This window comes from Heterodontus francisci, chromosome 19, assembly GCF_036365525.1.
Source record: "Heterodontus francisci isolate sHetFra1 chromosome 19, sHetFra1.hap1, whole genome shotgun sequence".
NCBI classification, from domain to species: Eukaryota; Metazoa; Chordata; class Chondrichthyes; order Heterodontiformes; family Heterodontidae; genus Heterodontus; species Heterodontus francisci.
Genome location: NC_090389.1, coordinates 32,016,344 through 32,088,432, shown reverse-complemented (window position 1 = coordinate 32,088,432; position 72,089 = coordinate 32,016,344). Strand labels below are relative to the sequence as shown.

The 72,089-nt window shown below is 42.9% G+C and overlaps 1 protein-coding gene across 1 annotated transcript; it reads left to right on the top strand.

The window, feature by feature from the left end:
• Positions 1-24,605: 24,605 nt before the first annotated feature.
• trnt1 (tRNA nucleotidyl transferase, CCA-adding, 1) lies at positions 24,606-33,203 on the top strand. Its single transcript, XM_068051490.1, has 7 exons — positions 24,606-24,808; positions 25,210-25,403; positions 28,033-28,171; positions 28,282-28,408; positions 30,474-30,667; positions 30,826-31,079; positions 32,429-33,203. Exons 1-7 carry the CDS (start codon positions 24,685-24,687, stop codon positions 32,675-32,677), a joined length of 1,281 nt encoding a protein of 426 aa, XP_067907591.1. The 5' UTR covers positions 24,606-24,684; the 3' UTR covers positions 32,678-33,203.
• The last annotated feature ends 38,886 nt before the right edge of the window (positions 33,204-72,089 follow it).

Genomic DNA, 72,089 nt, shown 5'->3' with positions numbered 1-72,089 from the left:
TTGGGGAGACCAAACCCAGATTGGGTGACCACTTTGCAGAACACCTCAGCTCAGTTCACAAGCATGACCCCGAGCTTCCGGTTGATTGCCATTTTAATTCACCACTGTACTCTCACACCCACCTTTCTGGCCTTGGCATACTGCAGTGTTCATGTGAAGCTCAACGTAAGCTCAAGGAACAGCACTTCATCTTCCAATTAGGCATGTACAGCCTTCTGGACTCAACACTGAGTTCAACAATTTCAGACCATAACCTGGTCTTAAACTTGTTTCTCATGTTGTTGCTTTCAGACAGAGCAGCTCATTATTCTGCCATTAACTCACTTTCTGGACAAATGCTTTGTCTTTTATGACAACTTTTACCACTCTCTTTGCCCTGTTTTCCATGACATCTTTGTCATTTAATCTCTCCTGCCCTCTGCCCTATCACAGACCTTCCCTTTTGTTCTTCTTCTCCACCCGCGCTACCCTCCACCCCCCCCCACCCCCCACCCCCACCATCGCCTTTCACTTGCTCAAAACCTATTACACTTCTAACATTTACCAGTTCTGAGGAAAGGTCAACAACCTGAAATGTTGGGTTGGATTTTACGTTGGGTGGACTGGAGCTGGCCACCGACATAAAAGTCAGTGGTGACCCCGCTTCCGCCCGGCCCGGGAATCTGCCCACATTTTACAGGTCCCAGGGCTTTAATTGCTCCGAGTTGGGACTTCCACCCGCTTGAGGGAGGACGTCCGGCCTCATTGAGCTGCCGGCCAATCATCGGGCTGGCAGCTCTTGGTCCCATTAGCGCCACCAGGAGTGATGACCACTTCTGGGACTGCAGCCCAGCGAGGACATGGCGTCAAGAGTCCAGGTAAGTTAGGGTTGCCTCGCTGGGATAATTGGTCACGCCCCGGCAAAGCAAGGATAGTCGTTTAGGGGGAAGAGGGTGTCTTGGGTCCTGCGGGTGGTTGGGGAAATGGGGGTGGCCCTCAATCGGGCACCCTGTGCCCATTTGTCTGGCCACCCCCACCCCCGGTGCGCTGAGAGGCCGCCAGGTTTCACTGGGCAGCCTTTCACATCTCCCAGACGCCCACTTGCCACAGGTAAAATCCCCGTGGAGGCGGGCGAAGGCCCTGAAGTGGCTTTTCTCCCCACACCCCACCCCACGTAATGTGGGGTGGAGGCGGGAGCAGGTCGGGAAGGCCTTCCGGAGCCTCCTGCTTAATTTTACGCCACCCCACCGCCACTATCCGGCTCACCGGGTTGGCGTAAAATTCCAGCTGTTAACTCTGTTTCTCTCTCCACAGATGCTGCCAGACTCGCTGCGTATTTCCAGCACTTTCTGTTTTTATTTCAGTTTTCTAGCATCTGCAGTATTTTGCTTTATCTATCCTGTCTAGCCTTCAAGAATTTTATATATTTCAATGAGATCACTTCTCTTTCTTCTTAATTCTACAGGAGCTGAAACAAAGGGCATTTCTCTGACAGTTTCACATGGTAACAGGTCATTATGATCCGCTGCATGGTCCTTTTTTTGTGAAACTGCCATAAGATATACCTGGAACGTATACATTTCCGTCCTTCCATCATCTCAGATATCTTGTACCACATATTTATATCTCAATTTGGACATTTAGAACATCAAGAGGAACATTGTAACAAAATATATATATTTGTTTTAAGTGTTTGAAGGCTTTATCAGATTAAAATTCCAGAATTAAAAGTTTTTTTTTAAATAAATGAGATAAATCATTTGCACAATGCAAATCTTTAGTTAGCCAAAGAAAATATTTTAAACAATAAAATAGTGCTTGTAAATAATAATAAATATTTAAAACACAAAATTTGAATATCCAACATCAACTTGCATTTATGTAGCACCTTGATCTAGTCAGATGAGGAGGGGTTAAAGGGCTTCCCTCAGTTCCCTCTCCTTGTTTGACCACAACAGGTTTAATTCTTTTTTAAAGTGGATGTACTGGGCAATTCAGTAGGTGTTTCATTACTTACCTGCAATGATCATAATCAAGAATCAAAGGTTTTCTTGAGTTTAACAAAAAAAGAGGTTAAGTTTATTGTATTTAAACCAAACAAATTAAAATAATAAACCATGCGCCAATTTTCACATGCACACACACCAGAGGTTCACACACACACAAAGAGGTTACAAAGTGGGGAAGAACAGATTGGTTGAGTTAAAGTCCATTGAAGAAAAAAAGGGTATACAGTCTGTGGGGTATGGTGATTTGGCTGGCTTCTAGCTGAAGTCAGTCATCCTGAAGCTTTTAGTTTGAAGAGATAACTGACTGATTCAGTGGGTCTCTTGGAGACAGTGATGATTTCCTCCAAAGGGGTTTCTGATTGTAACCGGAGTATGCAAAGGTGGTCAGTCAACAGGCAAAATCTGAAGCTTGCAAGTTGAAAAAGAGAGAGAGGACAGACCCCCACTAGGGTCTTCACATTTCAGAGTCCAGATTCTTCTCCTTCCTGCTGCAGAGAAAACACCAGCTTAAAACCACAGGGCAGTGGGGGCTTGTCACATATCAGGCATTCAATGATTCAAGCATAGTAGTTAGCAGTGTATTTCTTCTTGCTAAAAAAAGAACAGGCAGTTCCCTTAAAGTTCCTGGGTCTTGGTTCTTGCTGGGATGAGCAAACATTTTGTCTCCACCTCACAGGTCTTGCAATGTAGGATACAGTGTTGCAACTTAGGTGGCCATCTTAAGCGGCTAGCAAAGTCATTTTTTATCTGTTCCTTTTTAAATATATTAAAATATTTTAATTCAGATCTCCAGTCAGTGGATTAAAGAAAACTATCGTTCAACAAAGCACATTGGCATGACAACCTTTAAGATAAAAAACACTTCACAGATTAAGAACATAGGAAATAGGAGCAGGAGTAGGCCATTCGGCCCCTCAAGTCTGCTCTGCCATTCAATTAGATCATGGCTGATCTTCTACCTCAATGCCATTTCCTGCACTAACCCCATATCCCTTGTTATCTTTAATATTTAGAAATTTATGATCTCTGTCTTGAACATACTCAATGACTGAGCATCCACAGCCTTCCAAAGACACACCACCCTCTGAGTGAAGAACTTCCTCCTCATTTCAGTCCTAAATGGCCTACCTCTTATTCTGAGAGTGTGTCCCTCGGTTCTAGAGGCCCTGGCCAGGGGCAAAATCCTTCCTGCATCTACCCTGTCGAGTCCTGTAAGAATTTTGTATGCTTCAATGAGATCATCTCTCATTCTTCAAAACTCCAGAGAATATATGCCCAGTCTCCTCAATCTCTCCTCTTAGGACAATCCCACCATCCCAAGGATCAGTCTGGTGAACCTTCGTTGTACTCCCTCTATGGTAAGTATATCATTCCTTAGGCAAGGAGACCAAAACTGTTCAGAATACTCCAGGTGTGTTCTCACTGAGGCTCGATACAATTGCAGGAAGACTTCTTTATTCCTGTAAACAAATCCTCGTTCAATAAAGGCCAACATACCATTTAACTTCCTAATTGCTTGCTGCACCTGCATGTCAGCTTTCAGTGACTTATGAACAAGGACACCCAGGTCCCTTTGGACATCAACATTTCCCAACCTCTCATGAATTAAGAAATACTCTGCATTTGTTTTTCCTACTCAAGTAGATAACTTCACATTTTTTCCATATTATGTTCAATGTGCCATGTTTTTGCACATTCACTTTGCCTGTCTAAATCCCTTTGAAGCCTCTTTGCATCCTCCTCATAACTCACAGTTGGAGAAAACCAGCCAAGAGAGCAGCCACCATCAGCTCATCCTCTTCCATCTCTTTAAGAACTTCCTGAGAATCAAGTGTAAGAAATAGAGAAACTGCTGCTGCATTTCTTCTGAAAAGCCTGCCAGAAACTCCTGATGCCGCATTTCCCTGGAAAGCCTGCCACGATGGACCGAAGGGCCGGTTTCTGTGCTGTAGAGCTCTATGACTCTGTGCTGATCCTCAACGTCGCCTGAAAAGCCATCATGTATTTGGGATGCCAGACCAAAAAGGGACAACGGACATCTTTCCATATCTTTACTTTTTTCTTCAAGAATTAGCAAGTATTTGGCCAAAGTATTCTTTTGTGTCTTTTTTGTGACAGACCTCTGCAGAGAGAATTTCTGTATTTTCTGCAGTGTGTGTGTGAGTTTGTGTGTGGGGAATTTAAAAAGGGAAACGTTTATATTTCAATGTGTGTGTTAATGCTTTGCTTTGTTACTGGTTAAGTCTTATTTGATAATAAACTGATAATTTTCTTGTTTATTAAAGAAACCCAGTTGGTGTATTTTATTCTGGGATAAAGAGTGGAGTTTATGATTGACTGCATTGGTAACTGGGTAAACATTAAAAAAATTATATGTTGTGACCTGTGGAGAAGTGGAACTAGAAAAGACAGTGCACTCCTCCCACATGCCATAACAACAGTTCTAGAAAACCATCTTGTATACATTCCAGGAATTCATCCTCCACGGCATTAGTACTATTTAGATTTACCCAGTCTATGGCCAGAATTTTACGCAACCCCCCCCAAAAGCATGAAGGCAGCTCGGGGGGGCGTGGGGGTGGCATTAAATGGAGCGGGAGGCTCGGGTGGCCTTTGCCGACCGGTTCCCGGCTCCATTTTGTGCAAGGGGGGGGGGCGAGAAAAAGCTCGTCCGCCCCAGGCCAATCAAGGCCCTTAAGTGGCTTTCTGATGGCCTGTGGGGGTGGGGTGCCCTCATGATCAGGTACCTTGTACCCGACAGAGTGCTGTTCCTGCTGCCCCAATCACCCCCAACACCCAAGACGCCCCCTGTCCTCCCAATCGCCACCCTTGCCTCATCAGGGCTCAACCAATCACCCCTGGCAAGACACCAAAAACTTATCTTTGTTCTGGGGCCCCCCGACATCTTCTTTCCGATGGTTGAATTGCAGAACCAGCAGTGGCCACTGCTCCCGGTGACGCTGCTGAGTCTAACAGCTGCCGGCCCACTGATTGGCTGGCAGCTCCATTAGGCAGGACTTCCTGCCTCAATGGGGTGGAAGTTCCGCCCCAGACCAATTAAAGGCCTGTGAATCGCAAAATGCAGTTCGGACCCCCAGGAAACATTCTAGCCAGTATGTAGATAGAAGTCCCCATGATTACTGTATTACTCTTGTTACATGCGCCCCTAATTTCCTAAATTATACTGTGCCCTACATTACTACTCCTGTTTTGTGGCCTATATCAACTCGTACTAACGTTTGCTGCCCCTTGCTCTTTCTTAGCTCCACCCAAACTGATTCTACATCTTAATCTTCCGCTCTCCTTGATCCAAGATCCTCTCTCACTAATGTACTGATCTCATCTTTTATTAACAGTATTACCCCACCTCCTTTTCCTTTTTGCCTATCCTTCCTACATGTCGAATGCCCTTGGACAATCAGTTTCCAGACTTGGTCACCCTGCAGCCACATCTCCGTATTAGATCATATCCATTTACTTCATCTGCCTTGTCGCAAATGTTGTGTGCATTCAGATATCAAACAGAATTTGATACTGAGACACATAGCTATTAGGGCAGATGACCAAAAGCTTAGTCAAAGAGGTAAGTCCATTTCGTGTTACCAGAGAAAATTCTGAAGATGACTTTTCCCAGTTTGTTATTCCCTCTTTCAAAGAGTCAAAGACTCACACTGGGATATAGTTCCACAGGCACTAGCAGCCCTTTAGTAGTTCAGCGAAGTGCCCATTCTCCAGCAATGTGACTGAGTCGTGAACATTTACATGCTATCCAACATCATCAGAACCACATCTGATCTTACTTTTTACTGCACTTGTTGACACATCACATTACTGTATCAAAAAACAAAAGCTCTTGTGTAAAAATGCATCAGTATCTGTTCTATTTTTTGGTCAACAAATGCTTGCTAATTTTGCACTAGAGAAATTTCTCTTAAATTCTGTATATTTTTGCAGCAAAATCTTTGTCTTCGGTTGCAAATTCCTTCTGAGTGCAGCCTTTGTTTTCCTTTCTTCATATTGCCCTCTGGTGGTTGTTGTCTGAATTGCAGCCACCATCCCAAAACACAAACATAAGGGCAAGTTTGATTGGAGCTTTAATTGCATTGATGATTTGGCTATTAAAGCATGTAATGCAGTGACATTGTACCAAAGAAGCATAATATATTTAACAGTTTTCTTTCCTTTTTTTATTTTCTTGCTCTCTCTCATGTTTGTAGTATAAGGATGTAAATAGCTAATACCAAAGACAGCGAGAGAGACCCCTCCCATTGTACAAGTGATGAAATAACAGACACATGAAATAGGCTTGAGAATAAGAAGGTATAGCAGCACGAAGGATGCTAGCTTAGGTGGCTTGCTGAGAGTGTATAAAGTAGCTAAATAATAGTATTGTTAGTTAACCTTTACCAGAAGACTTTCTCTAGAACGCCCTACAATGCTACTAATACAAACTCAACAACGCGACATGGTGGCAACGTGAAAACGAGCAGGAGAATTTGAAGATCTCCTTACCTTTGGAAGAAACACCAAGGGAACAACAGAGAAATTTAAAGATAAATACTGGCCCCGTACAGTAAGAAAACTACTAACTGCAGAAAAGGCTGTGAAGAGCTCTGCAGCCTCACAGACCACACCACAGCAGCGTGGGGCTCTGTGGCAGTACTTCCAGTACATCCAGCAGTCGAGTCTGAGTCTTCATGTCAGGTGATGATCCAGGATCAGTGAGACAGTGAAACTGGCCACTTATTTAAATGGCACACTGGGGGGAAAAAATCAGGTGCAGAATGCGATCTCAGTTGAATCGGCGACGAGGGAGGCGAGTACAGCCTCGCCGAGCAGAAAAAGCGCAGTATTCATCAGAAAGTGCGGGAAAGGTCAGGGAGCATGGAAAAGCCCCAAACAGAACACGAACACCTCAAGCCAAGCCTGAAAAAATGTTTAAATTAAAGGGGACCACCCGAGCAAACAAAAGGAAGCAATATGAATCCAAAATTGGGAATGCCTGAGAATTTCCAGAATCAAGAAGGTCTTAATTGGCTAGTATGGACTAAAAGGTTCTTAAGGTCCAGGTTTGCTTCTCAATTCCATACTAAATCTGAAGCACCCTCCTGTATTTAGTAGGAGTGACAGCGGACAATGTAATTGTCCGACAAGGCTACCGATAAATTCGAAGAGGTACTCCAAGCCTTTGATAAATATTTCAATGTCCATACCAATAAAATTGTGGAAAGAGCCAAATTTAATAAGTGGGCGCAGATGATTGGCAAATCTGGAGACTCCTATATTAACGACCTTCATAAATTGACAGAAGGTTGCGAATACAGCGAATTAAACACAGAACTAATCAGAGATAGGCTGGTCGCCAGCATAGCGGATGTTGTAATAGACCTGTTGTAATCCAAGGAAGACTTTACACTGGAAAAGGCCATTCAAATTGTAAGACAGGCTGAAGTTGGCAAGCAGAATAGGGACATCCTATGAGCTGAAGACAAGCTGTGGATGAGGAGTCTAATGCCCATCCAACTGGTTAAGCCAAAGTCAGGGAAACACTTTGCAGAACAGAAAAAAGCAGACAGGTGGGAAGGTGCATGAAATAGCAAAATGTTGCCAATGTTGTGGAACCAAGAAGACCCAAAGACGAGAGCAGTTCCCAGCAAGTAAAGCTGAGTGTCGTACGTGTGGAAAAACTGGACACTATGGGAAGATGTGCCACAACTAAATTTCTGCGCTTAAAGGTACAGAAGACCTTCACACAAAGAGCAGTAAATCAAGAATAGCAATACCTGCAAGAGAAAGAAGCAAGAGAGTTCCTCGGAGAAATCAGTAATCCAGACCAAGATTTCTGGACAATAGATATCTACGTGAATGGACACCTCACAAATATTAAGCTTGATACAGGGCTAGTGTTGTCTGACCAAAAGCCTTGGCTGAAGAGACATTTCTTGCAATTGACAGATATAGGGTTGCTTGGTCCAGGCAGGACACAACTGCGAGTAAAAGGCGAACTCCAAGCAACTCTTCAGCATAAAGGAAGACAATTGGTAGAGACCTTATACGTCTTATACATTTAAGAATTTTCTTTACTAAACAGGAATGCATGCTTACAACTGCAGCTGATTAAAAAGGAAGGCGAAGTCAAGCAAACAAATATAAACAATTCCTTCCAATCATCAGCCAATGCGTTATTGAGGGCAACCGTAGATCATCCATCACAGGAAGTTGCGAATTTCATAGGTGACATAGAGTCACACTTGCAACAACAGCACAATGTTAGCCAGCAACCACACAGAAGTTGTGAGAAATATGACAAGCACAAAACAATAACGAAGAGTGCATTCGCATTAGACAATATTGTACACATGTGTAGCCACAAGAAATTTCATGAGTGAGAACAATGAAGACATTCTATGAGTATAGGAAGTACTTATTAGTTAACAATGACCGAATTGTTATTCCTACTTCAATGAGATCCAATATCTTAGATCGATTACACCAAGGCCATTTGGGTAAAACCAAGTGCACAGAGAGAGCACAATCTTCGGTATGGTGGCCTGGAATCTCTCAGGATATTGAGACCATGATCAACAACTGTCAGATATGCATGATACAGATGCCAGAATAGCGTGAACCGCTGCTAACTACCCAATTTCCAGCTGGACCTTGGCAAAAGCTAGGCATGGATTTATTCATGTTTGTGGGAAGTCATACATCATAATGATCGACTACTTTTCCAGGTGCATGTAAGTCAGACGATTACATTCTATGACCATTGAGGTAGTTATCGGAATCCTTACGGACATCTTGGCACATGGGATTCCGGATGAAATATTACCAGAAAACAGACCACAGTTCACAAATGAATGTTTTACTCAGTTTGCTATGAAGATGGACTTTCTGCATCCTATGAGCTCACCGAGGTATCCACAGTCCAATGGCGAAGCAGAATGAGGTGTGAGAAGCATAAAATCTTTACTCAAGAAAAATGAACATCTTCCTATCTCACTCCTAGTTTATCATTCAACACCACTGCTGTGCAGATTATCGCCCGCAGAATGACTAATGGGAAGGAAGTTTTAAGAACGCAGCTTCCAGTATTGCCTCAACAATTAATGCCGGATTGAAGACTATGAGAAAGTTTGAGAAAGAGACTACTCCTACAGAAGGCAACAAACCTGGAAGTCGAGCAAGAAGCTTACCCAAATTAAACAATGGTCAACAAGTTTGGATACATGACCTGGAACAAGAAGGTACCGTAATCCAGAAACATGAGGACTATCAGCAATTGTATGTTATACGAATGAATGAAGGGAACATACAAAGGAATCGGAGGAATATCATTCCTATTCCTCAAAAACAGCCAATAATCCATCTGCAAAATCCAGATGAAAAAGAACAAACCCAAACCGAACAGAATACTACAACCCATAGAAATGAAAAACCAAGTCAGCAACACAGACTTGCTACAAAGACTACTGATTGTCCCAGACAGATTACAAACAGGTTGGAGAGAGTAGTCAAACCTCCGATGAGACTGAATCTGTAAAGTCAGAGACCTGGTGGGGAGAGAGAGTAGTAGAGAAGTCATAAACATACATATGTTTGGAAAAATTTGGATAAAGACTTGGGGGAGATGTAGTAGAAGGACGTAAAGGGTTAATACTGAAGACAGTGAGAGAGACCCCTTCCACTGTATGAGCGATGATACAACAGTCACATGAGATAGGCTTAAGAAGAAGGTGCAGCAGCATGAAGGATGCTAGCTTCGGTGGCTTGCTGAGAGTGTATATCATAGCTGTAAATAATAAAGAGTTATTAGTTAACCTTTACCGGAGTCTAAGACTTTCTCTAGAACCCCTACCATGCTAATACAAACCCAACAACACAACAATGTTTTGCTATCAGGCCTTTATCTTTGATGACAGAGTTAACGTTTCATCAGATTCCAATGAAAGGTCACACAGACCTGAAATGTTAACTGTTTTTCTCTCCACAAATGCTGCCTGACCTGCTGAGCATTTCCAGCATTTTCTGTTTTTGTTTCAGATTTCCAGCATCCACAATATTATGCTTTTCCTTTATCTTTGATGCCCTGAGATCAGCTGCAAGGAGAAGTCCAAGAGTGACCTAATGCTCGGATAGTTAATCTCTGCTGTGGAGAAGTAAATGCTTTCTTTTATATAGCCATGGTGAGGACAGAAACTCATCAAGGAAGGATCCATGAATATGAACCTGCACAGTACATTAGTGCTGTATTCAACTAACCCACTATATAAGCAGTCAATTACCAACAGGCTTGATTTTTTTTTATTCATTCACAGGCCCTGAACATTGCTAGCAAGGCCAGCATTTATTGCCCATTCCTAATTGCCTTTGAGAAGCTAAGTGAGTGACCTTCGTGAACTGCTACAGTCTGCACGTAGGTGGGGAGTTCCAGGATCTTAGCTCAGTGATAATGATGGAACAGTAATATATTTCCAAGGTGTGTGACTTGGTGGTGGTGGTGTTCCCATGTGCCTGCTGACCTGATCCTTCTAGGTGGTAGAGATCGCCCATTTGGGAGATGCTGTCGATGAAGCCTTGGAGAGTTGCTGTAGTGCATCTTGTAGATGGCGCACATTACAGCCAAACTGTGCTGTGGCGGAGGGAGCGAATATTTAAGGTGATAGACAGAGTGCCAATCAAGCAGGTTGCTTTGTTCTGGAGTGTTGTTGGAGCTGGACTCATCTAGTGGAGAGTATTCCTTCACATTCCTGACTTGTGCCTTCTAGGTGGTGTAAGGCTTTGGGGAATCAAGAGGTGAGTCACTCACCGCAGAATACGCAACCTCTGACCTGTGCTTGTAGTCAAGGTATTTGGTTAAGTTTCTGGTCAATGATGACCCCAGGATGTTGATGGTGGGGGATTTAACGATGGAAATGCTGTTGAATGTCAAAGGGAAGTGGTTAGATTCTCTTTTGTTGGAGAATGGTCATTGCCCGTCACTTGTGTGGCATGAATGTTATTTACCACTTAGCAACCCAAGCCTGGATGTTGTCCAAGTCTTGCTGCATGTGGACAGAGGGTACTTCATTATCTGAGGATTTGCAAATGGAAATGAACACTGTGTAATCATCAGTAACTATCCTCACTTCTGACCCTATGATGGAGGGTAGGTCATTGATGAAACAGCTGAAGATGGCTGTGTTTAGCCATGAGGAACTCCTGCAATGATATTCTGAGGCTGAGATGATTGGCCTTCAACAACCATCACCATCTTGCTTTGTGTTCAGTCTTACTCCAGCCAGTGCAGAATTCTAGACTGTGGAGTTTTTTCACCTGATTTCCATTCCTTCAATTTTGCTATGGATCACTGATGCCGCACTCAGTCAAATGCTGCCTTGATGTCAAGGGCACTCACTCTCTACTGTTATGGCCAGGTGGATGATGCTGTGGCTGGTTTCCACTGGGTACCCCCTCAACTGACCACAGGTAGTATTTTGTTTAAATTAGTATTTCAGCCCCTGTGTTTTGTTTGCCAAATAAACAGACAGTGACAGGTTTTCTCGGGTTTAAAACAGAAGATATTTATTGAACAATATTCATCGTCCGAAATGTTCGCAACACCACCCACGCATGCATTCACTCCCATAAGCCCTCACAAAAGATAGATAGAAGGGAATGGGTAAGAGGCGTTGAGTTCAAGGTGTAAAAGTCTGTTGTTCCAGGGGAAAAAACCTGTGGGATCCTCTCGGAAGGTGAGTTTGAAAGCTGCAGGCCTGTTTGCTGACTATCTTGGTTGCTGAAGACTTCTGGAGCTTCACTTCAGTTTGAAGACGATGATGATTTCTTAGTTCAGTTTTCACAGGTGGAGGAATTGTTTCAAAGGCACTGTCTTTTCTCTGTCGCAGTTGGCATTCTGATAAAAGCTCTCAGACCTGAAATGTTAACTGTTTCTCTCTCCACAGATGCTGCCAGACATGCTGAGTATTTTAAGCACTTTCTGTTTTTATTTCATTAAGTGTTAGTTTTACCCCTGTGACTTTAGATTACAGTTCCCGTTGGGCTGTATAATAGCTTTTGATGGCCGCATTTTGATGATATGAGGGCTGTTCACACTTTATTGTGGTGAAGGGTAGCTGAAGACGTAGAATCTAAGGAATGCCTTTGTCTTGGTTTCTTTTGTGTACAGCTCACATTCATGTGTGATAAGCTGTCTCATTTCCATGTAGATGGGGTTAATTGGTTTTAGTTCTAGTAGACATGGATGTGTATATTTGTGGAGTTGGTATGGGTCATGTGACTTGTCATCCATTTTGTTGACAGAAAATGTACCAGTCTTTTAAAATTGCTCTAATTTTTCATAACTCTTCAGTTTGGTTCTGTACTTTCATCGCTGCACTTCTCGTGACACTACTCACCTCCATTTTTGGACCAAGGCTGTAATGCGATCTGGAGCTAAATGGTCCTGGTGAAGCCAAACGGGGCACTTGTGAGGTTATTACTGAGTAAGTGAGTAACTATTGCACAGTGGTGCAGTGGCTAGCATTGTAGCCTCACAGCTCCAGCGATCCACGTTCAGTTCTGGGTACTGCCTGTGTGGATTTTGTAAGTTCGCCCTGTGACCGCATGGGTTTCCTCTGGGTGCTCTGGTTTCCTCCCACATGCCAAAGACTTGGGGGTTGATAGGTAAATGGGCCATTGTAAAAATTGCCCCTAGTGTAGGTAGGTGGTAGGAGAATTGAGGGAAGGTGGGGATGTGAGAGGGAAAAATGGGACTAATGCAGGATTAGTATAAATGGGTGGTTGATGGTCGGAGCGGACTCGTTGGGCCAAAGGGCCTGTTTCAGTGCTGTATCTCTCTATGACTCTAACTCCTTCCATTGTTTTGCTGACAATTGAGAGTATGCTGATGGGGTGGTAATTGGCCAGATTGAACTTGACCTGCTTTTTGTGGACAGGACCTGACTGGGTAATGTTGCACTTTGTCAAGTAGATGTCATTGTTGCAGCTGTACTGAAACAGCTTGACTAGGGGTACTGCGAGTTACGGAGCACTGGTCTTCAGTAAATACAAACTGGGATATTGTTGGGGCCCATAGCCTTTTCTGTATCCAGTGCGCTCACATGAAGATAATGGAGTCGGTTGAAAACTGGGATCTATGATGTGGGACCTCAGAAGGAGGCCGACATAGATCTATCTACAACCTAAAGTTACTTTTGTATTGATTCTTGTTTTAAATTGGATTCTGGGTGACCAGCACCCTTGAGCTGGCTCCCCTATCCTTGCACCAGATTGACCGAGGTTTTATACAATTGAAACCTGTTAGAAATAACAGTAGGAAAATGGTACATCAGAGGCATAGAGTTATACAGCACAGAAACAGGCCCTACGGCCCATTGTGTCTGTGCCGGTCATCAAGCACCTATCTATTCTAATCCCATTTTCCAGCACTTGGCCCGTAGCCTTGTATGCTATGGCGTTTCAAGTGCTCATCTAAATACTTCTTAAATGTTGTGAGGGTTCCTGCCTCTACCACCTCTTCAGGCAGTGCGTTCCAGATTCCAACCACCCTCTGGGTGAATTTTTTTTTGCAAATCCCCTCTAAACCTCCTGCCCCTTACCTTAAATCTATGCCCCCTGGTTATTGACCCCTCCACTAAGGGAAAAAGTTTCTTCCTATCTAACCTCATAATTTTGTATACCTCAATCATATCTCCCCTCAGCCTCCTCTGCTCTAAGGAAAATAACCCTAGCCTTTTCAGTCTCTCTTCATAGCTGAAATGCTCCAGCCCAGGCAACATCTTCCAGGAGTGGACCTGTGGGGAGAACACCGAGAGCGGAGCCTATAAATCAAACCCGAGGATCGAGGCCCAGTCTCTTACCTTCCGGGATCGGAGCGGAGAGGAGCTCTTCCAGTGCACCAGAGTTTTGGAAAAAAAAGCGAAAGTGATGTCACAGGAGAGCCGCAAGGTAATTGGTTGGTGAGTGACTGCTGTCAGGGAATAGCTCTAAATAGCTGGGTAAGTATCTCAGGTAAGAAAAGTTTAAAAGTTTAAAGTTTATTTCAAATATAGTGAGTAGTGTTTTTTTTAGGGAGTTCTGTAGTAACAAGGACCAGTGAAGAAGGGCCCTAGAGTAAGTGATATTATTGCACATTAAAATCTTCCAGAAGGTTTAATTTAATTTAAATGGTTAAGTCATGGCAGGAGAGCTCAAAGCCGTGGTTTGCTCCTCGTGCTCCATGTCGGAAGCCGGGAACATTTCCAATGCCTGGAACCAGCATGTGTACAGGAAGCGTGTTCAGCTACAGCTCCTGGAAGCCCAGGTTTTGGAGCTGGAGCGGCAGCTGCGGACACTGTGGAGCATCCATGAGGTGGAGAATATTGTGGATAGCACGTATAGAGAGGTGGTTACACCACAAGCTCAGACCCTACAGGCAGGAGGGGAATGGGTGACCACCAGGCAGAGCAAGAGGACTAGGCAGGCAGTTCAGGAATCTCCTGTGGCTATTCCCTGCAAAACAGGTATACTGCTTTGGATACTGTTGGGGGGAATGGCCTCTCAGGGGAAAGCAGCAACAGCCCAATTTGTTACACTACGGTTGGCTCTGCTGCACATGGGAGGAGTAAAAAGTGTGGGAATGCAATAGTTATAGGGGATTCAATTGTAAGGGGAATAGATAGGCATTTCTGTGTCCAAAAAAGAGACTCCAGGGTGGTATGTTGCCTCCCTGGTGCTAAGGTCAAGGATGTCTCAGAGCGGTTACAGGACATTCTGAAGGGGAGGGTGACCAGCCAGTGGTCGTGGTACACATTGGTACAAACGACATAAGTAAAAAAAAAGGGATGAGGTCCTAAAAGAAGAATATAGGGAGCTAGGAAGTAAGTTGAAAAGTAGGACCTCAACAGTAGTGATCTCAGGATTACTACCAGTGCCACGTGCTAGTCACAATAGAAATAGCAGGATATATCGGATGATACGTGGCTGAAGAGATGATGTGAGGGGGAGGGTTTTAGATTCCTGGGGCATTGGGACATGTTCTGGGGGAGGTGGAACCAGTACAAACTGGACGGGTTACACCTGGGCAGGACCGGGACTGATGTCCGAGGGGGAGTATTTGCTATAGTGGTTGGGGAGGGTTTAAACTAAAATGGCAGGGGGATGGGAATCTTTGCAAGGAGTCAGAGGAGAGGGGACCAAAGACAAGAACGAAAGACAGTAAGGGGAATAAGAAAAGTGATAGGCAGAGAAATCAAGAGTCAGAATCAAACAGGGGCCACAGTGAAAAACAGTGGGAAGAGGACAAGTAATGTTAAAAAGACAAGCCTTAAGGCTTTTGCCTTAACACGTGGAGCATTTGCAATAAATTGGATGAATTAATCGCGCAAATAGGTGTAAACGGGTATGATATAGTCGGGATTACGGAGACATGGCTGCAAGGTGACCAGGGATGGGAAATGAACATCCAGGGATATTCAGTATTTAAGAAGGACAGACAAAAAGCAAAAGGCGGTGGAGTTGCATTGCTGGTTAAAGAGGAAATTAACACAATAGTGAGGAAAGATATTAGCTCTGACGATGTGAAATTTGTATGGGTAGAGCTGAGAAACACGAAGGGTCAAAAAACGTTACTGGGGGTTGTATATAGATCCACAAACTGTAGTGGTGATGTTGGGAATGACATTAAACAGGAAATTAGAGATGCATACGATAAGGGAACATCTATAATTATGGGTGACTTTAATCTGCATATAGATTGGGCAAATCAAATTAGTCACAATACCGCAGAGGAGGAATTCTTGGAGTGTATACGGGATGGTTTTCTGGACCAATACGTTGAGGAACCAACTAGAGAACTGGCTATCCTAGACTGGGTATTGTGTAATATGAGAGAGGAATAATTGATAATCTAGTGCTGCGAGACCCCTTGGGGACGAGCGACCATAATATCTTAGAATTCTTCATCAAGATGGAGAGTGACGTAGTTGATTCTGAGGCAAGGGTCCTGAATCTTAGTAAAGGAAACCACGAAGGTAAGAAGCGCGAGTTGGCCATGACGGATTGGGAAACTTTACTTAAAGGGATGATGGTGGATAGGCACTGGTAAACATTTAAAGAGCGCATGGATGAACTGCAACAATTGTTTATCCCTGTCTGGCATAAAAGTAAAATGGGAAAGGTAGCCAAACCATGGTTTACAGGGGAAATTAGAGTTAGCTTTAGATCCAAGGAAGAGGCATATAAATTTGCCAGGAAAAACAACAGACCTGAGGATTGGCAGCAGTTTAGAATTCAGCAAAGGAGGTCCAAGGGATTGATTAAGAAGGTGAAAATAGAGTACGAGAGCAAGCTTGCGGAGAACATAAAAACTGACTGTAAAAGTTTCTATAGATATATCAAGAGAAAAAGATTAGTGAAGACAAATGTCTTAGAGTCAGAAACAGGGGAATTTATTATTGGGAACAAAGAAATGGCTGACCAACTAAATGCATACTTTGGTTCTGTCTTCACAAAGGAGGACACAGATATCATGCCAGAAATGTTGGGGAGCACAGGGCTTAGTGAGAGAGAGGAACTGAAAGAAATCAGTATTAGTAGAGAAATGGTTTTGGGGAAATTGTTGGGATTGAAGACCGATAAATCCCCAGGGCCTGATGGTATGCATCCCAGAGTACTTAAGGAAGTGGCCCTGGAAATAGTGGATGCATTGGTGATCATCTTCCAAGCTTCTATAGACTCTGGAACAGTTCCTACAGATTGGTGGGTAGCTAATGTAACCCCACTATTTAAAAAGGGAGGTAGAAAGAAAGCAGGGAATTATAGACCAGTCAGCCTGACGTCGGTAGTGGGGAAAATTCTAGAGTCCATTATCAAAGAATTTATAGCAGAGCACTTAGAGAACAGTGGTAGAATCGGGCAGAGTCAGCATGTATTTACGAAAGGGAAATCATGCTTGACAAATCTGCGAGAATTGTTCAAGGATGTAACTAGTAGAGTTGATGAGGGGGAGCCAGTGGATGTGGTTTATTTGGACTTTCAGAAGGCTTTCGACAAAGTCCCACATAGGAGATGAGCATGTAAAATTAAAGCGCATGGGATTGGGGGTAGTGTATTGCGATGGATAGAAAATTGTTTGGCGGACAGGAAAGAAAGAGTAGGGAAAAATGGGTCTTTTTCTGAATGGCAGGCAGTGACTAGTGGGGTACTGCAGGGATCGGTGCTAGGACCCCAGCTATTCACAATACACTTTAATGATTGAGATGAGGGAACTAAATGCAATATCTCCAAATTTGCAGATGACAAAAAACTGGGTGGGAGGTTGAGTTGTGAGGAGGTTGCAGAGAGGCTTCAGGGTGATTTGTACAAGTTAAATGAGTGGGCTAATGCGTCGCTTATGCAGTATAATGTGGATAAATGTGAGGTTATCCACTTTGGTAGCAAAAACAGGAAGGCAGATTACTATCTGAATGGCTATAAACTGAGAGAGGGGAGTATGCAGCGAGCCCTAGGTGTTCTTGGACACCAGTCGCTGAAGGTAAGCATTCAGGTGCAACAGGCGGTAAAAAAGGCAAATGGTATGTTGGCCTTCATAGCGAGAGGATTCGAGTACAGAAGCAGGGATGTCTTGCTGCAATTATACAGGGCCATGGTGAGGCCACACCTGGAATATTGTGTGCAGCTTTGGTCTCCTTATCTGAGGAAGGATGTTCTTGCTATAGAGGGAGTGCAGCGAAGGTTTACCAGACTGATTCCTGGGATGGCGGGACTGACGTATGAGGAGAGATTGAGTCGGTTAAGATTATATTTGCTGGAGTTCGGAACAGTGAGGGGAGAATCTCATAGAAACCTATAAAATTCTAACAGGACTTGACAGGGTAGATGCAGGAAGGATGTTCCCAATGGTGGGGGAATCCAGAACCAGGGATCATAGTCTAAGGATACAGGGTAAACCTTTCAGGACTGAGATGAGGAGAAAATTCTTCACCCAGAGAGTGGTGAGCCTGTGGAATTCGCTACCACAGAAGGCAGTTGAGGCCAAAACATTGTATGTTTTCAAAAAGGAGCTACATATAGCTCTTGGGTCTAAAGGGATCAAAGGGGTTTTTTTTCTATTCATTCATGGATGTGGGCGACACTGGCCAGGCCAGCATTTATTGCCCATCCCTAATTGCCCTTGAGAAGGTGGTGGTGAGCTGCCTTCCTGAACCATTGCAGTCCATTTGGGGTAGGTATACCCACAGTGCTGTTCGGAAGGGAGTTCCAGGATTTTGACCCAGGGACAGTGAAGGAACGGCGATATCGTTCCAAGTCAGGATGGTGTGTGACTTGGAGGGGAACTTGCAGGTGGTGGTGTTCCCATGTATTTGCTGCCCTTGTCCTTCTAGGTGGTAGATGTCGCGGGTTTGGAAGGTGCTGTCTAAGGAGCCTTGGTGCATTGCTGCAGTGCATCTTGTAGATGGTACACACTGCTGCCACTGTGCATCGGGGTGGAGGGAGTGAATGTTTGTAGATGGGGTGCCAATCAAGCGGGCTGCTTTGTCCTGGATGGTGTCGAGCTTCTTGAGTGTTGTTGGAGCTGCATCCATCCAGGCAAGTGGAGAGTATTCCATCATACTCCTGACTGTGCCTTGTAGATGGTGGACAGGCTTTGGGGAGTCAGGAGGTGAGTTACGCGCCTCAGGATTCCTAGCCTCTGACCTGCTCTTGTAGCCATGGTATTTATATGGCTACTCCAGTTCAGTTTCTGGTCAATGGGAGTCCCTTGGATCTTGATAGTGGGGGATTCAGCGATGGTAATGCTGTTGAATGTCAAGGGGAGATGGTTAGATGGTTAGATTCTCTCTTGCTGGAGATGGTCATTGCCTGGCACTTGTGTGGCGCAAATGTTACTTGCCACTTATCAGCCCAAGCCTGGATATTGTCCAGGTCTTGCTGCAGTTGTACATGAACTGCTTCAGTATCTGAGGAGTCACGAATCGTGCTGAACATTGTGCAATCATCAGCGAACGTCCCCACTTCTGACCTTATGATTGAAAGAAGGTCATTGATGAAGCAGCTGAAGATGGTTGGGCCTAGGACACTACCCTGAGGACCTCCTGCAGTGATGTCCTGGAGCTCAGATGATTGACCTCCAACAACCACAACCATCTTCCTTTGCGCTAGGTGTGACTCCAGCCAGCTGAGGGTTTTCCCCCTGATTCCCATTGACCTCAGTTTTGCCAGGGCTCCTTGATACCATACTCGGTCAAATGCTGCCTCGATGTCAAGGGCAGTTACTCTCACCTCACATCTTGAGTTCAGCTCGTTTGACCATGTTTGAACCAAGGCTGTAATGAGGTCAGGAGCGGAGTGGCCCTGGCGGAACCCAAACTGAGCATCACTGAGCAGGTTATTGCTAAGCAAGTGCCGCTTGATGGCACTGTTGATGACACCTTCCATCACTTTACTGATGATTGAGAGTAGGCTGATGGGGTGGTAATTGGCTGGGTTGGACTTGTCCTGCTTTTTGTGTACAGGACATACCTGGGCAATTTTCCACATTGCAGGGTAGATGCCAGTGTTGTAGCTGAACTGGAATAGCTTGGCTAGGGGCGCGGCATGTTCTAGAGCACAGGTCTTCAGTACTATTGCCGGAATATTGTCAGGACCCATAGCTTTTGCAGTATCCTGTGCCTTCAGTCGTTTCTTGATATCACGCGGAGTGAATCCAATTGGCTGAAGTCTGGCATCTGTGATGCTGGGGACTTCAGGAGGAGGTCGAGATGGATCATTAACTCGGCACTTCAGGCTGAAGATTGTTGCAAATGCTTCAGCCTTATCTTTCGCACTGATATGCTGGGCTCCCCCATCATTTAGGATGGGGATATTTGTGGAGCCACCCCCTCCAGTTAGTTGTTTAATTGTCCACCACCATTCACAGCTGGATGTGGCAGGACTGCAGAGCTTCGATCTGATCCATTGGTTATGGGATCGCTTAGCTCTGTCTTTCGCATGCTGCTTACGCAGTTTGGCATGCAGATAGTCCTGTACTGTAGCTTCACGAGGTTGACACCTCATTTTGAGGTATGCCTGGTGCTGCTCCTGGCATGCCCTCCTGCACTCTTCATTGTACCAGGGTTGGTCTCTTGGCTTGATGGTAATGGTAGAGAGGGGGATATGCCGGGCCATGAGGTTACAGATTATGGTTGAGTACAATTCAGCTGCTGTTGATGGTCCACAGCGCCTCATGGATGCACAGATTTGCATTGCTGCATCTGTTCAAAATCTATCCCATTTAGCATGGTGATGTGCCACACAACACGACGGACGGTATCCTCAATGTGAAGGCGGGACTTCGTCTCCACAAGGACTGTGCGGTGTTCACTCCTACCAATACAGTCATGGACAGAAGCATCTGCAATAGGCAGATTGGTGAGGACGAGGTCAAGTATGTTTTTCCCTCGTGTTGGTTCCCCCACCACCTGCCGCAGACCTAGTCCAGCAGCTATGTCCTTTCGGACTCGGCCAGCTCGGTCAGTAGTGGTGCTACTGAGCCACTCTTGGTGATGGACATTGAAGTCCCCCACCCAGAGTACATTTTGTGCCCTTGCCACCCTCAGTGCTTCCTCCAAGTGGTGTTCAAAATGGTGGAGTACTGAGTCATCAGCTGATGACTGTAAGGTATGATTCCGTGAGTATGACTATGTCAGGTTGTTGCTTGACTAGTCTGTTGGACAGCTCTCCCAACCTTGGCACAAGCCCCCAGATGTTAGTAAGGAGGACTTTGCAGGGTCCACAGGCTGGGTTTGCCATTATCGTTTCCGGTGCCTGGGTCGATGCCGGGTGGTCCGTCCGGTTTCATTCCTTTTTATTGACTTCGTAGCGGTTAGGTACGACAGAATGGCTTGCTAGGCCATTTCAGAGGGCATGTAAGAGTTAACCACATTGCTGTGGGTCTGTAGTCACATGTAGGCCAGAGCAGGTGAGGACAGCAGATTTCCTTCCCTAAAGGACATTAGTGAACCAGATGGGTTTTTACAACAATCGACAACGTTTTCATGGCCAGCATTAGACTAGCTTTTAATTCCAGATTTATTAGTTAAGTTCAAATTCCACCTTCTGCTGTGGTGGGATTCGAACCCATGTCCCCAGAGAAATACCCTGGGTCTCTGGGTTACTCGTCCAGTGATAATACCACTACGCCACCGCCTACCCCGGTGAAAGCCGGAAAAGGCTACTGAGTTGGATGATCAGCCATGATCATAATGAATGGCGAATCAGGCTCGAAGGGCCGAATGGCCTACTCCTGCTCCTATTTTCTATGTTTCTAACATTCTGGTGAATCTCCTCTGCACCCTCTCCAGTCCTATCACATCCTTCCTGGAGTGCGGTACCCAGAACTGTACACAGTACTCCGGCTGTGGCCTAACTAGCGTTTTATACAGCTCCATCATAACCTCCCTGCTCTTATATTCTGTGCCTCGGCTAATAAAAGCAAGTATCCCATATGCCTTTCTAACCACCTTATCGACCTGTGCTGCTGCCTTCAGTGATCTACGGACAAGTATGCCAAGGTCACTCTGACTTTCTGTACTTCCTTGGGTCCTACCATCCATTGTATATTCCATTGCCTTATTAGTCCTCCCTAAATACATCACCTCAGACTTAAATTCCATTTGGCACAGCTCCACCCATCTTACCAGGCCATCTGTATCGTCCTGTAATCTAAGTGTTTCCTCCTCACTATTTACGACACCACCAATTTTCGTGTCATCTGCGAACTTCCTGAACATAACACCTATATTCACGTCTAAATCATTAATGTACACTACAAACAGCAAGGGTCCCAGCACCGATCCCTGTGGTACACCACTGGTCACAGGCTTCCACTCGCAAAAACAACCCTCGACCATTACCCTCTGTCTCCTGCCACTAAGCCTATTTTGGATCCAGTTTGCCAAATTGCCCTGAATCCCATGGGCTCTTACCTTCTTAACCAATCTCCCATGCGGGACCTTATCAAAAGCCTTACTGAAGTCCATGTAGACTATATCAACTGCTTTACCCTCATCTACACATCTCGTCACTGTCTTGAAAAATTCAATCAAGTTAGTTAGGCATGATCTCCCCCTGCCAAAGCCATGCTGACTATCCCTGATTAATCTCTGCCTCTCCAAAGGGAGATTAATCCTGTCCCTCAGAATTTTTCCAATAGTTACCCAACCACTGATGTTAGACTCATCAGCCTGTAATTACCTGGTTTATCCCTGCTACTCTTCTTAAATAATGGTACCACATTCAGTGTCCTCCAGTCCTCTGGTACCTCTCCTCTGGCCAGAGAGGAATTCTAAAATTTGTGCATAAACACTGGTATAGACCAGTTGGGCCAATTCTCCTGTTTCTGTGCTGTAAATTCTAAGAGGGAGGGAGGGAGGGTAGAGGAATGATCTGGAGGAAGGGAAGGGGGATGATGGGGATGAAGGGAAAGGGGGTTGATGGGGGAGGAAAGAATTGATGATTGAGGGATGGAGGGGAAGGGGTGGATGGGGAGGGAGGGAGGAAGTGAAAGGGAGGATGATAGAATTAGATGAAGTAACGTTGGAGAGCCCCTGCAATCTCCTCCCTTGCCTCACATAACAGCCTGGGATACATCTTATCTGGGCCTGGGGATTTATCCACTTTTAAGCCCGCTAAAACAGCTAATACTTCCTCCCTTTCAATGCTAATATGTTCAAGTATATCACAATCCCCCTCCCTGATCTCTATACCGACATCATCCTTCTCCATAATGAACACAAATGAAAAGTAATCATTTAAAACCTCACCTATGTCCTCCGGCTCCACTCAGATTGCCTCTCTGGTCGCTAATGGGCCCTACTCTTTCCCTGGTTTTCCTCTTGCCCTTAATATACATAAAACGCCTTAGGATTTTCCTTTATCTTGCCCGCCAGTGTTTTTTCATGTCCCCTCTTCGCTCCCCTACTTACTTTTTTAAGTACCCCCTGACACTTTCTATACTCCTCTAGTGCCTCTGCTGTTTTCAGTGTTCTAAATCTGCCATAAGCCTCCTTTTTTTTCCTGATCCATTCCAGGTGCTTGATGGCCGGCACAGACACGATGGGCCGAAGGGCCTGTTTCTGTGCTGTATAACTCTATGACTCTAATTCATAGAATTTACAGCATAGAAACAGGAGAATTGGCCCAACTGATCTATACCAGTGTTTATGCTTCACACGAGCCTCCTCCAACGTTACTTCATCTAATCCTATCATCCTCCCTTTCACTTCCTCCCTCCCTCCCCAGCCACCCCTTCCCCTCCATCCCTCAATCATCAATTCTTTACTTTCCTCCCCCATCATCCCCCTTCACTCCCTCCAGATCATTCCTCTACCCTCCCTCCCTCAATCATCCTTTCCCCCTCTCTCCTGAAAATCCCCCATACCTTCCCCCAATTATTCCCCCTTCCCTCTCAGATCATCCCCCTTTCCCTCCCTCCAAAAACCATCTCCTTTCCATTCCTCCTTCCTTCCCTCCATCGCCATGTTCAGGTAGATGCAAAAGGTCATAAAATTATTGATCATAGAATAGTAACAGGATAAAAGGAAGCTATTCGGCCCATCTTGTCTATGCCAGCTCTCTGTAAGAGCAATTCACCCAAGTCCCAGTCTCCTGCCTTTTCCTAGTAGCCCTGCAACTTTTTCTCTTCAGATAATCATACAATTCCTTTTTGAAAGCCACGATTGAGTCTGCTTCCATCACACTCTCTGGTGGTGCATTCCAGATCCTAACCACTCATTGCATAAACATGTTTTTTTTAATGTCACCATTGTTTCTTTTGCCAATCACCTTAAATTGGTGTTTTCTGTTCTGGATCCTTCCAATTTCTCCCTATCTACTCCGTCCAGATCCTTCATGGTTTTGAATGTTTCTATCAAATCGCCTCTTAATCTTCTCTTCTCCAAAAAGAACAACTCCAGCTTCTCCAACCTATCCATGTAACTGTAGTTCCTCATCCCTAGAATCATTCTCATGAATGTTTTCTTCACCCATCCAATGCTTTCACATCCTTCCTAAAGTGTGGTGCCTAGAACTGGATACAAGACTTCAGTTTATTCCAAACCAGTGTTTTATAAAGGTTCATCATAACTTCCCTGCTTTTGTACTCTCTGTCCCCATTTATAAATCCCAGGACTGCATCTCATTTAGAATCAAACCATTTATTTTATATTATTTATTTTCATTCTTCCAACCAAAATGTATCACTTCACACTTCTCTGCATTAAATTTCATGTGCCATGTGTCCCCCCATTCCACCAACCTGTCTATGTCCTCTTGAAGTTTATCATTATCTGCCTCACAGTTCAGAATACTTCCAAGTTTTGTGTCATCTGCAAATTTCTCAATTGCCCCCTGCACATCCAAGTCTCGGTCATTGAAGCAATACTGAAAGCTAATCATTTTTACCATATTTTATCACTTTTCTAACCTTTGTGGCCATTCACTAGTTGATGAATACTCGTTTCTATTTATTTCCCCACTTTAGACACATCCACACAGGGGACTGCAGACAGTTTGATTGACGGGTGTCGATTCATGTGCTAATCTTTGCCGGCTCGGACTGATCGCGCGAGACTTGCCCAGGCGCAGTCGCAGTGTGGGGCTCGAACGGTTGGCCTAGTACGTAGGCGCGTGGTCCCCCTCCTTCCCCTAACAGCAGTAGAAGCAGGAGCCCAGGTGGATGTGGTGTTGGGCGGTACGCATTGGCAGTATCAGCAGCGCCCTAGGGCGAGGCCTCGTCACCATGCAGCTCAAGACGGTGGAGTTTGAGTCGCTGTTTACGGACGGCCTGAAGAGTATTGCAGGTGAGGGGGAGGCTGCCAGGTCCGGGAATTGATGCACTGCGATGGCCCGCCATCTTAGCAGCTCTGAGCATCTGCAGCGTGTCTCCAGGGGGAACGGGACTGAGGGCCAGGAATTCTCTTTATTTATCGCGGGGCCTGTTGTCCTGGTCGTTCTGTAAGCTGATGCCGCCGTCCGTTTGCTGCATGTCCCGCTTGGTGCGTTGACTCTCACAGTGTGTCAACATTTACCTGTTCCCATCTCCCTGTCAGCCATTCGGTTTTCGGACAGCGGCCTTTGGTGGCATTTTTTGTTTGCATTTTTTTTCTCCACTCTTAAATAGTGAAATCTTTACTTTTCACAGAAAGTGTTTTGGAAACCCTGAAGTAGTGATCAAGCACTTTTTTTCCTCACTGCCTTTCAGAATTGTTCAGTAAAAACAACCATGAGTTGAGAATAGCAGGCGGCGCAGTGAGGGATTTGTTAAGCGGGAAAGAGCCAGAAGATGTGGACTTTGCCACCACAGCCACCCCCGAACGTATGAAAGAATTGTTCCAAGCTGCCGGTATTCGGATGATCAACAACAAAGGGGAGAAACATGGCACCATCACTGCAAGAGTAGGTCTCAAATATGAAAGTAGTCAAGTCTTTTCCTGCCGCTTAAAGCTGGTTGCTGTGTTTTAATAACTCATTACCTTTCATAAAACGTATCGTTGTCATGAAGAGTGAGGCCTCAAAGATAACAGATACGTGTCAAAATTTAGTAACATAATCGTTTCCATAACCGTTTTAATACTTAAAACAAATTTGTAATGTTAATGGCCAGATGCAAGGTCAGTTCAACAACAGACCTACAGAACAGCACAGGACTGATGTGTTTACTTCTGTTGTGATGCTGTGGCTGCTGTTACATGGAATTCAGATGTCTTTATTAATATACTATAAATCTGAATGAGTTTGGTTAACCAATAAAGTTACTGGTAAGTTACCCAAATATGTGATGACAGAATTTGAGGTTTTTAAACAGGAGGCTTAATGGAAGTCAATAGTTAAAATAAATGTCATTTACTTATCAGCTTTTGTAAACTGTAGAAAGTTTGATTTATAGATGATGTATCATACGTGATTCAGAGAAGTTACTTGAGCAGTATACTGTTAATTCTTACCTCCATCACCCACTAGGACGGTTTGAGGGCTCTCCGCTTCTTCCTTGAGCAGAGGCCCAACTAGTCCCCATCCACCACCACCACTCTCCTCTGCCTGGCTGAACTTGTTCTCACATTGAACAACTTCTCCTTCAACTCCGCTCACTTCCTTCAGGTGAAAGGTATTGCTATGGGTACCCGTGTGGGTCCTAGTTATGCCTGTCTTTTTGTGGGATATGTCGAACATTCCTTGTTCCAGTCCTACTAAGGCCCCCTCCCCCAACTGTTTTTCCAGTACATTGACTCTATTGGTGCTGTTTCCTGCTCCCGCCCCAAACTGGAAAACTTTATCAACTTTGCTTCTAATTTACACCCTTTTGTCACCTTTACATGGTCCATCTCTGACACTTCCCTTCCTCAACTTCTCTGTTTCCATCTCTGGGGATAGGCTGTCTACTAATATCCATTATAAGCCCACCAACTCCCACAGCTACCTCAACTACACTTCTTCACACCCTTCCTCCTGTAAGGACTCCATTCCATTCTTCCAGTTTCTCCGTCTCCGACGCATCTGCTCTGATGATGCTACCTTCCATGACAGCGCTTCCGATATGTCTTCCTTTTTCCTCAACTGAGGATTCCCCCCCACTGTGATTGACAGGGCCCTCAACCGTGTCCAGCCCATTTCCCACACCTCTACCCTCATCCTTCCCTCCTAGAACTGCGATAGGGTTCCCCTTGTCCTCACTTTCCACCCCATCAGCCTCCATATCCAAAGGATCATCCTCCGCCATTTCCACCACCTCCAGCGTGATGCCACTACCAAACGCATCTTCCCCTCCCTTCCCCAGTCAGCATTCTGAAGGGATTGTTCCCTCCGCGACACCCTGCTCCACTCCTCCATTACCCCCACCACCTCGTCCCCTTCCCATGGCACCTTCCCCTGCAATCGCAGGAGGAGTAATAACCTGCCCATTTACCTCCTCTCTTCTCACTATCCCAGGCCCCAAACACTCCTTTCAGGTGAAGCAGCGATTTACTTGTACTTCTTTCAATGTAGTATACTGTATTTGCTGCTCACAATGTGGTCTCCTCTACATTGGGGAGACCAAACGCAGACTGGGTGACCGCTTTGCGGAACACCTCCGCTCAGTGCGAAAGCATGACCCCGAGCTTCCGGTTGCTTGCCATTTCAACACACCCCCTGCTCTCATGCTCACGTCTCTGTCCTGGGATTACTGCAGTGTTCCAGTGAACATCAACGCAAACTCGAAGAACAGCATCTCATTTACCGATTAGGCACACTACAGCCTGCCGGACTGAACATTGAGTTCAATAGTTTCAGAGCATGACGGGCCCCCCATTTTATTTTTAGTTTTTTTTTTGTGTTTATTTTGTTTTATCTTAGTTTGTTCAGTTTGCCTACCCACTGTTTTTTTTCATGTTTGTACTTGTGGCTGTTCAGTTTTCAGTCCGTTAACACCCTATCTGCACTAATGCTTTGTCTTTCAACACACCATTAACATATTGTTTGCCTTTGCTCCATGACCTTCTGGTTGGTTATTCTCTGTGACCTTGTCCTAGCTACACCTCCTTTGTTATCTCTTTCCCCACCCCTGCTTTACGTGCTTAAAACCTTTTCACATTTCTAATATCTGCTAGTTCTGAAGAAGGGTCACTGAGCTGAAACGTTAACTCTGCTTCTCTCTCCACAGATGCTGCCAGACCTGCTGAGTATTTCCAGCATTTCTTGTTTTTATTACTCTTAACTCTTGCTTTATTCAAGCTCTGGCAATTTAAGCTTGCTTTAGCATTAATTTCTCACTTTACTGCCTTATTTATATTGCATTGTTCCACTCATGCATAAAACTACACTGAATCTTCAGGAGTACATTCCTAGATGCAATATGTCTAAAAATAATTCAGACCGTATTCACTGGGGGAGAAACCTGACCTGACTCTTGGAATTTATGTATATCTGGAATATAAAGTTCTAAGCACTTTAACTTATTTCCTTGGGTTGGTTGTAAATCAAGATTGGTGTAGTTTATAGGGTTCAGAATGAAAGATTTTAATTTACCAATTTTAAATATCTTGGATAGGTACACAATCAGAACTTTGAGATTACTACGTTACGAGTTGATGTTGTAACAGATGGAAGACATGCTGATGTACGGTTCACAACAGACTGGCAAGCAGATGCTCAACGAAGAGACCTGACGATCAATGCTATGTTTCTGGGTAATGTTCTGTTTCAGTTTCAGAAGGGCAATCCCTTCTGTTGCCTTTTTATATTTTTGCTTTTGTAATTAAACATTAAAATTGATTTTAATGCTTCAATTATTTCTCAGACCTTGATGGTACACTATATGATTATTTCAATGGCTATGAGGATCTGAAAAACAAGAAAGTTCGATTCGTAGGCGATCCATCACAGAGGATTCAGGAAGATTATTTGAGAATAATGCGGTATTTTAGGTTGGTTTATTTTTTGCTGTACTGGTATAGCTGATTAAAGATGATTTGATACCAATTTTTAAAATCTTACATTGGGGAGAAACCTGACAGTAGGCCTTGGTTTCTGAAGGAAAGCTTTATTTTTGGATAATTGGAAGGGATTATGTTCTCACCCTTCAAGATTCAACAAGGATTGGGTGAATTGGAAAGAGCAGGAACAGGTATAAATTATCTTGCTGTTACAAGCTTCAAAGGATATTCCAAGGAATATGTAATTCCACATTTTTGTTTCATGAAATTAAATTAGTACAAGGTTCTTCATAGAATCCTGAAATTTGTTTTGCAATTACTTCTCTCTCACTTTAAAAATTATTTGTGTAGCTCTACCAATTTAGATAATTCCTTGCACTTAATTGGTTGACTATGGCTTCTTTTCTAGAAATAATAAAATTGAAGGCCTGGAAATATGCAGTTATGTAATCTGCAATATATCAACTGTGCAAAAGGTGAATTTTGCATTTACCACTACCTCGTTCATGTTAAATAGCCAATCTCTGAAAACTTTACAGTGTAGTTGTGATATCAAATAGTTCTATTCTGGTTGAGGAAAAGTAGTACTATTTTTGATAAACCATCTAAGGAAATGTTTAAAGTATTTAGTAAAATATTGTGAAACATAAGCACAGGGAACTTCATGTTACAGAAATATTGTTGAACTTATGGTATTAATTAACTAAATCTCTTTTCAATCTCTACATGAAGTGCTATTTCAGTGTTTGTATACTTTAAGATATTTTTAACCCAGAAACTTTAATATTTTTAGAAAACCTTCATATCCTCTCTCGAACCCCCCCCCCCCTCCCCAATTAGGTTGTATTGAGGGACTGAAAGAGAATACCAAGCTATTATAGAGATTTTTACGTCCTCATGATGACATCTGATGCTAAATTCAGTCACTCCTCCAGGGACAGATTGCTACACTCCAATGTAGTTAGAGAGAGAAGGGCTTGAGTAAATTATTACCATTGAAGGAGTTTATTCTTGGGATCCAGCTATACCATTGAGGCACAACTGTCACTCGATTTAAATAAAGCATATTTTGACACAAGATCATCCTCCTGCTTGCAGTCTCATGTCTTAGAGCTTGCAAGTTGTGAGACCTGCTGTTTTGAGCCTGGTTGAGTCCTGTATTTCATTTTGACCCATATATTGAACTAAATTTGTGTACGTGTATGTGCTTTCACTCAGATCCACATCCAATGGTGCAGGAGATCTGACCCCTCATGCTGACCTTGTGCTGTTTTCCTGCATTTTTGATGCTGTCCTGATTGTAGGTGAGACTACCACCAATAGATCAACTATATACATCAGTTTTCTTTCATTATAGCCTTTCATTACAAAAAAAAATGGCATTACAGTCCTACTGATTGAGGAGAGCTGAGTGGCAACTGATGGGGAAAAACATGGCCCTCATCTTGATGCATGCAGACAGCATTTGCACTGAACTGTTACCCCTGATGCTTTGCTTTATTCCATGTGCACCTTCCCTCATCCCCCAAATTCTCCAAAAACAAATATTAATCTGAGTGTTTTGCTGTTGGTGAGCAAGAAGCAACAGTTACCAGCACATCACTAGCATGCTTTCCTTTGGCAGGAAGTGAGTAAGTTGAGAATTGTTCCAAGGAAACATTCAGCATTGTATAGCTTTAGGAGATTAAAGAAATACCATTCTATGCACCTGAAAATCATACCGAATTCACCCTTGTTGGCGACTGTGAACTCTTTTCTGGCTAGATTTTGAAAGTAAATCAATTTTATGCTCGTGACGAAGAGAATTTTGGGACACTATAACCATCAACCTCTGTCCCAAGCACCACATTTAAGATATTTAGATTTTGCTGAAGTTGGACAAGTTCTGGTAAACTGAGGGACCCCTGAAATGTAGATCCCTACCCAAAAACACTTTCAGGCCCACTGGACTCTCTGGAAGAGTGGCTGGACTGGTACAGTAAATGTGGAAGTAGATAAACCTTGAATCTTTGGAATAAAATCTGCTTCATTGTACTCGTAACTTTATATCTTCTAGGTTTTATGGCAAGATTGCCAAAGAGTCAGGAGACCATGACCCAAAGACACTGAAGTCAATCAAACAACATGCAAAGGGCATGGCTTGGATTTCTGGAGAAAGAATCTGGTTAGAGCTGAAAAAAACGCTAGTTGGAAACCATGCTGCTCATCTTGTCAGCCTTATGTATGAATTGGATGTAGCCCAGTATATTGGTAGGCATATATACTCTTGATCTCTCTTATGGTAATGTACAATTCCTCGCAGAGTGGCAATATATGAAATAGCTTTTTACTTGCTCAATAGTTGAAATTTCTGACATATATCTCATTTTAGCTTCAATTTTTTTTCCTCCCCCCCCCCCCCCCTGTAGGATTACCAGTAATTGAAGGCAGCCTAGAGGAACTGAACAGAGTGTGCAAAAATGTGCACAATCACTCTCCAAAACCCATGACTGTTCTTTCAGCACTGTTTCGAATTCAGGACGATGTTCTGAGACTTGACTTGAGGCTGAAAATTTCGAAAGAGGAAAAGCAACTTGGTTTATTTTTAGTTAAGTATAGAAGAGATTTGATCAAGGCTGATGATACCGATCCACTAAAACCCTACAGAGATTTCATTATAGATGTAAGTAAAAAATTTTTTAATTTCCAAAAAAAGGTGGGAAGATAAATAGAATTCAGTGTATATAGTCTGACTTCTGGTGAAAATAACCTGCATCATGTGGTGTTGAGGCATTTTTAAAATGGGGAAATATGCTGGCTTCAGTGGTTCATTGTCCCTTGACTGTCTTGAGTTCAGTATTCATTTCTGTGGTCTTGGATTGCATAAACTAAATAAGGCGATTTAAAAAAAAAATTGTGGCTGATTTCAGTTGAGGTATTTAGATGTTTATGGTAAAGACATTTAGGTCAGAGATTAAATCCATGCTCAAACCTATTTATATCTGATTCTACTACACACTTTTTTTGAAGTTTTAGTAATAAAGGTGGAAAATCCACAGGTTCAAATTCATGAATGTGTTTGGGGGAGTATAAGAGTGCTGGGGCCATGAGCATACAGAAAATAACTTGTACACCAACCTGAGGAGTAGATTAAAATACTGCATGAGCAGAGGACCATTTTCACTGTCAGGGAACACTGCAGAACCAGCAGTGTAACTGGTCCGGCTCCCCTGTTGCTTTAAGCAGGTACCAGTATCTGCAGTATAACTGCGCCCTTCAAAAAAAAAAAAAAAATTAGTTTGGGATTTTGTTTAAAGATACAGCACTGAAACAGGCCCTTTAGCCCACCGAATCTGTGCCGACCAAGAACCACCCATTTATACTAGCCCTACAGTAATCCTATATTCCGTACCACCTACCTACACTAGGGGCAATTTACAATGGCCAATTTACCTATCAACCTGCAAGTCTTTGGCTGTGGGAGGAAACCGGAGCATCCGGTGAAAACCCACGCGGTCGCAGGGAGAACTTGCAAACTCCGCACGGGCAGTACCCAAAATTGAACCCGGGTCCATGGAGCTGTGAGGCTGTGGTGCTAGCCACTGTGCCGCTAGGATTGCGATTTCTACTCCGCCTTAATAAGCAAGCCAGGCAAAATTGGGTTTTCAATGCAGTGCTCTGTCAAACTGGACTTTTTAATATATCATTGAGTTGCTTAAACATCCAAGAGTTATCATCTGATTGATTTCAACACTTAATAGAAGTAATGTAACAGTTTTTTTTGAGCGGAGATGTTAAAAGCAAGAGACAAATCACAGGTTTAACATTTAATAATCTGCCAATATAATAAAATTGCAAACCTGTTGAAAGTGTCTGACCATGACTTTTCACGTTACCTGTTTGTTCGGTCACTTACTTTACATTGTACAGTTGGTTGCTGAATGGTTAGTGTCATTTCTTACTGCTTCGGTGTATTAATTCAATAGACTGTTGCTATTCGTTTGGTTTATCAGTTTTCTGCTCCATTTTCAGTCCAGAGAACCGGATGTGCAAAGCAGAGTGTGTGAACTGCTGAAGTACCAGGGAGAGGAGAAGTTACTCAAGGCTATGGAGCAGTGGTCAATTCCACGCTTTCCTGTTAGTGGCCATGATCTGCGAAGAATAGGGATTGTTTCTGGAAAGGAAATTGGGACAATGCTGCAGGAACTTAGGGATACATGGAAAAAAAGTGGTTACCTGATGGATAAGGAAGAACTGTTAAGCATTGTAAAAAATCCGTAAACACCTGCCAACAAGTTTTAGCGTGGAGAGAAAAAGACTTAACATTGAAAACAATTTTTAGTCTCATGTTTATGTTGCAACTCTTGTCATCAACCTCAGATTCTTAATTATGGACGTTTGTTCTGTTGCATTTTTAATTCAGCTGTTTTTCTGTTAAAATCACTGTCGTTGACTTACATGGTGACTAGTTTTATTAAGCAACAGGATTGAATGTAAAACAAATTGCGTAGATTCAGATATGTGTTGTTGATTAGGAGTCAGTTCTGATCAGTTTAGATTTGGTGACTTTCACCTAATTGCGCATTCAAGGTTTGAACAGTTTCTGTGCCTAAAGGTTAGTTGGCATTGTACTAGATAAATGACTGCAACATGAAGGACTAGATCTAAAAACCTGCCTATATCTTAAATGAGTTCAGGGTTCAGTCACATACTCTGGCCTATTGAGTACCTTTTCTGTAATGAAGGACATATAAAGAAAATTAAAAATCTGAGCTCATGAACAAATGTTCTTGCATTTGTCTTTACAGATGGTAGACTGAAGTGTTCTTTTGTGACATTGTTTTACTCTTAAATCTCTTCGTTCATACCATTTGCATGTAAGAGGCCAAGAGCAGTTTTGGTGACTTCCCACTAGTTTAACCATCATAATGAGCTTGTAACTGTTATTGTTTAGCTATATAGTAATTAGTTCTCAAAAACAACAAATTCAGGTAAATGTACCTCTACAGCTAAGGTATTAGTGCCACAGGACTGTGTCCTTTTGCTATCAGCCTAATGCTCTCTCCACATTGCTTATCTTCTGAAAATATAAAAATGGATTCTCATAAGGAAACCTATTTCCAACATCTCTAGCACGTATTTAGGCACTGCCATATTAAAAATTCAGGGCAAAACAAGGTACAAAATCACTTCCACAGAAACTGATACTTGAATTTTATTTAGCCCTTCAATATTTTACTTATGTATTGAACAGTTGCTTAGTATGTCTGGACATATGGATGACTGAGTGCATATCTGGTGGAAATGCCAGGAAGTAGCAGTGCCGTCAATATGCTATTCAGTCCACATTGAAATCGAACTATGGTGGATGTTCCCTGCATCACTCAAAATGCCTCTGGAAGTCTACTTGGTCTATATTCTGGACAGAGCTTGCACAAAGCAGTTCTATATCCACATTTATGCTTTGCTGCATCTTAACTACTGTCACTTATGGAGGATGACACAATTGAAAATTGAGGCTCGGATATCTGATGTAACCATTTCTTCAGCATCCAATGCAGGAAGGGTAATTTTCTTTTTTATTCGTTTTTGGGATGTGGGTGTTGCTGGCTAAGCCAGCATTTATTGCACATCCCTAATTGCCCTTGAACTGAGTGGCTTGCTAGGCCATTTCAGAGGGCATTTTTTAAGAGTCAACCACATTGCTGTGGGTCTGGAGTCACATGTAGATCAGACCAGTTCAGGATGGCAGATTTCATTCCCTAAAGGCCATTAGTGAACCAGTTGGCTTTTGGACAACAATTGACTGGTTTCATGGTCACCATTAGATTAGTTTTTAATTCCAGATTTATTAATTGAATTCAAATTTCACCATCTGCCTCCGCTGATTAAGACTAGGACACTGAATTAATTCAAGATACAGTTAGATCCTGTAACCGGATTCTGGGGGTGGCATTGAGGATGGATGATTCATGTGGACTTGTATAGTTTATTTTTATCCAAACACATCTTGACATTAAGTTACACCTTTGTTATTTTAAGCACTAATATGAGCACCTTCAACATAAGCACTAATAAAAACTTTTCCTTTCACTTGGAATTTCTGCATACAACTTGGCTCTCTATGTACAAGTCAATCTTTATTAATTATTGGTGCTACTATTAACATGTTTGGACAGAACTCAGGCCAAGGAAAGGTTGGCCTGATCCATTCTGTTGAAGTACTCATTGGCAGAATTGCACTGATGAGGGATCTAATTGTTCTAGGATGAGGGCATTGTAGAGCAAAGCTGTATGACAGCACATCCTCATTTGCACTCAGCAAAGTTTTAATAACAAAGAAAAAGGCTTCTGCTTTAGTATCTTGACAGAAAACCTCAACAATATATGAACTGGGTAGAAATCAAAAGGATGTAGAAACAATCACTGGAAGATGGTTTTGTGGAATGCCTAGTAAGCAAGAGTTTCATTTAAATGAGTACCCTATTTTCTGAAATATTTCAGGGAGCAGTTCTCCAACTTCTACCACTTTAAGGTTTTCACTGGTGAAGGAGGGGGAGTTCCATGGAGAAAAACTAGAGTCAATGTTTCAGATCAATGATCTTTTAAAACAAGCCAAAGAACTGGCAGAAAGGAACAAAGTATGAGAGTAGGCCTGTGTGTAGGAACAAAAGGTTCGGGAGACATCACTGAGATCAAGTGCGGTGAAGCCACAAAGATTTAAACGCAAGGATAAAGATCTTACAGTTGATCTGTTGAAGCATAAGCAACCAGTGAAGCTTGGCAAGAGTGAGAAATGGTTAGGGAGAGGGGCAGTTACAAGATAGGACATGAACCACCAAGTTGTATTTCATCAAGGGTGCCCAGCAAGCAAAGTCCTTTAGAAGTCTTATGATGAACCAGTTTGAATCGGGGAAATGGCTGGAAGAGGTAAGCGCAGAGGCAGGAACAACTTTGGGGTTGGGAAAAAGTCTTGACAAATGATCCGATGTGAGGAATGAAACTCAGCTGGAAGTTAAACTGCACCGAGGCTTCGCAACTACGGGCAAGAGTGGCCAAAGAGGACTCAAAAACCGTGAACTTTGGGTCAGATACACAGATGCTGTTTGTGACTATAATCAGGGCATTCTTTTAATTTTTTTTGGTGTGAGCAAGTTAAAGCTAGATTCAACTAGTGGAAATAAATTGATATAAGTGCACTTATTCATTTGATAACATAATTTGCTGGGCTTAAAGAGTTTTATTAGTTTATTGTCATTGATGGGTGGTATAATGTGCTGTACTTCAGATATTAGCCTTGACTCAGTGGTAGCACTCTCACCTCTGCTCCTCTGTTAAAGGTGCCACCTTTTGGACGAGACACTAAATTGAAGTTCCATCTGACCCCTTAGGCGTATGTAAAAGATTCCATGGTGTTATTTGAAAAAGAGCAAGAGAGCTTTCCCAGAATTCTGGCAAGCATTTTAACTAACAGCACCAAAAATAAATTAACCAGTCATTATGTGATTGTTGTTTGTGGAGCCTTGCTGTGCATAAATGACTGCCAAATTTCTCTACAACACAGATTACTTCTGTACTAACGTTTTTAATTGGCTTTGAAGCACATTGGGATGTCCTGAGTTAGCAAAAGGTGGTATATCCGTTACAATGAGGTGAGGAGGGGTCACAAGGCTCCCCTCTTGCCCATCCTCTTGAACACAACAGGGTTTATTCCTTTTTAATTAGTGGATGTGCTTACCACTTCAGTAAATCTTTTACCTTTGTTGTAATCATAAAAGAACCAATTGTACAGGTTTTCTTGAGTTTAAACAAGAGGTGAGTTTATTATACTTAAAAATTATACCCTTTATATTGCTTTTCCTCATTCTTCCTACCAAAATGAATCACTTCACACTTCTCTGCATTAAATTTCATCTGCCACATGTCCATCCATTCCACTAGCCTGACTATGTCCTCATGAAGTTTATCACTGTCCTCCTCATAGTTCACAATACTTCCAAGTTTTATGTAATCTGCAAATTTTGAAATTGTGCCCTGTGCACCCAAGTCAATGTGATTAATATATATCAGAAAAAGCAGTGATCCTAGTACAGACCCCTGGGTAACTCACTGTTTCCCCTCCTCCAATCTGAAAAACAATCATTTACTCCTACTCTCTGTTTCCTGTCAATCAGACAACTTTGCATCAATGCTGTCACTGTCCTTTGAGTCCATGGGCTTCATCTTTACTGCAAGTCTATTATGTGGCATTTTATCAAATTCCTTTCGGACGTCCATGTATATCACATCAACCGCATTATCCTTATCAATCCTCTCTGTTACCTCAGAAAAATGCTAAATCAAATTAGTTAAACATGATTTGCCTTTAACAAATCCATGCTGGCTTGCCTTAATATACATTTGTCCAAGTGGCTGTTAATTTTGTCCCGGATTATCGTTTCTAAAAGCTTTCCCACCATTGAGGTTAAACTGATTGGTTTGTAGTTGCAGGGCTTGCCCTTAAACCCTTTTTTAAACAAGGGTGTAACATTTGCAATTCTCCAGTCCTCTGGCACCATCCTTGTGTCTAAGGAGGATCGGAAGATTATGGCCAGTACCTCTGAAATTTCCACCCCTACTTCCCTCAGTATACTCAGTTGCATCTCAACCGGTCCTGCTGAGTTATCAACTTTAAGTACACACAGCCTTTCTAGTACCTCCTCTATCAATTTTTAGTCTCTCAACTACCTGCTCTTTCACTATGACATGCAGCATCTGCTTCCTCGGTAAAAACAGATGCAATAGTATGCATTTAGTGCCTCAGCCATGCCCTCTGCCTCCATGCATAGATCCCCTTTTTGGTCCCTAATCATCCCAACTCCTCCTCTTACTACCCTTTTGCTATTTCTAGGCCTATAAAAGATTTATGGATTCCCTTGTATGTTAGCTGCCAGTCTCTCACTTTGTCTCTGTCATTTCCTTTTTCACTTCCCCACTGAGCTTTCTATTTTCAGTCTCATTCTCACTTGTACTATGAACCTGACACCTGTCACACCTTTGTTCTGCTTCATCTTGCTCTCTATCTTTATTGTCATCCAGGCAGCTCTGGCTTTGGTTGTTCGATATTTCTCCCATGTGGGAATGTATCTTGACTGTACCTGAACCATCTCTTTAAACGCAGTCCGTTGTTACATTGCAGTTTTGCCTGCCGATCTTTAATTGCAATTTACCTGGGTCACTGAAATTGGCTTTTCACCAATTAAATATTTTACTTTGCATTGTTCCTTGTCCTTTTCCATAACTAACCTTATAATGCTATGATTACTGTTCTGTAAATGTTCCCCTACTGCCACTTGAAGCAATGCCTCCTTCCGCTTTGTGCCGACAACATACTGATCAAGAAAATTCTCCTGAACACACTTCAGAAACTCTTTCACCCTCTCTGCTCTTTACACTATTGCTAACCCAGGATAACTAAAGTGCCCTGTTATCAGTTGGTGGCCTATAGAATGCACTGAGAGGTGTAATGGTACCTTAATTATTCCTTAACTCTAATCAATTCAATTTTGTCATTGCCTTCTCTTGGACATCATCCCTCTCTAGCACTGTAAAGCTCTTATTAAACAACACTGCCATCCAATCTCCTTTCTTTTCTCTCTTAATGCCCTGTATCCAAGAATATTTAGTAGCCAGTTCTCCCCTTTCTTGGGCCAGTCCTCAGATGTCATAGAAATGGGAAACAGTTATTTTAACAATTTACTCAGTTGAGCTTCACAAAAATTAATCAGGTTGGGTGAAAATTTTTGGTTGACTTTGTTTACTTTATAAAAAATTTAATTGGTAGAAAAGAACATTAGGTTAACTGGTAAAGTGTCTCTGTGCCAGGAAAATCCTAATTTTATCCCTGTCTGTGCTGTTTTAGCTGATTTTAACTTGGGGCAGGGGGGTGGGGGTGATGGGGAAGCAAACTTGTTCTCCATGCCTTTGGGTTAGGGAAGGGAAGAGAAATCCCCAGCTGGAAAGTGCACGTGGATGTTACAGGAGGACTGGACTAGCTTGGCTTTGATGTCCTCTACAGTCAGATTGTCTGCCAACAAGGCTTCCCTATAACTAATAGCCCTGCTTGTGGAATTGCATCCCAGCAAAGAGCGCCTGCAAAGAAGAATTAGGCTGGAATTTTACAGCCCTCCCAACGAGTGGGGGCGCGTAAAAATTGAGTGGAAGGCGGGAGAGCCGTTCCCCTCCTGCTGCAATTTTACATGGGGCGGTGGTGAGAAATGGCCCACCCATCCCAGGCTAATCAAGCCCCTTAAATGGCCAATTAACTGCCACTTAAGGGCCTCCTCCTGACACTGTGGGTATTTTACCATTGGCAGCTTGATGGCAAAGGCCCCAAGAATCCGCCTGGTAAAATCAGTCAGCCTTCTTGCGGGCTGTGGGGGGGGGGGCCCTGCTGATCGGGCATTCTGTGCCCCACGGAGGGCTGCTACTGAAGCCCTGGTCACCCCACCGCACCCCACCCCCAGCCCAGCCAACCCAACTTGTCTCACTAGGGCCCAGCCAATTGTCCCCAGCGAGGCCCTAAAAACTTACCTGAGCTCCAGGGCTGTCCTCTCTGTTACCCACGATGGCTGGGTGTTGTCCCAACAGTGACCACCACTCCCGGTGACACTACTAGGACTAAGAGCTGCCAGCCCGCTGATTGGTCAGAAGTACCATTAGGCGAGAGTTCCTGCCTCAAGGAGGTTCAAGTGCCACCCAAGACCAATTGTGGGCCAGGTCGAAAGAGGCGGGCTCACTACCAACTTTTCAGCCAGTGGGTGAGGCCTCCCACCCAATGTAAAATTCTGGCCTTAGACAGAGGAAAAGGCTTAAATTGTACGCTACCCCTTAAATCTACATTAAGAGTACAAGAAATGCAAAAACCACATTGTGTAGGATTGCAACCTTACCCTATTATTGCAGCAGGGCTTCAAACACCATATCCCATCCATTTTGAATTGAAACACAAATTTCATGCTTGAAATTTACCGCTATCAATCTTACTAATTCAGGGGTATTATGCTCATAAACGGTGTCAATTTGGCAGGTTCTCAATGACTGGCAAGTATCTCACCTTTCATTGCTGTCTGGAAAATTATTGAAAACAAGAACATTAGCCTTTGTATTGATTGAGAGTGAATGCTGTTGTATTATTCTGTTCAGGTGCAGGGCAACTGTTGATGCTCCTCAACCAAACTGACAATAAATCAATAATTCTTCATCGTTGCTCAAGGTTTGTTAAGTAAAAGCAATGCATCATGAGATCATTAACATGGGTTAGCAAAGCTTCTTATTTTCAATAGATGCTGATACAGGCACGATGGACCAATGCCCTCCTTCTGTGCTGTATGATTCTATACATCGACCGTCAGTGAAAATTACCAACCTTAAGATTGAACTACAAGCAAAATGTACACTTTTTATTGCTTATGGATTTTAATGTGTATAGCTTGGTTAGTAACTTGTGACTACTTCTAGTCATTTTATTTTTAATTACTGTCACTGAATGTTTCCATAAGCCTTCTAATTCGACTTTTAGTCCATTGGTATGCTGAGAAAACATATTTGCAATTTCCCATTTTCAACTTTATAGCAAAACAATATTGTTATATAACAATTCTTTTTAATTCTTCATTTAAAACTTCACTGTAAAATTTGAGATGGACTGCTGAAATTCTCATGCTGTGAGGTTGTCATTAATCCCTATTGAATAAAAATGTACAATTTCTATGAAAAAGGGAATGAGAATAATCAAAGAATCAAAACAATGCATTGAATTGTAAAATTTAATTCAAATACTGTAACAAACATAGAACATTACATCCCAACATCGATAATTTGAGGCTTAAAGATTTCATTCACAATCCACTGGCTGGAAAGCTACTTTCAATGTTGGGGGTTAAAACGAATCCAAACAAGCAATTCTCCAGTTTGCACGAGACTTTTTTTTAAAATTCTGCTTTCTCTTTACACCAAATTCTCTGTGGCCTTTTGGCCATAATTTCCACAATTTATAGTGCATGTGATGAGTTGTGGTATCTGAAATGTTAGGCTAGAAATTCCAGTGGCGTGGTGGGAGAGTGCAGTGCAATTCCTGCAGGGGGGAGCCCAGATCTGCTAGATTTGCAGTCCATGTAAGTACCGTCACAAATTGAGTACCAGGAGGCGTGGGTGTTTCTTTGGCCTTCCCCCATCAAATTCCACGTCCAGTTCTGAGGCATGTTTCCAGGCTAACTTGGAAATTCTGCCTATCTCACCCAAATAGGTTCAACTTGACTTATTGCTGCTGAGAGTTGGTGTGAGTTTCAGTCTAGGTCTCTTGAAGGCCTCAACAATAAACACAACATATTTGATATCAGGGATCAATTATCTCAAGGTTGCTGCCCATCGGTTCCCTATCGAGAATAAAGATTCTTTTGGTCTTTTATTTTCTATCTGATAAAGGATTAGTTGCCTGCTTGCAAAGCTGCAGTGCCACTCTATGTTCTGCCAGTGGGGCAAATGTTAGCAGTACACGACACCACCCCAAATATTTAAATGACTGATACTGAAGCAGTCTGTGCCACATGCAGCAAGAACTGAACAACATTCAGACTTGGGCTGATATGTGGCAAGTAACATTTGTACCACACAAATGCCAAGCAATGACCATCTCCCCATGATATTCAGTGGCATTACCTTCGCTGAATTCCCCAGCATCAACATCCTGGCAGAAACTTAGCTGGATCAGCCACATAAATGCTGCGGCTGCAAGAGCAGGTCAGAGGCTAGGAATTCTGCAGCGAGTAACTCACCTGATTCCCCAAAACCCGTCCACCATCTATAAGGCACAAGCCAGGAATGTGATGGAATACTCTCCACTTGCTTGGATGAATGCAATTTCAACAACACTCAAGAAGCTCTACACCATCCAGGATAAAGTAGCCTGCTTGATCGACACCCCATTCACAAACATTCACTCCCTCCACCACCGGTGCACAGTGGCAGCGGTGTGCACCACCTACAAGATGCACTGCAGCAACTCTCAAGCCTCCTTCAACAGCACCTTCCAAATCTGTGACCTCTACCACTTAGAAGGACAAGGACAGCAAAAGCATGGGAATACCACAACACTCAAGTTCCCCTCCCCCAACCCCCCACCAAGTTGCACATCATCCTGACTTGGAACTATATTGCCGTTCCTTCACTGTCGCTGGGTCAAAAACCTGGAACTCCCTTCCTAACAGCACTGTAGGTGTTCCTACACCAGATGGACCGCAGCAGTTCAAGAAGGCTGCTCAGCACCACCTTCTCAAGGGCAATTAGAGATGGGCAACAAATGCTGACCTTGCCAGCAATGCCCATGTCCCAAAAAGAATTTTAAAAATGATCCACTAGATTTATAACAGGGTCATAACCTGGCTAAACCAAGAGTCCAAAAGTCCCAGCCCAGCACAATTCCAAACTCCTCAAAAAAGTACAAGATTTTTTAAACTGTTCATTCAACTTTCTAAAATGCGAATAAGTGTTAAAACATTAATCATGTACAGAAAGGAACATCTTATTTATTTGTTTCTTTTTCTTCTGTTTGGCCAAATTATTTTTTTTGCAATGAATACCACATTAAATTCCAACCCTCTGCCTGGATACTGTTTCAAACTGAACCCAATTGTTCTCAAACTTGGCATCCTATTTGACCCTGAGCTAAGTTTCCAACCCTCTATCCTCTCCATCATAAAGAAGGCTTATTTCCACCTCCATAATATTGCCTGTCTCTATTCCTACCTTAGGTGATCTGCTGAAACCCTCATCCATGTTTTTGTTACCAACATCGACTATACCAATGCTTTCCTGGCCTGTTCACCATTCTCCATAAACTTGAGCTTTTTCAAAACCGTGCTAACACTTACCAAGTCCCATTCATCCATCGCCCCTGTGCTTGCTGACTTTTCTTTAGCTCCAGTTCATCAACACCTCAATTTTAAAATCCTCAGCACTCCATGGCCTCACCTCTCCCTATCTCCTGACCCGGGTCCAGCCCTCCAAGAACTCTATATTCCTCCAACCTCTTATGCATCCCATTTCCTTCAATCACCACTCATGACTTTGCCTTCAGCCGTCTAGGTCCTAAGCTCTGGAAATTCCTCTCTCAAACTTTCAGCCTTTCTTTCTTACGTTAAGGCACTCCTTAAAATCCAACTCTTTGACCAAGCTCTTAGTCAACCATTCTAATATCATCTTCTTTGGTCATCGTCAATTTTCACCTGAAGTGCCTTGGGACCTTTTGCTATATTAAAGGTGCTATATATATATGCAAGCTTTGTTAAATGTTGTGCTGCCTTAGATTACAGGACAATATACATGGGCTGGTAAGATGGGCGGAGCAGTGGCAATTGGAATTTAATCCTGAGAAGTGAGTTGATGCATTTTGCGAGGACTAACAAGGCAAGGGAATATACAATTGATGGTAGGACCCTAGGAAGTACAGAAGGTCAGAGGGATCTTGGTGTACTTGTCCATAGATCACTGAAGGCAGCAACACAGGTAGATAAGGTGGTTAGGAAGGTATATGGGATACTTGCCTTTATCAGCCAAGGCATAAAATATAAGAGCAGGGAGGTTATGATGGAGCTATATAAAATGCTATTAGGCCACAGCTGGAGTCCTGTGTACAGTTCTGGGCACCACACTATAGGAAGGATGTGATTGCACTGGAGAGGGTGCAGAGGAGATTCACCAGGATGTTGCCTAGGCTGGAGCATTTCAGCTATGAAGAGAGACTAAAAAGGCTAGGATTGTTTTCCTTAGAGCAGGGAAGACTGAGGGGGGACATGGTTGAGGTATACAAAATTATGAGGGGCATTGATAGGTTAGATAGGAAAAAACTTTTTCCCTTAGCGGAGGGGTCAATAACCAGGGGGCATAGATTTAAGGTAATGGGCAGGAGGTTTAGAGGTGATTTGAAGAAAAAAAATTTCACCCAGAGGGTGGTTGAAATCTGGAACGCACTGCCTGAAGAGGTGGTAGAGACAGGAACCCTCACAACATTTAAGTATTTAGATGAGCACTTGAAACGCCATAGCATACAAGGCTATGGGCCAAGTGCTGGAAAATGGGATTAGAATAATTAGGTGCTTGATGGCCGACACAGATACGAAGGGCCTGTTTCTGTGCTGTATAACTCTATGAGTCTATGCCTCTGATGTACCATTTTCCTACTGTTATTTCCAACAGGTTTCAATTGTATAAAACCTAGGTCAATCTGGTGTAAGGATAGGGGAGCCAGCTCAAGGGTGCTGGTCATCCAGAATCCAATTTAAAACAAGAATCAATACAAAAGCAACTTTAGGTTGTCGGTAGATCCAGGGAAGTAGCAGTCTCCCCACTTTGGTTAATTTCAAAAGATCTCAGCTCACACACCATGACACAAACAAAAACTAATAGTCCATCCATAGAGGGAATCACCTGCAAAAGTAATTTTACTACTGTAATATTAAACCTAAACTGCAAAAATACTTGAAAAACCACATCTATTTGGCCTGTCTTTCACCTTACCTGTTATTTTTTTTTTCATTTTTATATATCTTTCAATTCAATCGAATTCGAAAGTTACCTTTGCCTGTTTTCTTTGGTTGCCATTGTCAAAATGCCTCTTGAAAAAAAGTTTTCCGATGTGGTAAAAATCATCTGCAAAAAACAGATTTTCAGCTAGCAGTAGAAGAGGAGAAGGTTGAGGTCATAGACACAATGAGATCAGCTTTGGATGCACAAAAATAGGACCTACCTGGAAGTGCTGCTTCAAAAGTACATTTCTGGGGGTTCCCTGAAGCTAATCCATATCCAGATAAGTGGACTTCGCTGCACAATGTTCATGGTGTAAAAGCTGAAGGGTACTTCAACACTTGCCACTTTGCATACCTCACTGACAAAATCTTGAAAGTTCCCTAGTGAGCAATGATAAATCAGTTCAGCCCTAACCTACATTGCGCCATTTCTTTTAAAAATCAATGGGTATACCGTTACAGGTATTTGATTCGGCAGCTCATGGGTGCAATATTACCCCAAAGTACTTGGATGAGCAGATTCATTGAACTTCTTGTATTTTAAGAGATGGAAACTTGGCAATATCTTTATATATAAATATACGGTTGCCGTAAATATGAAATACAGAATTTGATCCATACATGCCAAGAATGATGAGTTCTGATTAGGGTCACTGACCTGAAATGTTAACTCTGCTTCTCTCTCCACAGATGCTGCCAGACCTGCTGAGTATTTCCAGCATTTCTTGTTTTTAATTCAAGAATGACGAGTTTGTGTTTACACAATTCACTGCCCCTCATCCCACTTAGAATCATGTAATGTCTTTATCTGTTTGTGTTCATACCAAGAACTGTGCAGAGTGTACAAGACCCATCATGGAATGTGATTTGAATGCTGAGTGTTGTAATGAAGTGAGGCAGGAATAAAAGCGATGGACGGCATCCAGAATATAAATCATTTACTTCTCTAAACGGCGATTTTGAATTTTAAAAGTTCAATACTAATTATGTTCATTCAAGATAATCTGCAGCCTAGTAAGCAAAAACAGTCAGGAGCAGCGACTCTAGTATGGAAATGTAATTGGCGAGTTCTTCATCTACAGAAGTGATTGTTGCTTTTAAGTTCAAGCAGGGGCGGGACTTTTTTGTTGTTGTTTTGTTTCTCCTACCCGGAAAGCTACCGGCTCTTTCTCTTCCGTCGACTTAAGTTTTTGCAGAGTCGAAGTTTCACCGATGTCGGAAATTCTTCACCATCGAATTGAATGCAGCCGACTGTACTGATAAAAGATACTAGATAAGTGCAAGTGGTTGTTCTAATTTTCTTGCTTAATACTTGATTTCCCAATAGATGATAACATTTGGCTTTCTTTCTCCTCAGATGTAGTGTTTGTCATGTTAATGCTTTTAGCCAGCCTTAGTGAAGCAACTTTTTTTTCAATGTCATGTCCTGCTCAGTGGTCAAAGGTTATGAGGTGGAGTGATGAGGCAGTGCTGGATGCTCAGCTGAGACTGTCCAGCTTTTATTGGAGAGCTAGAGATTTAACTGGTACTCAGTTCCTGCAGACTATTAAACCAAACCAAATCCAGCCAGTCTTTTATGTGGTACTTTGCCAAATGCCTTCTTAAAATCCATGTAGACACATCCACTGCATTCCTTTCATCAACTTTCTCTGTTACTTCATCAAAAAATTCAATTAGATTGGTGAAGAACAATCTGCCTTTTACAAATCCATTCTGAATCTCCTTAATTAACTCAAACCTCTCCAAGCGCTGCTGATTTTTTCCGCTGCTTATTGTTTCTAAAGTCTTACCCCCCACTGATGTTGAACAGACTGGCCTGTAGTTGCTAGGTCTGTCTTTACACTCTATCTTGAATAAGACTGCCACATTTGTCACTCTCCAATCCTCTGGCACCTCCCTCATATCTTGGGAAGATTGGAAGATGACGGCAAGCCCTTCTGCTACCTTTACTTCCACTTCCTTTGGCAACCTGGGATGCATGCTATCCAGAACAGGCAACTTATCCACTCTAAGCTTAGCCAGCCTTTCCAGTAGGTCCTGCCTATTAATCTTTCACCCTATCTATTACCTCTACCATCTCTGCTTCTACCGATATTTCATCAACATCCTTTTCCTTAGTATGATACAAAGTACTCATTAACTATTCTAGCCTAGCCCTGGACTTCTAAGCATACATCACCCTCTTTGTCCTAATAGGCCCAACCCCGCTTCTTACTACCTGCATATTATTTACATGTCAGTGTTCCCTTTTAGGTTGACTGCCATTCTATTATCCTATTCTCTCTTTGCCAGTCTTATTTTCCTCTTCACGTCCCCTCCCAACTTATTGTAGTTGTCCTGGTTCTTACTTGAAGAATTCACCAGATATGCATCATACACCTCTTTTTTTGTTTCATCATATTCTCTATCTCCCTCATCAAAGCCTGGCTTTGGTTACCTGCCTTTCCCTCTTGTTGGAATGTACCTAGCTTGTACCTGAAACATCTCCTCCTTAAAGATCACTCATTGTTCCGTGATGAGGACTGTCAGAGGATACAGCAGGATATAGATCGGTTGGAGACTTGGGCGGAGAAATGGCAGATGGAGCTTAATCCGGACAAATGTGAGGTAATGCATTTTGGAAGATCTAATACAGGTGGGAAGTATACAGTAAATGGCAGAACCCTTAGGAGTATTGACAGGCAGAGAGATCTGGGCGCACAGGTCCACAGGCCACTGAAAGTGGCAACGCAGGTGAATAAGGTAGTCAAGAAGGCATATGGCATGCTTGCCTTCATCGGTCGGGGCATAGAGTATAAAAATTGGCAATTCATGCTGCAGCTGTACAGAACCTTAGATAGGCCACACATAGAATATTGCGTGCAATTCTGGTCGCCACACTACCAGAAGGACGTGGAGGCTTTGGAGAGGGTACAGAAGAGGTTTACCAGGATGTTGCCTGGTCTGGAGGGCATTAGCTATGAGGAGAGGTTGGATAAACTCAGATTGTTTTCACTGGAACGACGGAGGTGGAGGGACGACATGATAGAGGTTTACAAAGTTATGAGCGGCATGGACAGAGTGGATAGTCAGAAGCTTTTTCCCAGGGTGGAAGAGTCAGTTACTAGGGGACATAGGTTTAAGGTGCGAGGGGCAAAGTTTAGAGGGGATGTGCAAGGCAAGTTCTTTACACACAGGGTGGTGAGTGCCTGGAACTTGCTGCCGGGGAGGTGGTGGAAGCAGGTACGATGGCGACGTTTAAGAGGCATCTTGATAAATACATGAATAGGATGGGAATAGAGGGATACGGTCCCCGGATGTGCAGAAAGTTTTAGTTCAGACAGGCATCAAGATCTGCGCAGGCTTGGAGGGCCGAACGGCCTGTTCCTGTGCTGTACTGTTCTTTGTTCTTAATAGCTGTGTCAGTCCGTTCATTTACCTGTTCTTCGGTGATGAAGTGCCCAAGAGGCTAGTGGCATCATTTTGCAGGAAGCACCCAGACTAAGGAAACTCTGCAAGTGGATCCCACTCTGATCAGCACCATCTATTGAACCAAAAGACTCATTGTGAACATAGGGTGATCACATTTTTAAATTAACAAGAAGTCACAGCTGTATATTTGTGCATATTGCCTATCTCAGTTACGTCAACTTGATATATTTGTAGAATATATTCAATGTTAGATTATTTTGTAATCAGCACAAACACAGAAATGTGCCCTGAAAGGAAAGTCTGAAAATTATAGATCAAATTTCATTATCGTGATATCTTTACAACAAAGGCAACTGAAGACCGAGAGACATAGAGAATGATTTGGATAATTTCCTCCTGTCATCATTATCCCATTAAAGAGTACAAACTTAAAACACATTAAACTAATCACAAGGTTTATTTTCATTTCTTTTGCCAGTTAGAATAATATTTCTTTCCCATACTTTTTTTCTTCCAATTTCATTACTTTTTCTGATGACCACGGCAGGCTTTGGGTTCACAAACACTGGCAGCTCTCTGGCACCTCATCCAAATGCTATAATTCACAGATGGGCCTGAACAGCACTGAATCTGTTAATAGGAACATGATCTTCCTTTTCAATCATCCTAAATGGGTTCAAGTTAGTAAAACTCTTCAAAATTAGTTCAGTTTGTTTTGTATAAAAATGATACCTGTGGTTGGAATGCACCAAAATGTTACTATTTACTGTGCTATTATTCTGGATTTACTTTTTTTTCATTTCTTCTTAAGTGTTGTGTTAACACATTACAGCAATTTAAACCAAGCAACCAATGGGTTTTAAGCTGCTGTCTATGTCAGTTAGTCAAACTGAAATCATTTTTTATCCTTTGTTTTCATTGACAAAAATAAACTTTAGTATGGTTTTTGAAGTAGCTAATGGCTTATCTTTTCCCTTTAACTCAGAGGCTTCTCGGGGATCTATCCTCTCTCCCCTCCTTCTTCATTTCAATAATGTCCTGAATTCATTACCCAACCTATCCATTCATTTGCTGGTATTTCCATTCTACGTTGATCAATTTCCAAATCAGATCAATATTCTCACAATCTCCGGTCCCCTGCAAATACAATCATGGGGAAAATTATGTCTCTATTTGCTCCCTGTGCTTCAGTAGAACAACTATTGTTTCCTTTAATTACTCAAAAACACAGTTTCTTCATTCCCTCTCAAGTCTAAACAACAGCTACGAATACTTATTTTTGATGGACCTACTTTCAATTAAGATTCTTGCCTCACCATCTCCTCTGATCAAAATGGAACTAGCTCCAAAAACTATGGTTTCTTCTTTCTTGCCAAACATTCCCTTTCATCTCAATAACTCCATGTAGCATCCAAGACCTGAATGCCTTACTCTGCCCCACCTCAGTTCATCTGATGAAACTGTCATCCATGTCTTAGTTACCTCCAGACTTGACTATTTCAATGCACTCCTGACTGACCTCCCATGTTCAACCCTCTGTAAACTTGAGGTCATCCAAAACTCTTAGCTCAGACTAAGTCTTGTTCACCCCTGTGCTTGCTGACCTACATTAGCTCCTAGTTAAGCAACTCCTCTGTTGTAAAATTGCCATCCTTGTTTTCAAATCCCTCCATAGTCTTACCCCTCCTCCAGTCCTAGAACCCTCTGAGATGCCTGTGCTCCTCCAATTCTAGCAATTGAGCACCCCTGATTTTAATTGGTTCACCATTGGTGGCCATGCCTTCAGCTGACATGGCTGTAAGCTCTGGAATTCCCACTATAAACTTCTCTACATCTCTACCTCTCTTTCTTCCCGTAAGATGCTCCTTAAAACTTTCCTCTTTGACCAAGTTTTTGTCATCTGCCCTAATATCCCTGTTAGTGACTTGGCATCAACTTTTGTTTGATAAAGCCCCTGTGTAGCACCTTGGGCTGTTTTACTATGTTAAAGATGTTACATAAAGAGAAGTTGTTGTTGCTGCCACATCTGGAGTGACTCATCTAACAAATTTCAAAGGGAGCAACAATTTATACTGTGTAAGAAAAGGGTGCTGATTTGTTGGCAAGTCAAGACTGATTGGTCGAGCATTGCCATGGAAAATGCACCAGGGAACTATTGTCCCTCATGCTTTTGGTTAATTCAAAACAGGCGCAACACCTGAACAGGTTCCTTTTGCCTGCAGAGGACAGGTCCCTTCGTATGAATATATGTAGCTTTTGGCAAGTGAGCCACATTGCGAGGCTGACTGATAATCTTTAAATTGGTTGTTAGTGTAATTCTTAACACACTCGGGATTGTTCAGTAAGTGCTGTCCAATCGCGGAATCACATTTAAAGTTAGGTATTGTCTTCAGAGATTTGCAAGTACGGGCTGGTTGAGTAGTCAGTACTCTGCTGATTGTGAACAGCCAAAGGAAGGTGCTGTTTGATATGATCCGCCACTCATTGGGAAATCTGGCCTACATACCTGACATCGCACTGGCACTGTAATTCACATATCACATTACTCATTTATATGGTCGGCAGAATGTCTTTTTGGCTTGACTGCAGCATCCTGTTGGTGGAAAATTAGATTGAGCAAGAGAAAAGAGAGACAAAAGGAAAAGTTAAAAAGAAGTGTAGTTTTAAATTTGTCATTTTTAAAGTCTCAAACAACAATTAATACCTGAAGGAATGAAAATCCACACTTGTAATAGTTAATTTTCATTGCCAGGGAGGTTGATTGACAGTAATTAACAATTATTGCATCGCTAACAGGGTACTTGTCATGAAATGAAAAGACTTAACTTTGCATCTACCAAATAAATACAATAACTTCACAATATTCAATGCATGTCAACAATGAGGCAGACAGCACAATGTCATGGCTAACAGCAAAGTGGCACAACTCAGACAGAAACATTTAGAATTGGCATTTAACTGCACATTTGCTCCTCGCCTGATGTTTCTGTACAATTTATGCATAAATTACAATGAGCTCCATTAGCCTCAGCATTATTTTAACAGCAAAATGTTGCCCAATATTTTCATTTTCTTTCCATCTCAAAGAATCCCCCATGCCTTTCAGTGAAACAATGAAAATTTTATTTTAATTCTTCAAAGACAAAACTTCTTTATGCCTCTTGCAACTCTAATCAGCAGCCATCACTTCTTGCCTGTGATGGCATCACCCTTCAAGACATTCCTGGCCTCAATGAAACTTTCATATCTCCTCCATTGCTAAAGATGGCTTCAAAAAGTTACTTACCTCCCTCATATCAGTCACTTATTTATTCAACAACTCTTAACTCTCTATTAGGCTCAAACCCATCCAAAACTTGAATAGTCCTCTCATATCTCCAGATACTTTTGTAGCATCTCTTCACACTCCAGGACAGTGTGCAAGAAAAACCTTATTATCAGATAGGGAATGTCTCAATCAGCTCTGCTCTCTAACCTTTCTCTCCATTGCAACCTTTCTTGATACTACTTATTCTACTAATAACATTTCTGAACTTTCTTCTCTTCAGCATTCTAGGATGCAAATCTATTGTCATACATGTTCTTCCAATATGCTTACTGTATTGTAATCAAGACTTGTCACACAATAGTATAATTTGTTCTTTTCCCGAAATTTAAAACTATAGTGGCAGCATTTTGTTTCCAGCCCGACCTTGGGTTCTGTGGTGGGGGTGCTGGAAAATCGGAGCGGCAGCAGCTGCCATGGAAATCAATGCTGGGATTGTCGGGCCCAATCTTTCCGGCAGCAGGGAAGCTCCATGGAGGCCCCTCCACCACTCTGCAATGGGACCTGACTTAGCATATTTAAATAAAGTATTTGCATGAATTAAAATGTAAACTGCAGCGATCTTACCTTCAGTTCCCGATCCTCAGTGTGATGAGTGGCACTCACGAGCCTTCACTTTCCTGTCCAGGGAAACTGGTGCCACCGAGTTGGGGAAGGGATGGACTCTGCTCTTTGTGTATAGGGAAGGGGGGTGCGGTAGGGAAGGGGTGAACTCTGCACTTTGTGTATAGGGAAGGGGGCAACTCTGCACTTCGTTGAACTGCCTACAGGGCTGGCAGCCTTTTAAAAATGGCACCAGCATCTGCTTCTGCATCGGTGATGCCGTGAATGGTGTCGCCAATGCTGCCCCGCCATGTGATTTGGGGGGTGGTGGGGGGGGGGGGGGCGGCTGCCTTTCTGTTTTTTCTACCAAAGTGGATCACTTCACACTTATTCACATTATATTCCAACTGCCATGTTCTTGCCCATTCACTTCGCCTTTCTAAATCCCGTTGAAGCCTCCTTGCATCCTCCTCACAACTTACATTCCCTCCTAGTTCTGTGTCATCTGCAAATTTGGAAATATTACAATTGGTCCCCATATCCAAATAATTTATATGGATTGTAAACAGCACTGATCCTTGCAGTACCCCACTAGGAATAGCCTGCCATCCTGAGAATGACATTTATTCCTACTCTCTGTTTTCGGTCTGTTCACCAATTCTCAGTCTTTTGCAGTATATTACCCCCAATCCCATGTGCTCTAATTTTGTTTACTAACCTCCTGTGTGAGACCTTATCAAAAGCCTTCTGAAAATCCAAATACACCACATCCACTGGTTCTCCCTTTATGCTACAAGAAACATGCTCAAAAAACTCTTAACAGGTTTGTCAAACTTGATTTTCCTTTCACAAATCCACGTTGACTCTGGCCAATCATAATATTATTTTCCAACTGCCCAGTTAGCTCATCCTTTATAATAGATTCTAACATTTTTACTACTACTGGCGTCAAACTAACAGGTCTGCAGTTCTCCGTTTTCTCTCTTGCTCCCTTCTTAAATAGTGGGGTTACATTTGCCACTTTCCAGTCTGCAGGAACCCTTCCAGAATCTGTAGAATTTTGAAAGATACCTACCAATGCATCCACTATCTCTATAGCCATCTTCTTCAATACTCTGGGATGTAGCTCATCTGGTCCAAGGGATTTATCAATTTTTAATCCAATTAATTTTTCGAGTACTACCTCTTTATTGATACTAATTACTTTCCGTTCCTCATTTTTACAAATCCCTTGGTTCCCTATTATTTCTGGGAGATTTTCTGCGTCTTCCTCCATGAAGACAGACACAAAGTAATTGTTTAATCTCTCTGCCATGTCCTCATTCTCCACCACAAACTCTCCTGCCTCTGCCTGCAATGGACCCACATTCGTTCTTGCTAATCGTTTCCTTTTCACGTACCTAAAGAAGCTTTTACTGTCTGCTTTTATGTTTCTAGATAGCTTACATTCATAATCTCTTTTCTCTTTCTTTACCAGTTTCTTGGTCCTCCTTTGTTGGATTCTAAATTGCTCCCAATCCTCGGGCTTACCACTTTTTCTGGTGACCTTACAAGCCACTTCCTTTGATGTAATGCAATCCTTAACTTCTTTCGTTAGCCATGTTTGATTCACCTTTCCTATTGGGATTTTGTGTCTTAGAGGAATATATATTTGTTGTAAACCATTCTTTAAATGTTAGCCATTGCCTGTCTACCGTCAAATCCTTTAATGTATTTTTCCAATCCACCATAGCCAACTTGCCCCTCATACCTTCAGAGTTTCCTTTGTTCAGATTTAAGACCCTCGTTTCAGAATGACTTATATCTCTTTCAAACTTAATGTAGAATTCTATCATACTGTGGTCACTGTTTCCTAATGGCTCCTTTACAGCAAGGTATTAATTAGCCCTTTCTCATTACATAATACAAAATCTAAAATAGCCTGATCCCTAGTTGCTTCTTCAACATACTACTCCACATCTCATACAGACTCCAGGAATTCATCCTCCACAGCATTAGTGCTAATTAGGTTTACCCAATCTATATATAAATTGAATCGCCATTATTACTGTATTACCCATGCTACATGCAACCCAAACTGATTCTACATCTTGCTTATTCAATCCAAGATCCTCTCTCACTAATGTATGGATCTCGTCCCTTATTAATAGCGCTACCCCACCTCCTTTTCCCCTTCGCCTTTGCCTCCTAAATGACGAATATCCCTGAATATTCAGTTCCCAGTCTTGGTAACAGCAATTAAATCATACCCATTTACCTCTATTTGTGCCTTCAAATCATCTACCTTGTTACAAATGCTGCGTGCATTCAGAAAGAGTGCCCTTAATTTTGTCTTAACTTTATTCTCATTCTGATCCTAATTGATGTTTGCCTTCCAATTTTGCTGACTACTTCTCTACTTCCTGTTACCAGTTTTGCTTCCCTTTAATCTGAGCTCCTTCTTCAGTTCCCAATCCTCTGACAATTTAGTTTAAACCCTCTCCAACAGCACTAGCAAATCTCCCTGCAAGTATGTTAGTCCCGGTCATGCTAAGGTGCAACCCATCCATCTTGTACAGGTCCCACCTACAGCAGAACAGATTCCAATGCCTCAGAAATCTGATGCCCTCCCTCCTGCACCAGTTCTCGAGCCATGTGTTAAATCGCTTAATCCTCCTATTCCTATGCTAACTAGTACATGGCACTGGGAATAATCCTGAGATTACTGCTTTTGAGGTCCTGCTTTTTAATTTCTTTCCTAACTCCTTAAACTTTGCTTTCAAACCTCATTCCTCTTCTTACCTATGCCATTGGTACTAATGTGGACCATGACCTCAGGCTGTTCACCCTCCCTCAGAAGGATGTCCTGCAGCCGCTCTGAATGGTCATCGATCTGAAACGATAAATCTGTTTTCCTCTCCACAGATGCTACCTGACCTGCTGAGTATTTCCAGCATTCTCTGCTTTTTATTTCATAATTTAAGAAGAATTAGACAAGTATTTGAATAAATATCTGGATTGACATATTGTCCAGAATGATGGGATGAAAATGTCATCTGTCTGCTAGTAATATGAGTCCAATATGAAACAAGTTTAAGCAATTCTAACTAGTAGTCATTGATTCACAGCACATCACTGCCAAACATTTAGCATTGACTATCAATAAGTTACCAATCTTACTCAGAAAGACGACATGATGGCTGTTAAGTGAACAAGAGGTAAGAAGTAAAACAAGAAATGCTGGAACCACTCAGCAGGTCTGGCAGCATCTGTGGAAAGAGAAGCAGAGTTAACGTTTCGGGTCAGTGACCCTTCTTCGGAAGAGGTAAGAATTACTCGTCTGACATATTCACAATTGCTGCAGAGATTAATCTGTTCAAAAGATGCATCAAAATCACAATCACAACTGACTTAATAAAGATCAATATCTCAGAGATTGGTTTTATATATAGTGGGGCACTTTTATGTTCTTAGATTCAATGCTTCTGGCAGAGAAAAGAAAAGTATTCTTGTTGCTCATAAAATAAGAAAGCACAGCACAGCCAAATATTCATCCATTTCTTTTTAAGGTTATTAATTGACATGGTAAATTGCTTTATCTGGGACGTTTTCCATGTACCATGACTCTTTCGAGGAAAAAAAAACTTTACATCTCAAATCTTGCTTGTCACTCATTCATTTTATACATGCCTTCTGCACTCCTGTGCTCGCTGCACAAATGAAATAACCTACTTATACATACAATTTGCATTCTTCCAGCATTTTAAAGGCTGTCATTATGTCTCCTCTTCAATTTTTTTTGATGAAAACAGGTCCAGCTTTGTAACTTTGTTTCAATTCATAACTTGGAGCCCTCAGTCTCAAATCTTCCTCAGCAATTTTCTCTAAGTCTTCCCCAAAGTAGCAACATACTCTTGAAAATTGAAATTTGAAAGGTGGCCTCATCAAATATTTCAGCAAAATTATAACATATTGTTTTCGGTTATAATAGGCTATCTGAAGGAGGGCCCAAGCAGATAGTGAACTTCATCTTGGGTCAATAGTCAGATCCAAAACTTTTTCCACCTTTGTTAAGAGTTCCCGTATAGGCGAAAGTGTGTTTCACATTTCCTATCTCAATATGCACCTTCTTGCATTCACTAAAAACAACAAGAAGGAAGGATACTCATAGAGTAAGTGGGTGCATCACGTGCTATTTGGTCATCAGGGTTTTTTTCACCTTATCTACATTTTCCAGCTGGACCATCAGCTGCATATCCAGAATGTTATAATTCATGAGTTGAATACATAGAATTAACCTATGATAAAGACTCAGACTTTCATGAATATTAATAGAATGCTTAAAAAAAAGCATTAGAGCAAATTTATGCATATTAAATTTCAGGCCCCTCTGTGTTAACTGTCTAGGATGCAAGTCAACACTATTGTTGAGAGAATTAATTGAAACTTCTTATATTTTATTACAATTTCTCGCTTCAGTACTATGAACATTTTCTTCATAATATCTCACATTATTTTTCATACAATAATTAGGTTGATGGGTTTTTCTGAACTGTGCGAAGTACACAAGAATATCCACTAAGTGAATGCAACTTCTCAAAGCTGATTTGGATCCGCATTCAGTCTCAAGATGCTTGACTGCAATCAGAGATTCAAATTTTTCTTTCAAAGTTTTTTGCATCCTTTTTATAGTTCTTCCAGTGCAACCCTCAACCCTCAACTAGGATTGTTTCACATCTGAGCAATTACTTTAATTATAAAGTCAGTTATAGAGCTAATATAAATCATTTATACTGTGTTTCTTGAAACAACTTGGTACTGGAAGAACAGCTTTTATTCGTTTAGCTCTGTATGAGCTCCTTACAAATTCAATTAATACACATTTGTGTCTGGGAAAACAATTAGCCTGTGTTACTGGGGTATTGAATCACAGAATTGTTACAGTGCAGAAAGAGGCCATTTAGCCCATCGCGTCTGCACCAGCTCTCCAAATGAGCAATTCACCTAATGCCATTCCCTGCCTTCTTCCCGTAACCCTACACATTTTTTTTCTTTTCAGATAACAGTCTAATTCCCTTTTGAATATCTTGATTGAATCTGCCTCCATTACACTCTCAGGCAAAGCATTCCAAATCCTAACCACTCACTGCATGAAGAAGCTTTTCCTCATGTTGCTTTTGATCACAGAAAGAAAATTGATGCGCAACATAATCTGATCAGCCTTAATGCTGCATTTACTACAAAATATGGATGGCTGTAAGCATGCTTCTGTGCATATGCTATGGAGTTAGCTGTCTATTGTTTGGGTAAAGGGCCTCAATTGAAGAAACTACAGTTATATAGTGCCACAGGATGTCCCAAAGCACATTACAGCCAATTACGTACTTTTGAAGTGTAGTCACTGTTTGTAGATAAGGAAATGCAGCAACCAATTAGCACAAGGCAAGTTCCCACAAACAGCAATGAGATAAATGGTCAGATAATCTATTTTAATGATGTTGGCCAGGAAACTCAAGGCATCCCCTGTTCTTCTTCGAATAGTTGCACCACACTGGAAGCCAGCAGGAAGGAGCGAGCCTGAGATATTGGTGAACACAATGTAGGTTAATGAAGGGAAGAGGACTAGATATTGGTGATGGCTGCTGCAAAGTGAAGAACCGAGGAGTGGTGGTGGGTAAAATGGCAAATTTAAGCACCAATTAGTTTGAGGGTTTGCCTTTATGCAAACAGAAATCATTCAAGAAATCATTAAGCATGAGCAATTGTGTTTTTGGAGATTTTGAACATTTAAATTTGAAGCTGAAGATGAACATCTAAAGAAAGAAAAAAGAAGACGTGCACTTTACCTCATGCCTCAGACACATCTCAAAGCACGTTATGAACAATGTATTATTTTTAAGTGCAGTGACTCTTGTAAGTAAACAGAGCATCCAGTTTGCGCACAACAAATTCCCACAAACAGCAATAAGATGAATGACCAGATGATCTATTTTTGGTGGTATTGGTTGAATCCTGCACAACAGGAGAACTCCCTGCTCTTCTCCAAATAGTGTCATGATATATTTGATCCATCTGAAACAGAGAATGAGACCTTGGCTAATTGTTTCCTCCAGAGAAGCCTGCAGTGTGCAATACTCTGACTGTCAGAGAACCTGGACACATTTATCAGTACATACATCCAAGAAATGTAGATACACATTGTTACGACTGAAGTGGGAGTAATGCACTGTCAATTCAGTCCCAATACGCCACAGGTCGCAGCATATTATTAAAGTTTTCCCACCTACTGGAAATTAGCCAAATTAAATGCTTTAGTAATGCCCAGAATAAAACAGACCGAATCAGGTATCTTTAGACAACAACAAATCAACTATTTATTAATAAACTAAATGTTAACACTATTAATATAAATTTATGTTTAAAGACTTTATAACTTCTTATTTAACCTAAGCCTCCCCATGCACACACATATACATTCAAAAACTAACAATGGTTAACTGATGTTTAAAAATAGTATTTCATAGGATAAACTAAGTAGCTGGGTTGTAAGTCCTCATGAGTTACGTTCCTGGTTGGTGAGGTGTTCCAGGTTAGAACAATCAGATGCCACTCGAAGTCTCCAGGCAAAATTAATAGTCTATAACAGATAGGTGTTCAAAGCACTTTGGTTAGAGCAAGCGTCCCAAAGTTCTTTTAACAAGGAATATAGCCACAGGTCTATTTAGATACTAAAATGGTAGTTTTTTAGTAGAAACTTGGTAGTTTTTCAGTAGAAACTTTACTGAGAATTCCAACAAACACAAACAAATGACAGACAGTCCCTCTTGAAGGAAAATGTTCTTTTTTTCCCCGGGTTTTTTTTTTTCTTTCTCTGCAAAGCCTGAAAATAAATGTAGATTTTCCTGCTAATAGAAATAGCAGCTTCTTCATTCAGAGCACGCTTCGCTGGACTTTAGTTAAAACTAGTTGAAGCCAGTCTTTATCCACAGTTCTTCTTTTCTTTTTTTTCTTTTGGGCCTCCTTATCTCGAGAGACAATGGATACGCGCCTGGAGGTGGTCAGTGGTTTGTGAAGCAGCGCCTGGAGTGGCTATAAAGGCCAATTCTGGAGTGACAGGCTCTTCCACAGGTGCTGCAGAGAAATTTGTTTGTTGGGGCTGTTGCACAGTTGGCTCTCCCCTTGCGCCTCTGTCTTTTTTCCTGCCAACTACTAAGTCTCTTCGACTCGCCACAATTTAGCCCTGTCTTTATGGCTGCCCGCCAGCTCTGGCGAATGCTGGCAACTGACTCCCACGACTTGTGATCAATGTCACACGATTTCATGTCGCGTTTGCAGACGTCTTTATAACGGAGACATGGACGGCCGGTGGGTCTGATACCAGTGGCGAGCTCGCTGTACAATGTGTCTTTGGGGATCCTGCCATCTTCCATGCGGCTCACATGGCCAAGCCATCTCAAGCGCCGCTGACTCAGTAGTGTGTATAAGCTGGGGATGTTGGCCGCTTCAAGGACTTCTGTGTTGGAGATATAGTCCTGCCACCTGATGCCAAGTATTCTCCGAAGGCAGCGAAGATGGAATGAATTGAGACGTCGCTCTTGGCTGGCATACGTTGTCCAGGCCTCGCTGCCGTAGAGCAAGGTACTGAGGACACAGGCCTGATACACTCGGACTTTTGTGTTCCGTGTCAGTGCGCCATTTTCCCACACTCTCTTGGCCAGTCTGAACATAGCAGTGGAAGCCTTACCCATGCGCTTGTTGATTTCTGCATCTAGAGACAGGTTACTGGTGATAGTTGAGCCTAGGTAGGTGAACTCTTGAACCACTTCCAGAGCGTGGTCGCCAATATTGATGGATGGAGCATTTCTGACATCCTGCCCCATGATGTTCGTTTTCTTGAGGCTGATGGTTAGGCCAAATTCATTGCAGGCAGACGCAAACCTGTCGATGAGACTCTGCAGGCATTCTTCAGTGTGAGATGTTAAAGCAGCATCGTCAGCAAAGAGGAGTTCTCTGATGAGGACTTTCCGTACTTTGGACTTCGCTCTTAGACGGGCAAGGTTGAACAACCTGCCCCCTGATCTTGTGTGGAGGAAAATTCCTTCTTCAGAGGATTTGAACGCATGTGAAAGCAGCAGGGAGAAGAAAATCCCAAAAAGTGTGGGTGCGAGAACACAGCCCTGTTTCACACCACTCAGGATAGGAAAGGGCTCTGATGAGGAGCCACCATGTTGAATTGTGCCTTTCATATTGTCATGGAATGAGGTGATGATACTTAGTAGCTTTGGTGGACATCCGATCTTTTCTAGTAGTCTGAAGAGACCACGTCTGCTGACGAGGTCAAAGGCTTTGGTGAGATCAATGAAAGCAATGTAGAGGGGCATCTGTTGTTCACGGCATTTCTCCTGTATCTGACGAAGGGAGAACAGCATGTCAATAGTCGATCTCTCTGCACGAAAGCCACACTGTGCCTCAGGGTAGACGCGCTCGGCCAGCTTCTGAAGCCTGTTCAGAGCGACTCGAGCAAAGACTTTCCCCACTATGCTGAGCAGGGAGATTCCACGGTAGTTGTTGCAGTCACCGCGGTCACCTTTGTTTTTATAGAGGGTGATGATGTTGGCATCGCGCATGTCCTGGGGTACTGCTCCCTCGTCCCAGCACAGGCATAGCAGTTCATGTAGTGCTGAGAGTATAGCAGGCTTGGCACTCTTGATTATTTCAGGGGTAATGCTGTCCTTCCCAGGGGCTTTTCCGCTGGCTAGGGAATCAATGGCATCACTGAGTTCCGATTTGGTTGGCTGTATGTCCAGCTCATCCATGACTGGTAGAGGCTGGGCTGCATTGAGGGCAGTCTCAGTGACAGCATTCTCCCTGGAGTACAGTTCTAGGTAGTGCTCAACCCAGCGGTCCATCTGTTTGCGTTGGTCAGTGATTATGTCCCCCGATTTAGATTTGAGGGGGGTGATCTTCTTGATGGTTGGCCCAAGAGCTCTCTTCATGCCATCATACATTCCTCTGATGTTTCCGGTGTCTGAGGCCAGCTGAATATGACTGCATAGGTGTTGCCAGTAGTCGTTTGCGCAACGCCTAGCTGTTCTTTGTGCAGTACTTCTGGCTGCTTTAAGTGCTGCGGATGTTAAATCGCTGGGGGCTTTCTTGTAGTTCAAAAGTGCAATGCGCTTAGCGGCTATGACAGGTTCCAGCTCTTCATTATGAGATTGAAACCAGTCTGCATTTCTCTTCGCACTTTTGCCGTAGGTGGTCAAAGCTGACTCATAGATGGCGTCTCTGATGTGGGCCCACTTTGTCTCAGCATCCCCTGTGGGAGTGTTTTGAAGGGCTGTTACAAGTGAATTTAGAAATTTTTGTAACAGCTGTGGGTGAGAAATTCTGCTCGTGTTGATGCGCGGGTGGCCCTTCTGCTTGGAATGATGCAACTTCTTTGGTCTGAGTCTGACCTTGCTGCACACCAGGGAGTGGTCGGTGTCGCAGTCCGCACTGTGGAAGCTGCGTGTGATTTGAACACTGTTTAAGGCGGCTCGCCTTGTGACAATGAGGTCTAGCTGGTGCCAACGACGTGATCTTGGGTGCCTCCATGAAACCTGGTGACAGGGTTTAGTGTGAAAGAACGAGTTGGTGATGCAGAGGTTATGATAGGTACACAACTCAAGCAGTCTCTGCCCGTTCTCATTCATCCTTCATCATTCATCATTTATCCACAGTTAATAGTTACAATACACCATGTGAACTCTCTCTCCTGCTGTGACCTGGGAAACAGGTGCAGCTGCTGGCACACTGTGCTCAGTCTTAAAGGAGCACTGTTTTTAAACAGGGTCTTGAAGACACACTATTTTAAACCGAGGAGAACAAAACAGTTCAGTGACAACATTCACTTGTGTCCCAGAAGGGATTGAAGATAAAAATTGATTTAAATTATAAGTACTACGTCACCAGAGGTTGGATACAGAAAATGGCATCACTGCTTAATTAGCTTTTTGAAACTGAGAGTCAACTATTTCATATTCCACCACTAGATTGGCAGAGACTGAACTTACCACACAATGGCCCAGATATTGCTGGAGTGGCATAGCTCACAGCATGCCCCATGAGTTAGGCTTTTTTCTGCATCCTTTAGCTCAAAAGTTATTATGCCCTAATTTGCTGGAAGTGTGAGCTGATAGTGTCGTGACAAGGGCAACAGCTTATCTCCTTAACTAAGGATTGAGAAAGAAACAGAGGAATGACTGAGGAGGGTGAATAGAGTGGGTGAGTTAGAGTCTAATAGGTACAGAAAGAGAAATAATGAGAGGGAAAGAGAGTGAGAAAGGAAAAAGTAAGAAAAACGATAAAATCTCAAAGAACAATTCACCAGTTAAAGGAATGAGACTGCAGATGTTAAATTGTTCAGTTGCTGGGCTAGAGAATGATTGGCAGTGCATTCCCAATTATCATCACATTGTTAAAAAGGTAATAATGCTGTTAATTACCAGACATAACTTTTTGTGCCGAGTTTAAAGAGCAATTAATGTGAAGATCTAGCACGTTCTTAAAAACCATGGGGAGGTTAAAGGTGAGATGTCATTTGAATGAAGCAAACGGTAGAGTAGTGTAAATCGACCAGCAAGTTCTGAAGTTTCACAACTCTTGGCATATCTGTTAATCCCCCAAATGTGCTGGCCGACTTGCACATTAATAATAGTTTGTATCATTAACATGCTGTTATTTCCAAAGCGAGATCTGGCCCAATATCACCACAATTCAAAGTAATAAGGACCCTTACTTTGTTACTGCAGTTGCATTGCCTTCACCTGCCACCATATCCAAAAAAAAGAAAGATGCAGAAGTTTTTATTTAAAGAACCATAAACATCAAAATGAAATATGCTGTGAAATTGGTCAAATTCACAAGTCTACCCAAAATGACTACACTTTGAGTCATTGCATATTCACAATTCATCTCCTAGAAACCAAGTTACCACTCTTAAACATATCAAGTAATATTTATTAAAGTAAATTTTTAAAATTTACTTAAAAATCTAAAACTCTGACCCAGTACTCTGGTTGAAAGGAAGATTTTTCTTTTGGTCATATGCAAATAAGTTTGAGCAGAAACTCAAGGAAAGAAAAGTGCTTCTCAAAACTAGCCCAATTTTTGCCCAGATCTCCGTTTGTGCCCTAAGTGGAAACTCAATGCCTCCGTTACAATTGGTCTGTACTTTAATATTTGTGCATACCTTTTTGTCAATTGTGTTTACACTTGTAACAATGGAAAGCAAAACTATTATCAAAATGAATTAAGTATCAGAGCCAGGACATGTATGTTCAGGTTTGGGGGAATGGTAGTGGAAGTGAAAGTCAACCAAGAGGGGCTTCAAAGCTGCGTTTTCAATTTCAAAATGCTGCAAGGAAACATTAACTTTCAAGTCAATTGCTGACAATTCAACCACAGGCTGGGGCTTATAATTTAAATTAAAAAGAGATACAATATTACATTTAGTATTTGGACATTCAGAATCTTTTATTCCTTGGTGTTGCAATTTTGTTCATATGATTTATTCACTACCTGCCCTGTCTGAACCAAATTCTCTTTGTAGGTTATGTGAAGAGTAGTAAAAAATCAGAGAAGTTTATTAAGTGAAAGCAATATAGATAATCTTTTTGGTGGTATCTCAGTTTATTTATGGGCCTTTTTGCAACAATGTTATCATTGCTTCTGCAGGCGTGATGGTAATCAAGACAATATCATTTCACAGGAATGTGATTTATGGCAGTTTCCACCATGCATTAAACAGATAATGATATCTTGCAGATACCCAGTTTTATTTTGAGTATGGGAGTGAAAAATAACATGGACAGCAAATGTAAATCCTTCTTCCTCAAATGTGAGATTAGTTCTAATCAATATGACCCAAATGACAGAGGAAAAAAGATGCTGTATGTTAGAGATAGTCACAGTATCCCACTCCAGACAATGAATAATAAATCTGTACAGTATACAAATTGCAGCCAGTACTGTGGCATAATTTATTACTAACTTGTTGGAGACACTTGTGACAAATTGCGACTAATTTTCTTAAACTAAAAATTTTTGTGAAAAATGAATATGTTACATACAGTACCCGTGTGCACCATTAAACATTTTCGGCCAGCTGCAGCCTGTGGTAGTGCTAGAATTGTCAGCAATTGACTTGAAAGTTAATGTTTCATTGCAGTGTTTTGAAATTGAAAATGCAGCTTTGAAGACTGTCCTGGTTGACTTTCACTTCCACTACCATTCCCCTAAACCTGAACATACACATTTTGGGCTGAATTCTACTGGGGCACCGTGCTCTGTCGCGGCGCCCTTTGAACTTGGCGGCACGCCCACATTTGTAGGCTGCCGCTGAGCCCCCAGCACAGCGAGAGTTTTGACAGTTGAGCAGCAGGTGCTGGGGACCTATTTTAAGCGCTCCAGTACCTGCTTCCTAACAGCTGTCAAAGAATCCTTACCTGACCACTGAAGAGTGGGGCTGCTGTCAATCTGGCAGCAAAGCAGAAAGTGCTGCAGAAATCCAGCAGGTCAGGCAGCATCTGTGGAGAGAGAAGCAGAGTTAACTTGTCCAAGTTCACGGACCTGGAAGTTTACTCTGCTTCTCTCTCTACAAGTGCTGCCTGACCTGCTGAGTTACCCCAGCACTTTCTGCTTTGCCGCCACATATTTATCCTGCTGTGTCCCAGTGTCCTGTGAAGTTGCAATCCTCTCCTCCCACTCAAGCGTAACAGTCCTTCTTGTAGGCGTGCCGCACCTGGGTGAATAATCACACGTTTGCACATTCCAGGACGTGAGACTTAAATAGACCATAAAAGGTATTACAGAGGTTTACAGAGAACACACTGAAACAAATGGGAATGTTCAGGTATCTCAGCAATGTACATATGTCTTTCACTAAATGTTCCTCACCAACATATGTGTCCTTTTCTCTGTGTGAATGATGTGTGGCAGCATGTAGCGCCAATGTCACATCCCTTTGCACCTTTGAATCTTCAGAAGAGCCAACGTATGCAATAACATCATTGCCATTGCCATGATTACTCATGAGCATCTCCACAGATGCAGTGACATGGACATTGGCTCAGTCAGCTGCTGCCTCTAATGGTTTACACAGGGATGCTGCAGATGTAGACTGGTGTGTCTAAGGGTCTGTTACTATCTTCACTTGGTCTTATTGTAACAGGGTTTAATTTTAAACACACTGTGTTTTGAGCTCCTGCTTTGTGAATCCTTGTTCACAACTTTTCAATTATAAGGCAAAGAAATGAGCACAAACAGGCTTTCTTTGGTTTAAAGAAGAAAGATGAAATTTATTAAACCTTAAACTTAAAATCTAATACAGTTAACGCCTATGTAACATATGATGTGCCCATGCTAGCATGCACGCATGATAGAAACATGCAGATAGAAACAGAAAAGAGGAGAAAAAAAGATAAGTAGAACAGTTTGAGGCAACATCTTGTTACTGTTTCCCAAGCTCGCTGTAGTCCTTGATTGAAGATATGGTCTTGCATTTCATTGCTCCCAGTAGTCTTCTTAAAAACCTTGTTCACATAGGAAACTGTTCTCTCTTTGAGTTTCACGTGTTTTCACAAGAGTCAGTTCCATGGGAAGAGATGAAGACAGGCAGGAGAGGAGAGGAGATATTCTCAGTCCATGAGCACATGGAGTTCTGAGTTCAAATCCTTTGTTGGAAGTTCAAATTCAAAAGCTCCAGCCAGCTAGTCATATGACTAAAACTGGTCTGACCACTTCTGTATATTGGAGAAGTAACTTCTGGGTTCCCATTGTTTCAACATTGTCTGGTACTATGCAAATGTCCTTCCAGTCAGGGCTTGCAATTTTAAGTTTTTGTTCATGTGGCAAAATAATGTGTGCCTGGGTTTGCCTGACACCTCCACACCCAGGGGAATGAAATGTGATTTGAAGAAAATGGCGCATTTCATTACAGAGTTTGAGAGAAATATAAGATACAGAAAGAAATCATGCATTTCTCTCATTCATTTACACTCATTCATCTGTCTTAAAGCTCATTAAAAATGGTCTGTCTGGGATACGAGAGCTGCTTTAATTTCCACCCTTTTTCTCAGGAGAGTTAGTAGTGGGCGGGTCTATCCTGAACTCTAAGACATGCAAAGACTTTTGGCTTCAGGGGATGGGTGGTTCCCTTTTCCTCTGACTTGGGGGAGGAGTCTTTGTTACTCTCCCCTTTGTTCTCTGGGACACTCATACCTGCAGGTATTTGTGCAGACTAAACTGCAATCTCCTGTGACACTTTGACTAGGTGAGGCATGACCCTCCCAGTTTCTCTGCCCCCTAGAGGTCTCTCTTTGTCTCTGCAGGTTCCTGTAAATGCTGTTAGCAACTCTGGTGGGGTGCTTCTAGAGTCTGCATTCACATAGGAGGATGTCGGGTCTAACTTTTCACATTTTTCAGGGTTCGTTGACTGGACAGTAGGGGTTTTTATCCAGGATTTTTCCCAGACTTTCTTTAACCTGCCCCCCTGGTCACTTTTTCCCCTTCTCTTGCCAGCGGTGTGCCTGCCTGTCCCCTTTTGTTTTCTTTGGGGGACCCTTACAGTTCACCAGCCCTCTGCTGGAGGGTCCTCCTAACACCGGTATAGAACTTAGGGGTGCAGGTTTCACTTTAGGTTGGGGTTTCCCCTCAACCTGGCCAGTGTGGCAACTTCTGCAGCACTCCACCACATCTTTGTGGTGTTTTGGCCAGTCAAACTGCTGTCTTATGTGGACTTTGGTCTTTCGTATACCGGCATGTACAGCCACTGTAGTCTCATGGGCCTTCTTAATATTTCTCCCGGGTACCTCTGTGGTACCACTAACTGGTGAATTACTGCCCACTCCTTGCCCTCAGGTCTGTGAGGAGAACTCAATTTCCTCATCGGTACCTCATTCTTTAAATAGTAGTAATCAGGGACTCCCTCTGCTTCACTTTCAGACTGGGCAGCCTGTGCTAACCCTCGAAATACTGGGTGGGCTCACTGAGCATCAGCTAGGGAAAATCCATTTAATTCATTCCCTGGGTCTCCTAATTTTCCAAAGAAAGTCTCGGACAGGCAGACCTCCTGGTCATCTGCCTGCAGTGCCAATGCAGTCTCCTTTGGGGGAGCTGGTTTGATGAAGGCCTGACCCACTACACATTCAGGGGCTCTGCGGGATCCATCTCCCACCACTGCCATGTCTCTCACAGACACATGGCCTGCTATGAGACACAGCTTGGATCTGCCACTGAACACACAGCTCTCAAGACTAGTGCTGCAGCTGTAAGATTTTGATATATAACACATGTGCTCCAATCTGGAAGATCGATTATAGTTAATGTTATCGTGCTTTAAATAAATCAGTTAGTTATTTAACACAGTGTGATATCTGCATTGCTCACAGTTAAATCAGATATCAGAATTAAACCCCGCATAAACACAACAGCAGTGAGAAGGGGCCTTAAGTGGCAGTAAATTGGCCACTTAAGGACCTTGATTGGCCAGGGGTGGGCAGGCCATTTCGCTGCCCCTCGTAAAATTTCAGTGGGGGTCGGAAGGCATCGGGAACAGTCCCTCCCCCACCCCCACTGCCTACCACTCAATTTTACGCCCCTTTCCGCCACCAAACTGTTCCTGCAGAGGGCTGTAAAATTCCAGCCAATGAGTCAGCAAGAACAATGTGCATGACAAAAGGCTTATAATGGTCTTTATCTTTTCTTCAGGATCACAGCATCGATGAAGATTATGCCTCCACCAGATGAATTACATGGTCATTTCCCTGTATGCCTACTCGCCGGAATTTTGCGCTTGTCGGTGGGGAGCTGATCTCGGACCGAAAGGTTGGTGGCGATGCCCCCTCCGCTGGGCCTGGGGATCTAGATCAGATTTACGGTCCCCAGGCCTTTAATTGTTTATAGGTGGGACTTTCACCTCATTGAGGCAGGAAGTCCCACCTAATGGAGCTTTTAGTCCAGCTGCGCCACTGGGAGTGGTGGCCACTGCTGGGACTGCAGCCCAGCTTCAAGAGCAAGATGATGGAGAGGACGGAAAAGAGGTAAGTTTTTGGGGCCTCGCTGGGGGTGATCAGTCGGTCCCTGATGAGGCAAGGTTGGGTCGACTGGGGAGGCGGGGATCGTGTTAGGCGTTGGGGGTGGTTGGGACATCGGGGGCGGTCCTCCATCGGGCACATGGTGCCAGATCAGGAGGGGCCGTCCCCAGGCCAACAGAAGGCCGCCTGAATTTTACAGGCGGTTTTTCTCGGGCTTGGGCCGCCCACCGGCCGCTAGTAAAATCCCCGTGGCGGTGGGCAAAGGCCCTTAAGTGGCTGTTTACTGGCCACTTAAGAGCCTTGATTGGTCTGGGGCGGGCGGGCCGTTGATCGCCGCCGCCGCCCCGCGTAAAATGGTGGCGTAGGTGGGAGCAGGTCGTAAAGGACCATCCGAGGTTCCCACTTCATTTTACATCCTCATGCCACGCCCCCACCCTTACCACCAGCCTGCTATTTGTGGGGCCGTAAAATTCAGGCCATTGTGTTGGTCTGGACTTGGTTGAGCACAATGAAAGGCTTACATTGCAAACATATTTGGTGACAGGTGCCAGAATCTGACTAGCAACTCTCTGACCTGTGTGACACCTAGTATGTAAAATGTTCAGGACTTATACAAAACCAAACTGTGTTTAGCTAGGAAATCTTTTCCTTGGGTGTATGGGGTTTTCCCTCCAGTGAAGCAACCATGGTGACTGTCAGGGATGCTCTTCAAAAGAAGCTAATTGACATAGTCAGTGGAGAGATGTTGGTTCCTATCATGAACAAAACAGGAGAGTCATATGTGACTGTGATGACCCACCTAGAAGGTTTGGTGAAAGATATTTGTTAGGACACTCGGCTCACTTTGCACACAGATAAACAAAAATAATATAAATGATCTGTTAAAAGAGAAAGTGCAGAGAAAGGTGCTACATCAATAATGAATAAATGATATATTGGTCATTCTGGCATCAGTCACAACTGTTAGCTACCACCACTACAGCCCAAGGTTAGGGAGTTAGTAGGCAATACAGGAGAGGATATTTTACAAACAATAGGAGATTGAAACAAGCATTAGAAAATGCAAGAGGAGACTTGTGTGAGCTAATGACTAAATCAATGAAGTCAGTGGATCACACACAACGTAAACTAAAATACTAAGAATTTAAGGGAATTGAGGAGCTCTTGGCTCTAATGGAGGGAGAAGAGCTATTTTTAAAACAAGAAAAGACCATATGAATGGCAGGTCGAGAATGAAGAATTCTTTGAAGAGAAAAAATGGAAGTTGTTGTGCTATGTTGCTTAATTCTGTGTGGTGTTATGGCCGAGGTTGGAGGAATGTACTGTCTCCATCTAGTCCCACTACTCCACTGGTCACAACGTATATTCAAAAATATTTTAACCAGTTACGGATATGGATATGGCCAATTATATACTTTTATCTATCTGTTTCAGAATGCAAATCCACCAACCAGATTTCTTTAATAAACAACAAGATTATTAATTTATTATAAAACAAGACTTTTTCAATAAAGGTGCAAAGCTTATTAACAGACAGGTTGAAATATGAAAGTATAAATATATTCTAAATAACCCAACACACGCACACATCTTCTTCTTCTTCTTCTTCTTTGGCCTTCTTGTCCCAAGCGACAATGGGTAAGTGCCTGGAGGTGGTCAGTGGTTTGTGAAGCAGCGCCTGGAGTGGCTATAAAGTCCAATTCTAGAGTGACAGAGTCTTCTACCGGCGCTGAAGATAAAATTGGTTGCCGGGGCTGTTACACAGTTGGCTCACGCCTTGCGCTTCTGGCTTTTTACCTGCCAACTGCTAAGTCTCTTCGACTCGCCACACTTTAGCCCCGCCTTTATGGCTGTCCGCCAGCTCTGGCGATCACTAGCAACTGACTCCCACGACTTGTGATCAATGTCACAGGATCTCATGTTGCTTTTGCAGACATCTTTAAAGCGGAGACACGGACGGCCGGTGGGTCTGATACCAGTGATGAGCTCGCTGTACAATGTGTCCTTGGGGATCCTGACATCTTCCATGTGGCTCACATGGCCAAGCCATCTCAAGCGCCGCTGGCTTAGTAGGGTGTATATGCTGGGGATGTTGGCCGCCTCGAGGATTTCTGTGTTGGAGATACGGTCCTGCCACCTGATGCCAAGGATTCTCCGAATGCAACAAAGATGGAATGAGTTGAGACGTCGCTCATGGCTGACATACATTGTCCAGGCCTCGCTGCTGTAGAGCAAGGTACTGAGGACACAGGCTTGATACACTCGGACTTTTGTGTTCCATGTCAGTGCGCCATTTTCCCACACTCTCTTGGCCAGTCAGGACATAGCAGTGGAAGCCTTTCCCATGCGCTTGTTGATTTCTGCATCGAGAGACAGGTTACTGGTGATAGTTGAGACTAGGCAGGTGAACTCTTGAACCACTTCCAGAGCGTGGTCGCCGATATTGATGAATGGAGCATTTCTGACGTCCTGTCCCATGATGTTCGTTTTCTTGAGGCTGATGGTTAGGCCAAATTCGTTGCAGGCAGCCGCAATCCTGTCGATGAGTCTCTGCAGACACTCTTCAGTGTGGGATGTTAATGCAGCATTGTCAGCAAAGAAGAGTTCCCTGATGAGGATTTTCTGTACTTTGGTCTTCGCTCTTAGATGGGCAAGGTTGAGCAACCTGCCATCTGATCTTGTGTGGAGGAAAATTCCTTCTTCTGAAGACTTGAACGCATGTGGGAGCAGCAGGGAGAAGAAGATCCCAAACAGTGTGGGTGTGAGAACACAGCCCTGTTTCACGCCACTCAGGATAGGAAAGGGGTCTGATGAGGCGCCGCTATGTTGAATTGTGCCTTTCATATTGTCATGGAATGAGGTGATGATACTTAGTAGCTTTGGTGGACATCGGATCTTTGCTAGTAGTCTGAAGAGACCACGTCTGCTGACGAGGTCAAAGACTTTGGTGAGATCAATGAAAGCAATGGAGAGGGGCATCTGTTGTTCTTGGCATTTCTCCTGTAGCTGGCGAAGGGCGAACAGCATGTCAATGGTGGAACAAAAACAAGAAATGCTGGAATCACTCAGCAGGTCTGGCAGCATCTGTGGAAAGAGAAGCAGAGTTAACGTTTCGGGTCAGTGACCCTTCTTCGGAACTCAGAAGGGCGGCACAGTGGCGCAATGGTTAGCACCGCAGCCTCACAGCTCCAGCGACCCGGGTTCAATTCTGGGTACTGTCTGTGTGGAGTTTGCAAGTTCTCCCTGTGTCTGCGTGGGTTTTCTCCGGGTGCTCCGGTTTCCTCCCACAGCCAAAAGACTTGCAGGTTGGTAGGTAAATTGGCCATTATAAATTGTCCCTAGTATAGGTAGGTGGTATGGAAATATAGGGACAGGTGGGGATGTGGTAGAAATATGGGATTAGTGTAGGATGTGGATAAATGGGTGGTTGATGGTCGGCACAGACTCGGTGGGCCGAAGGGCCTGTTTCAGTGCTGTATCTCTAAACTAAACTAAAAACTAAATGGATTCTCAGAAGATTTTTCAACACAAGTGGAAAAGGATGAGTTGGGTGGCTTCTCCCTTAGCAGGATACACAGGAACTGCTCATTCCAACAGTTCATAAACAAAATCAACTCCTGACCACCATAAATCTAGACATGTGACTTCTCTGTAAACAACTCCAATAGCCAACAAAGATCCTGCTGTCTACTTAACTTAAGACATGTGACTTCCAGTGAGTGTTTTTACATGAAGTCCCAAGTGTCCTTCCAGTGATCCTTTTGGAAAAAAAAACAAGTCTAGCATCTCCTCAGGTATTTTCCAGTCTTTCAAACACAAATCCTCAAAAAATATTAATAATGGAAGCATGTTCATGACACCTCCACCCTTGGAGGAATGAAACACCATTTTTAAATGCATTTCGTTATTAAGTGTGTACAAAAAAAAAAGAAAATATACTAAAACATATTTACACACATTCTCATTCAGCCTTTACCTGTAATGAATGCAATTCTGCCTTGTACCAGCTTTGTACTTAGATATCACAAAGCAAAGTTAAATTCTAGACAAAGCATCAGCAAATATATTGTTTTCCACACAATGTGGATAATCTTTAAGTGATAGGGCTGCAATAGTAATCTCCATTGAAATAGTCTGGCATTCTGTTTTTTGAATTTTTCCATAAAGGCTAGGGGATTATGGTCAGTATTAACCAGTAGTCATGGCAGACATAGACTTCAAAATGTTTAAGAGCTAGTAGTAAGCCAGAGTTTCTTTTTTCACTGTAGAGTATCTCTTTTGGTGCCGATTTAGCTTTTTGGAGAAGTATCCCACTGGCCTTTCTATGCCCGATTCATGTTCTTGTAACATGATTACACCTATCCCAAGGTCACAAGCATCATTTGCTACCTTGAAGGGCTGAGTGAAATTTGGGGCAGCCAACACTAGTTCATTGATCAAAATTTCTTTCAGTCTCTCAAAAGATGCTTGGCACTCCCCTGACTCCACTACCTTGGCTTTCTTTTGTACCAAATCCATCAGTGGAGCAGCTATAGTGCTGAAATTTGGTACAAACGCAGCAGAAACCACACATTCCCAAAAACCTCATGATTTCTTGTTTAGTCTTGTGGGAAGGAAACTCCACCAATGCTTTTACTTTTGCTGTTCTTGGCAACACTTGTCTTTGCCCTACTATATGCCCTAGGTAGGTGACCCATGTTTTTGCAATTTCACTTTTGGCAAGGTTTATCACTAAATCAGCTGACTGTAATTTTTTAAATTGAGATTCTAATTGTTCCAAGTGGCCCTTCCAAGTGTCA

Coding starts and splice junctions, on each gene's coding strand:
- trnt1 (XM_068051490.1), top strand. CDS start 24,685: ATGTGGTGTTGGGCGGTACGCATTGGCAGTATCAGCAGCGCCCTAGGG. Junction 24,809..25,209: donor CGGCCTGAAGAGTATTGCAG/GTGAGGGGGAGG, acceptor ACTGCCTTTCAG/AATTGTTCAGTAAAAACAAC. Junction 30,668..30,825: donor GGATGTAGCCCAGTATATTG/GTAGGCATATAT, acceptor CCCCCCCTGTAG/GATTACCAGTAATTGAAGGC.